Below are 72,089 nucleotides of genomic sequence, written 5' to 3'. Positions count from 1 at the left end.
ATGTCTATGGTGGCACCACTGGTAATGTGTACGCTGTAACAGTTGTTGACAGAGCCTCAGTCAGGTTAGTTTGTTTAGGTGTTTAATGTCAATTTAGTTTGCAGTAAGTAAAAACAATTCACAACGTTCACGTTATTTTGGGTTTAATATACTTTATTTAAACTTTCGCTCACTCTTTAACGAATAGTTTGAGTTTATTCTTACCATTCCGTTTGTTATGGTGGAGTCTCGTGTACTGGTGCACCGTCAAAAGGGGTTCGGGCGGAAACGTTGGCCGTATATATAATGTTCCGGCCTAGGCTCTAGCCACAACCATTCCTTGTTCAGCCCGGGGTGGGGCTCTAAAGACTATTTCTCTTATTTTTATACATCGGAAGATCATTTATAAAGTGAATTCATTTGACAAAGTGTTATTTTTCTGTGTTTGTTTATGTGTGTATATGATGTTGATATATATATGTTTATTTTGTGTAATGGCCATTATTTGTGTACGTGTTTTCCCCTTTTTGCGTTAATTGGTGCTGGTCACCTGTGTATAAATTCATGCCTTGTGTTTTAAGAGTCAGTTCTGTGAGAGGGCAGGTCTTAAAAATTAAATGATTGATTTTATTTCTCAAACTCCTTTTTATATTTTTAAGACATTTGAAATTGTCTATTATCTAACCTTCTGTTGAAGCTGGTGGAGGAAACTTAAAAAATAGAATAAAACATTGTGAACTGAAAAATATTAATGATCCTGTTATTAAAAAATAATTTGACAGCATATTAACACCTAATTGCATTTTAATGACAAATTAAACTTGTGCCACTGAAAAAAATTTATGACATTATAATGGCCTCAGTCAACATCAAAACCAACCACATAACAGTTTAAGGTTAACCCTATAAGCTAAGTTAGTTTCTTAAATTTGATAATCTGTTATGTCATGTTTATGACAGGTTATGTTGTCTTGGTAATGTCAAGTTGTCATGACAAAGACACTGACAGGTTATGATGTATTGGTTTATGTCAAGTTGTCATAAAGAAAAACTCCGAAATGTCATCATTGCATTAAAAATGACATAATTAAGCGAATGACACTTAATGACAGTTATCATAAAGATGCATAAAAACTCCTTCATATTCATAACACGTGTCATGTCATGATTATGAAGGTGTCATGTCAGTCTTATGCACACCCCTTCAAGTAAAGTGTTACCAAAATGCATATCATAGTATCAACATTTCATCATGTGGATTAAAACAAAAATCAGTAAATGGCCATATTAATGATCATTAAGGCTACTTTATGAAGCATTTGATAATAAAAAAATGAATGATAAAATTAAACTGACATCATATTTTTTGCACAACTTCTTTCCGACCTCGCGCAGTCCCACAACTGCATGTGATCATAAAGAGGTCCATTAAGAGGAATTCACTCTTGAGCTCTGTAAGTGTCTCTGAACTCAACATGAAATTATGACTTTGCATAAACATAAATGTCACTTTCTAAAGCAAAGTGGCGTGTTATCTGTACGCATTTTTAACTATCCGCGTGTGATTCCGCGTGTATGTCTACGCTGAAACGAACCATCATCTCCGCATGTATGTCTACGCCATGTGATTCCGCCAACCTGATCTCACAGAATTAATATTTAAAGCCTAATTTTATATTTTGGAGTAAATAATGCTGGGTACACACTAAAAGATAATCGGGCTGATTTTGCGCCGATTTCCCCCCTTCCGACAATCCGAGCTCGGTCCCGATTATCTTGATGGCTCTAGAGATTATTTTATCAGATTTTCCTGTGGTGTGAAGTGTTTTAAGAGTGTCTGAACCTGCTCGGAAGAACGTCGGAGCCGTCCCGATTGCGAATCGTAAATATTCAACATGCTGTGAGAACCATTCCAAAGACTATCATCGCAATTTCTTCCTCATTCGCCCTGCTTATTCTGAGGCCGGAGACACACTGCAAGCATGGCGTTTCTGTTGCATGTCAACTGCGTGCCGTTTTGCCTTTGCAGACACAGAAGTGTGTCTGACGCGGCGTTGCTGCTATTGACGTACAGGGAATTGGCCTATACTTCATGTTTACTTCATGTTAAACATAAATATATAACCCCTACTGATACAGTAAATACAACGTCGGCACTCGGCAGTATTGACCATACATATCTATGTTTTTGATGGCAAAATAGGCTGCAGAATATTTTGTTCTGTATTGACAGTATTTAAAAAATCGATTATTGTTATTATTTATTTAAATTACAGTTATATTTGCATTTATGTGACAACCTAAAGACTTTCAAACATCAAAATGTAATTTATAAATAGGCTATGTATTTGTCAAAATGACATCTAAACATATTTTCCTACATTGCAAAAAATGATCTAGGCTATTTAGTATTTTTCTTCTTGTTCCAGTCCAAATATATCTAAAAATTCTTAAATCAAGATGCATTTACTAGATAAGTAAAATTACATAAGATATTTTTGCTTGTTTCCTGGGGGGAAAAAATCGAAATGAAGTGAGTTTTTGCTTAAAACAAGCAAAATGATCTGCCAGTGGGGTGAGAAAAATAATCTTAATTCTGTTTTGGACGGAAACAAGCTTTCAATCAGAAACTAGATTATTTTTCTCACCCCATTGGCAGATAAGTGTGCCTTTTTTGAGCAAAAACAAGAAAAAAATATCTTATGTCGTTTTACTTATCTAGTAAATGCACCTTGATTTAAGAATTTTTTGATATTTAGACTAGAAACAAGACAAAATTACTAAGTAAAAAGAGCATTTTTTGCAGTGTAACCTATTCTATTTTGCCTGGAGCGCTTCCAACACTCTTGCATGTTATGTGAAAAATAGGCATCTGTTCTATTTCTAGGATTCACGGCGCATTTTCAGCGCGGCTCGCAGGCATTGTGTCGCCGGCCTGAAGTCTCGCGAGATTTTGCAAGATTTCCCTCACACTATAGGAGCAAAACAAATCTAGGATTATTTGTCCTTATGTTTGTGATCACATTTTGAAAATCTTATAAGATATAAAAGATCTTTTGGTGTGTACCCAGCATAACTCCACTCAACAATATAAAACATGTAACAAGCAAATAAATGTACAGTCACATGTATTTATTGCAAAAACTGACCAAAAAAACTGTATAAAAGTATTAACTCATGTTGCATTCCAAGTCTTCTGAAGTCATACGATATCTTCATGCGAAGAACAGTTGATCTTAATGGTTAGTCGTTGAAATAATGATCGCGCCCCTTTGTGAACAGAGCACACGCACTCATTCATATTTCTCATTCAAATGCTACACACGACTCTTTAGAATGACGCGATCGGGCACGAGAGACACACAAGAGCCAATGGCATTTTACAATCAAAGCTGACGTAATGATGCAATTGGTCAAGCTGTCAAAACTGATGTGCCGTTTTTTCCGACGTAAATATTTGAAATGTATTAATCTTTAGCGGATGGACTCGATGTTCCGAAGTCGCTTTGTGGGATTTTCTTCAAACAAATCCGTCGTTTGGCTTCGGAACACTTGATATTTGTACTTTCTAAATAAATTGTGCCTGCAGTCGTATCTGCCTGTTATATCATGGTTTTTATCATACACAAATGGGTAGGTTTAGGGAAGAGTTTGAGTCACGCATTCAAAATGTGTGTGTGTGTGTGTGTCCACAAGGTAAATGCTTATAAACATTCTAAATTATGTTTTTTTGAAAATGTAAAAATGCAGACTGTTTCTTGTGATGGGCAGTGTAGAGGGATAGAATGAAACGGCGTTGATAAACATGCTAAAAAGCGATTATGCATCTTGATAGCATACCAAAATGGCATACGAATTGTCATATCATTTCATGAGATCAGTCTGCTGAACTCTAATACATATTCCTCAGGTGTAGGTAGCCTACATCACTAACACAAAGCAGTCAGAGTACTTTCACTCTTTTCTCTACATACATGTAGGATTCACTCGAAAAATGTGATGAATGACAGTTATAAATCAGTCGAAATCAGGCACGACTCCTGGCTACGTCATTATCCATAGATCACTGAGTCTTTGGTAAGTTGTAAGGAACACTATATCGAGCCCAACCTTTAGTTTAAACTGATAATGGTTTTCTCTACTTGCATTTTCCTCTATTAACTCCAGTCACGCCGCAGCTCTTCTGCCACTCGGGGCCGTGTTCCGGCAGGAAAGTGACGTCGATGCATACCCTCTTTTGGATAAACCTATAACCAATCAGAGGAACGGAGCAACGCATAACGTTAGGTGTCAAAATGTCAACAGAACTCAGCTGCACTGTGTTGCCAAGTCTGTGGTTTCTTCGCGGGTTGTTTTCCGTGTCTGTGCGTTGAAGCGACCTCAATTATGTTATAGATAGACACAGGAATGCGAATTTTAGCAGGCAACATTGTCAAAATAACACTTGTTTTACAACCCAAATGCCATTTTTTTCCAGAGATTTATTTTTTCTGATTTTGTTTTCTCTTTAAAATGCAATAAAGACAACAAAAACATGTATACTCTGCTTAAATGCCCAAAAATTGTAACAAATTATTTGTATAGCCTACCACTGGTCTGGAACAAACCGTGAAAAGCTCAGTGATGGACTGCCAGGACCTAAAATCATATCTATCTAAAAACGCTGACCGGTCTAACCTGACACCACTAAACTTTGGTGCTGAATAACAAACCAGAAGTAACCAGCATAAAAGGGTAACATGCTTGCTAAGATGGTCTTTTCAGCAAAGACGAGTTCTTCTGGGTGCAAGACACACTGAAATTCAATATACGAATAAAGAGAGTTAGACAGGAAGTAAAGCATAAAAGAGATGTGTTGAGTACTGTGTTTCTGACTGAGGGTCCCTCTGGTCTGATGCTGGGCTGCTATGATTGGAAAAGTAATTATTGGCCTGTGCGGAGCATCAAGGTGAGTGACAAGCTGAGCTAGAGGCTTTAAGGGAGACTGTGTCAACCACTGCACTGCCACAGAGCCTGGTCTCCACGGGCATGTCAAGCCTTAGACTGTGGCTAACCCCTTTGACACTCATTCAAGGAGAAGAGATTATTCATTTTGTTACTCCCTTTAAAACACTTAAAAATTGCTCTCTCCTCTGTGACGAAGGGTATGGGGAGATCAGGGTGCAGGGGTGAGTAACTGTGGCCCAAGAGGTGAAATGTTGCTCTCTAGATAAGAATGAGTGAAGGCCAAACTTCCCAGTGAAGGCTCATCACTCTCACAAGAGAGGCTGTGCTCAATTGGGCTGACTAGAAAGGCTTTTGACATTCTAAAGTGTCAGAATGAAAACCCTTGATAAAAATAGATGGAGCCAGTGCTAACCTCTACAAATGGTTTAGGGTACGTTTACATGACAACGATGTACTATAAACAGGACATTTTCTCCATTATGTGTTTTGCGTGATGACAACGATGTCAAAGTGCTCCCTGTTCACATGGATCCACGAAAAATGATTGAAACACTGTTTTACGCATGCCAGGCCAGTAGTTTGGCGATTTTAATTAGCAAAGAAACACAACACTCTATAGACTAAACACAATAATACAGGTATGACGTCACTTTGTAGGCAAACCGACAGTTAGCATCACACTGGTGCCCTCATCAAAAACCAAATAGGATTTTACCATAGGCTTCTGGATTACTGCAAAAAACAAGCTCTGTGATCAACAAAAGTTTATAATACTTACATGTTTTGTCCATCAAGATGATTTTCACAAAGGAACACAACGTATATGAATTTTGAAGCCTAAATGCTGTCGCCGGAAGTAAAAAAAAAACTAAAGGTAGGCTCTAAACGGACTACACCATAGTCGCTCAATATCAGCGTCACCATCACTAAGCTTCCGACAACTCTTACAGTCTTTATCTAAAAACATTTCCCAAGAACGTTTGAGTTAGACTAGTTTATATCAGCACAATTATGAGCATAATGAGGCTGTAAAAGCAGACTGAGCTTACCTGTTCGGTGTGATGATGTTTAATTTCCTTCGACAACCTCTGTAGTCCCATATAGCCTCTTGTTAGAAACCACCTTTTTCAAAACGCGTAACAGCTTAAAAAAATAATAATGAAAAACCTGAGTGGGGTAATATTGATGTATTTTATACCGTAGAATAAAACACAATCTTGAGCTTGTGTTCACCACAGTACAGACTTTATTTCAGTCCTTTAACCAAAATCCCATTAAAAAAAAAAACATTGACTTCGGAATAGGGGAATCGGAAGTAACTCACTTCTGCGTTTTGGCCTACAAAGTGACTACCTGCACCAATCTACTGTATATGCATGCATGCATTTGTTTTTGTAGTTTACACAATAACAGTATAATTTTGAAAAACTTGCATCACCCGGTTTCAAAAGTTTGCATTGTCAGGCCTCGAATTAGCGGTTGTCATGTAAATAAATGGCCAAAATGCATAAAAGTTTTCCATTTTTAGATGGAAATGGTCAAGCTCAATACACTTCCAAATCATCAGTCCTCGTCCTCCTCAATCTATCTGCAGCCTTTGACACTGTGAATCATCAGATTCTTCTTTCCACCCTCTCATCACTGGGCACCACAGGGACTCCACTCCCCTGGTTTGAGTCCTATCTCCCAGGTAGGTCTTTCAAGGTTGCCTTGAACTGGGAGGTATCCAAAGCACATCAACTAACCATGAGGGTTCCTCAGGGCTAAGTGCTTGGACCTCTCCTCTTCTCTATTTACACTACATAACTGGGACCCATCATACCGGCTGTCTGGCTACCATTGCTATGCTGATGACACACAGCTCTTCCTTTCATTTCAACCAGAGGACCCACAGTAGATGCACAAATCTCAAGCTGTCTGGCGGACCTCTCGGCATGGATGAAAGAACATCACCTGCAGCTAAACTTGGCAAAGACTGAGCTTCTCGTCTTCCCTGCTAATCCGACCCTACAACACGATTTCACCATCCAGCTAGGTTCATCTTTGATTGCCCCTTCAGGGTCGGTAAGAAATCTTGGAGTAATCTTTGATGACCAGCTGTCCTTCAAAGACCACATTTCAAAGACAGCTCGGTCATGCAGCTGCACAACATCAGGAAGATCAGACCGTTCCTTACAGAGCATGCAACACAGCTTCTTGTCCAAGCCCTGGTCATTTCTAGACTTGACTACTGCATTGCGCTTCTGCCTGGACCATCGTGTGCAATCAAAATGCTTCAAATGATTCAGAATGCTGCGGCACTCTTGTCTTCAATGAGCCCAAAAGGGCTTATGTCCCACCTCTCTTCATCTCTCTCTACTAGCTACCACTCGCTGCCCGCATAAAGTTCAAGGCTTTAACTCTTGCTCATGGATCCACCACAAGCTAAGCACCCACATACTTTGACTCGCTCCTACAAGTCTACACCCCCACCAGAAGCCTTCGCTCCGCTAAGGAGTGGAGGCTTGCGGTACCATCACAGAGAGGCATGAAATTCCTCTCCAGAACTTTTTCATTCACCGTTCCCGGCTGGTGCAGCTATCTTCCGACTTCCATCCGGATGGCCGATTTACTGACTTCATTTAAAAACTCATCTCTTCTGTGAGCACTTAATCTTATCATAAAAAGGTGAATTCTTATTCTATATATTTCTCTATTCCCTCCCTATTCTAGCTTATGTTACTCTGAATAATGTCCAAAACTTTGTATTTAAGACACTTTTTGCGTTTCTTCGCCTTTTCATGATGGATCGCTTCATCGCTTCCCCTACTCCTAAATTGTGAGTCGCTTTGGATAAAAGCGTCTGCTAAATGCATAAATGTAAATGTGTCATTTAAACGGCCTCTTAGACTCAATAAGATCCTTGTCTCTAATGCATTTTTTTTTCAAAGAGAATTATATTTGTCTATCTATCCATCCATCCATCCATCCATCCATTTTTTAAACAAATATCATGACTTATTAATTCAAATATATAATGGGAAGTCGTACATGACATTCTATATAACCTGAACTAAGCTTGCCTCAAAAGGTTTAATTATCTGGGGCCATATTCACAAAACATTTTATCTTAATTACCACTAAGAGTTCTCATAAATGGCGGTAAAAGTTCTTAGTTACGAGTTTTCTTTTAAAACCTATTCACAAAACTGCTGAGAGCAACTTTTACGAATAGAGAGAAGTCTTAAGCTAAGAGTAAGGGCGGGGTTGACCTCATTGCTATGGATGATGTAATCACACTTACTAACTATGACCACATTGATTGGCTGATAGGGGAGGGGTCTCTGTCATCAATTTAAATATAGAAATGTTTTGTTTCATGTTGCCATATTCAAATAAATGTATCAAATAAGAATGTTGGAATATTCAACTAACAACATTGAAATAACATTTTTTCCATATTCAATTAAAGTGGTGATGAATTGAGAAATCAACATTCCCTTGAGCTTTTTGATATATCAAATTAAGATATAAGATTATCCTGTAAGTTTCAGAGCTGAAAACTTCCTTTTTATTAAAAGAAAAGCTGTTATAGACACCAGGGCCAGAAAACGATGGTGTGCTTCATCCTTAAGTCATCGCACCACGAAACACACCTCTAGAGCACGTCTAATTCAGTAGCCCCGCCCACCGACTCATGAAGCTGTTTCGGATCACTAGCCAGCAGCAATAACAATGTGGAAGAAGATAGCAAGATATTGTAGAAGTACACATTCACTGCATAAGCTTCCTCCGGATCATAATATTAGGAGTGTGTGATACTTCATTTATTTTTTAATGAAGTTCCAGCTCACATGTGGAAGACCGTATACATGTGTTAGCTTCATTTCACTGCGGAATCGTTTGTAAACAAGTCTCAAGTGCTGGATTTGCAGACACAATGTTGTACGTTCTATATTGGATCCGGCAGGAATGGTGCAACAAACTTATGAGAGTAAAAAATGTTATATGTAGTAATAGTAGTCCGGGGGCTGTGTGTATTCCAGTGTGTGTGTTTGTGTGTGTGTGTGTGTGTGTGTGTGTGTGTGTGTGTGTGTGTGTGTGTACGAGCATGGTTCGTGTTTATATCGACGGACCTGCAGGCCATGTTATACAGAAATAGTATTCCATTTAATCGCGGGTGGATGAGAAATAAATCATTGTATTTGCTTGATAAAGACGTTTACGAGCCCTGTGGTCGAGAGAATCTTTGCAGCTGCAGCTTTCAAAATAATCTCTCCCTCATGTGAACTGAACTGACAGAGGCATAGATATGACAGCGGAGCTGAAGCTCATTAAATATGCAAATCTTCTCCAATCCTAGCCGTAACAAGGCATTTAATTCCAAGTCTCCGGTGCTGCATGCCCATCAAAACCCAGCGTTCAGAAGACAGCCTCAAAACCAGTATAGAAAATAGCCTATTACTTATTAGTTATGATGTTTTTGAATGTAAAAACCACACGAACGTCATTAGTTGATCTCAGACAACAGTATAAAAAAAGAAAGTTCATGTGTCAGTTCATGACACCTTTAAAGATTTTAAAGATTAGGCCAAGTGTCACAAATTAAACTAGTATATGATCAGCTAATTGTCAGCCACTTAGCATGTCATCATCTCGTGAGTTTGCAGAATTCAATCGAAAATTACCGACTCACCAAGTTACCTCGACAGTTTTTTGCATCCTTCCGCCACCCCATTCCTCACTCTCGGTCTGCAATACGGGACAGAACTCTGGGTTTGGGCTAAATTCCAAGTTTGGAGCCCTCAATCCCCTCGGACAGTTCGCCTAATATGCTTATATTTTTTTTTACCCTATTCAACACGTTTTATGTGCAAACTCATAAAAACAACTGCCACGGGTAATCTAACATTATTTTATTATTTTTTTATTAAAGATTTATCACTATTGCCTCAATGTTGCATGCTGTTTTTGGTCGGATTGCAGCAGCCATTAGGATTGTTTGTGATTTGGTCTTAGTGACTTAGGAGTCCTCTTGACGACTCCTAGCATTTGGACTAAAATGCTTTGTGAAATACTCTTAGACCAAAAATGTAGAGTCTTAAAATTGGACTGACATGCTCATTATTTTTAAAAGAAATTCTCCTAAATCGGCAAGTTAGGAACTACTTTTAGCCTTAAGATGTTTTGTGCATACAGCCCCTGATATTTTAAGAAATGTATTTATCTGGCCACAAATATGGCCACAGCATATGGCTTATATTAATAGTAATAATAATCGGTTAAAATACAATCTTTCTTAAGAAATAATATTAAATGATTATGAAAAACCACTAATGACACTTTTTTATCGTTATGATATCAAGATAACACAGGAGTAAAACACACACACTAACATTAGCAAGAACTGACAAAGATTGAGGGAGAACTGAGGGGTTATATGCATAGAACAAACAAAAGGAACTAATTCAATCATTAACAAGACACAGGTGAATATAATGATGAATAAGACAACTCAGAAAAACTGGGGCTGCGTCTGAAAACCTTGTTGCCTCGCTGCCTTATCAGATAATGACTTGTAAGGCAGCATTTTGTGCATGAAGGCACCTCACAAAACTAATTTCGGACAGACTTCTAAGGCAGTGTAACAGTTTAATGATCTGCAGCAAAATAGAGAGAGCTTTGGTGAGAACTAAACACATATTTAATTACTACAGTAGTCATTTCTCACTAGAAATGACATTAGAAGTGGAAAATATTGGTAAAAAAAACATACATTTACACACAAACTGACCAGCAAACGCAACTTTCGGATGCCATCTTTTTCCCCCAGCTCAACTGTCACTGAATGGAAAGCACAGGATTATCGGATACCAAAAGCAATGAAAGATACATGTATACTGCCTTCAAAAAATCAATCAGATGAAGGTATCTAAGAAGACAGGTGCCTTCCTGCCTTCAAATGTGTCCTCCAAAGGTAGCATTTTCCAGGTTTCGGACACAGCCTGTGTCACAGAACAAAACCAAAAACAGAATTAAGGGGGGAACACAGAACATAGATTACATCACCCATATCAACATTATTATTATTATATTTTAATTAATTCAGAAACTAAAAAAAAACAGGTTAATCAGAGAAAAAATATATTCAAAGCACTGTATTGAATTTTTTATGTAATTAATATGGACGAAAATGAATTGTGTCAATGACTCCCAGTATGAATGTCAATTCTTAAAACATAGCATTCATAAACATGGGCCTGTTTCTACTTTGTGTAACAATATCCTTAATTTTAGATCAAATGCCTAAGAATTAAAAAGGAATCAGGGAAGTGAGACGTGATATATTTAGTCACAGCATGGTTTCAACAAACTTATGCTAATTTACCCATGAACCATGTAAAGTACGGAAAGTGCAAATCGAATGACTTCCATATGTAAGGTAGAGGCACAAAGTCATAAAAGCTTCTAGAGTTTCTTTTCTATGAATTAAAATATTTTAACGTGTGCTGAGGTTTTTCACAAAACCCTAGTATTACCGCAGTTTCATGTTTAAGCTATTTCACAGAGAAAGTTCTACCTTCCGATGGGATGTTGGGAGTTCTCTGTAAAAGTTCAAGTGTGTCTGTAGCTCTTGACCCCTGTCTGGAGAGCCTGATGTCAATGGCAGAGGGTTAGAGGGGTTTGGGTTCAAGAATGGTTGTTTACTGAAGCCTTCACAATCATCTCAAAGACCTCAACCTCACCAGTCCAATATGAAAGTTTGAAATTAATCCTACACATGGTCAACCATGCAGGCATTACAGGATAGAGCCACCATTAAATTTGTATGGATCACCTTCAGCAAGAATTTAGACCTTGCAAGAGAGTTTAGTAGACATAACCTTACAACAAGAATGACACAGTATGCAGTATTCTTCCTTAATTTTTTAAATGTCAGTTATCTGGTTTTAGACTCTATATGCTTTTTCTCATGCATGTTTCTTTTAAAACAGCATAGATTAGTGGATGTGATTCAGTGTTAATTAATTCCTTTGTTGGTTTGTTCATTCATTCATTCATATATATATATATATATATATATATATATATATATATATATATAAGAAATATATATATTTTTTTTTAGTAAAGCTGAAAATCCAATGTGCATAGTAAGTTTCCTTGTTTGTTTCAATGTCAATAATGTTGTCTTGTGTGTTTTTATTGTTAAAACTGCATACACTGTGTTTCAGTGTCAATAAATGTATTGATCAATTGATCGTCACTTTTTCCACATTTTAGGTTACAGCCTTATTACATTTTCTTCAATTCTACAAGCAATACCCCATAATGACATTTTGAAAGAAGTTTGTTTAAACTCTTAACCAATATATATATATATAAAAGTAAAGTATTCACAGCCTTTGCTCAATACTTTGTTGAAGCCCCTTTGCCACTATTTACAGCCTGAAGTCTTTTTTAGTGTGATGCTACAAGTTTGGCACACCTATTTTTGGGCAGTTTCTCCCATTCTTCTATGCAGGACCTCTCAAGCTCCATCAGGAAGCGTCAGTGCACAGCCATTTTCAGATCGTTCAATCGGTTCAAGTCTGGGCTCTGGCTGTTTATGGTCAATGTCCTGTTAGAAGATAACCTTCAACCCAGTCTGAGGTCCAGAGCACTCTGGAGCAGGGTTTCATCAAGGATGAATCTGTACATTGCTGTATTCATAAATCCCTCTATCCTGACTAGTCTTCCAGTTCCTGCCGCTGAAAAACAACCCCACAGCATGATGCTCTCACCACCATGCTTTGCTGTAGGGATGGTATTGGCCAGGTGATGAGCGGTGCCTAGTTTCCTCCAGACATGACACTTGCCATTCAGGCCAAATAGTTCAATCTTTGTTTCATCAGACCAGAGAATCTTGTTTCTCATGGTCTGAGAGTCCTTCATGTGCCCTCTGACCACTCTACCATACAGGCCAGATTGGTGGAGCGCTGCAGAGATGGTTGTTCTTCAGGAAGTTTCTCTCCACAGAGAAACACTGGAGTTCTGTCAGAGTGACCATTAGGAGCTAGCTCTAGGAAAGGTCCTGGTGGCTCCAAACTTCTCCAAATTACAGATGATTGAGGTCACTTTGCTCACTGAGACCTTCAATGCTGCAGTAATGATTCTGTACCCTTTCAAGATCTGTGCCTTGATACAGTCCTGTCTCAGAGGTCTACAGACGATTCATTGGACTTCATGGCTTAGTTTGTGCTTTGACATGCACTGTTAACTGTGGGACCTTATATAGACTGATGTGTGCCTTTCCAAATCATGTTCAATTAACTGAATTTACCCCAGGTGGAATCCAATCAAGTTGCAGAAACATCTCAAGGAGGATCAGTGGAAACGGGATGAACCTGAGCTCAATTTTGAGTGTCATGGCAAAGGCTTTGATACTTACAGTATGTACATGTGATTTTTTTTTTTTACTTCATTTTTTATCCGTAATACATTTGCTAAGATTTAAAACAAACTTCTTTCACGTTGTCATTATGGTGTATTGTTTCTAAAATTTAGGATTTTTTTATTATTTAATACATTTTTGAATAAGGCTGTAACTGTAACAAAGCAACATGTGGAAAAAGTGCTGTGACTACTTTCCGGATGCACTGTAAATATTTTGACATTTTACAACCTGAACTAACCTTGCCTTGTCATGAAAAGGTTAAATGATTTGACATTTTATGAGACAATGGGACATTGTTTCCTGTTTTATGTTTCTGCACCAAATTACTATTTTGATGGAATATGTTTGTTGCAAATATAGGCTATTAAAATGTTTTCCTCCTAAAAACAGAATTGTGCAGTATTCCTTGTTTTTCTCAATCTGAAGTATATGCTAAGATTCAGAGAAAATGAACCACTCTTTTCTTACAAGTACAATGGCTAGCCTATATTTAGCCATAGATAGGAAGCCAAGAAAACAATTAAATCTTATCAGCCAATACTTTCACTATTCATTGACGAGCTTACCTATACCCATCCTCCCTTCTTTCTGTTTTTTTAACACATCCCTGAGCAAGAAAAGAAAGACACTTTTATCTTTCCATTTTTAATATCATGCTCTAATTATTTACTCTTCAGGTGCATTAAAGTTGAGCTGAATAGTGACTAGATCTGCCTTGTTAGCTTTAATTACTTGTCTTTGTTCATCCCTCTCTGAGTTTAATGAATGAGCCGAGCAAAATTAAAAATGCATAATGAAATTAAACCCAAACAGCAGACAGTACGCCATGTTACCTTGAGATGGATGCGAGCGGGGGCAGAAAACATGGACAATCATTTATCCCTGTATAGCGTTAAGCCATTTAGTGACGTTATTATCATCATAGCCGTCACAGTTTGAACTAATACACCACAGTTGAAGAAACAGCTATCCCTCCCATTTGTTTCAGACGGTTATTTCCATGCATCGAAAAAGATTGTTTGTCAAGATTATGCATGACATTAGAAATGTCAGATGCCTCGTATAAAGGAGACGGATGTCAGTATGCGGCGAGGAGGTGGAGAAGAGCAGAGGTAGGAGGGAGATGAATGTCAGCGATGGAAAAACAAACGGCGCCTGCAAGCCTGTGCACTGTCCCCACACAGAATTAAACCCAAATTCATCAACTAACAGCCTGCCTTATACCAGAGTCCACAATGGAGCCAAGAAGCCATTTAGATGCAAGTTAACAAGTGAAACTGTTCTGTTCGGGGCTGATGGTTTGTCTAAATGTTAATTTATGTTCAAAAAGCGCTCAACATTCCAAAGGCATTATGTGTAGACGCAGACAGACTGCAGCAGAGACATCAAACTGCTTTCAGACCAAGCGTTATTCTCTGCTGGAAGGTTATTTTCCCCCAGTGGCCAAAGCAAGATTGGATTTCAGTAATGAAACTGGCTAATAATGCTCATTATACCCTTAATCTGGGAACGAATTTGTTTTTTAATAACACAGCGATTCATACGTGTAATTAAAAAAGTAACTTGGCATTTGTCACCCCAAATTAAACAAATACAGCGTGACTCACATGGAACCGAAATGGTGTCTGAAAAAACAATGACAAAATAAATGATGTGGCAAAAACTATTATGTAACATTGGGCGGGAGGGGTACTGTTATACATGAATGTGCTAGAACCCAACAACTGGAGCTGTTGAAGCATAAGCAAGTGTAGGGTTTTTCTTTTGAGTTCGCTGTTAGGGAGGAAAAGTGTCTGTTTGTGTGATGTTAGGTTTCAGATTAAGGCTTTGGGTGGACACCAGGGAAGAGGATTCTGATTCTGTTGAATTCTACAGTTCACATTCTGAAGGCAGAGCTATTGATCTAGTGTCAGCTGAAGTTTAGAGTTTATAAAAGACATGATTCTGTTTTAATTTCCTGTCTGTCTGCTGTGGAAAGATCGAGTCAGTGGGTTAATCCAGCAGATCAGCAGATCTGTAACCAAACCCGGAGAGAAAGAGACAAAGAGAAGACATTTTCCTTTTTCATGACAGGTCATTCAAAGCACAAAATGCACTAAGTAATCCGTTACAAGCCAAAAGATCCATTTTCTTGATTTCGTGTTTCATTGCAGAGATGAAACCCCTTTAGATAATGTACTTAATACCCTGTTTCATGACACTTCTGAAAGGGAGAAATGGAAATGTGGCGTGAATACGTTAATGTTTCACAGTCTGTGCTGCAATCTGGAGAGAATGGAAAGTCAAGAAAGACCAACTGACACATTTCAGCAGGCAGGCCACACACACACGCAGGCAGGCACGCATGCATGCACATGTTGTGTTTTCATGTTTTATGGGGACTTTCCAGACATATTGATTTTTATACTGTGCAAACTATACATTCTATCCCCCTACACTTACCTAAACCTACGATAAGTTTCAAAAAACATCACTTATTATGATTTATAAGCGTTTTTCTCACTGGGACCAAATGACCAATCCCACAAGGACAAGGATTTTGAATATTTCTATCTTTGTGGGGACATTTGATCCCCTTAATGTAGGCTTTACCTACCCCCCCTACCCACACACACACACACACACACACACACACACACACACACACACACACACACACACACACACACACACACACACACACACACACACACACACAATCTCAGCTGCTGGCCATGTTGCTGTGAAGGACACAGATTCTTCCCTCTGCCATCCAGCCATATGAATCCTGGCTGTGTAGGGTGAGACAGATAGTGAGAGCAGAGAATAATTCACATGGTGAACAGATGAAGGGTTATCTGTCCATATTCTGCTGCATAAATCTCAGAATATGGGCCTGCTGGGGTAAAAAGGAAAGAAAAAAAGAGAAAAGCAGCCAGGCTTTGGCTCTTAGTTTGCCCGCATAAGTTGGAAGAGACTGAATTCTCTGAATTTAAGAATTTTGCAGTAGAGACTTATACTGACAGTAAATGTAATTAACTACTTTAATTCCCAATTTGAATCACACACACAGAAATAAGAGTGTCTAAAAAAATATTTTTAAGAATCACATCACCAGTCACCAGTCACATCACACATCACTTTAATTTGGCGAGCGATAGGCCTAGTAATAATGCTATGCTATCATTGTTGTTATAAATCCTAATTAAACACGATTTTATACTTAGTTGCATTTAACTCTTTAGATTTAGTTTTCCCCCTGCTTTCTGCAACCTCTTTAGAACAGAACTGCTGTAGATAATGACAAAACATAAAGAGCAATGAGTTTCTACACCTCAATCTCTTCAGAGTATCTTTTTTAATCAACTACACATAATAATAACCAATTTGTTAAACTCCTACCAAAGACAGACAAGGAATTTCCTTCTTCTTTGCCAAATCAAATATTTGGCCCTCCATACATCATAGAGCATCTGACATTAAGTAGCTCAGTGCGCCACAGCAGGGTAGAGAGGAAGGCCCACGGACTCGCCACAGATTGATTTATAGAGACACAAGGCAGTAAATCACCACCCAGAGGGCGAGAGCGCCTCACGGGGCTCTAATAACAGGCCAGCAGCCAAAACGCTGTGTGAGTAATCTATCAAGACCTGTTACAGTCAGATGCAAGCGGGTACAGGGGGTCTACAACCTCTGTTGTGTCACCAGTGTTGTTGTTACATTGTTGTAGAGACCAGCTCATATCACAGACCATGTAATTCCTTTCATATTTTATAATTCACTTTCTTCAAGACCAGGTGGGATTCTAAACTTTCACACAGATCAAGGAACAAGGCCTAGATATTCTTTGAACAGAAGGACCTAAACTAAATTTACCAACTCCAAAACATGTGTAAAGTAACTTTGTAAAAAGGTAATCACTTGCTTGCTTAAGAAGCCATAGATCCAATTAATTTGACCTAACAGCTCTCATAAACTTGTTCCTTAATTAAGATCTGAAAGAGCAGGCAGCATGGAATGAATGAGAGAATTTAATTAGGGCATAGACAGGAGTTCCGGAGGCTCCGGACAAGCACTGCACTGATAACACAATTCCAGGAAATAAACATAAGTGAATCACAACTGAACAAAGTGAACATAGTATGATCAGATAATATTCACAAAGGCAAATTAAATGCTGAAAAGATCACGTAACCAATTTTGTAAAAGAAGTAGGCCTAAACTTACATTACTTTTAAAAAGAGTACTTGTTACAGACTAAATATACTTTAAAACAATAGGCTATATTTTAAGTGTGAACTAAATTGTACTATTTTTGGACACTTTGTTTCATGTATATTACAATTATAAACACTCCATGTTTATATGTGTGTGTGTGTGTGTGTGTGTGTGTGTGTGTGTGTGTGTGTGTGTGTGTGTGTGTGTGTGTGTGTGTGTGTGTGTGTGTGTGTGTCTGTGTCTGTGTCTGTGTCTGTGTCTGTGTCTGTGTGTGTGTGTAGTCAGACAGTTAGTCGAGATCAAAATTAGAGAAGAATTTAGAAACTGATTTTTTTCAGAAATATTGTTGATATTCATTGCTTGAAGTTTGAAGGAAGATTAGCTGTGGGTATACCATTGTTCTGCTAGCATGTTTTACAAAATACCAAGGTACTTCAACAAAAACCTTTATTTTGTCATAAACACTGTGATCAAAATTAGAGAACAATAACCAATGCAGCACAAAAAAAAAACATTACAACTAAAATGTGATGTTTACAGCAGTCAAAAATTAGTAGGAAGAATAGAGGCCCTTGCTTTGAATGAGCTCAGCACATCTGCGGCCAGAGGACATCACTATATACTTATACTGCTCCGGTGTGATCTTGGTCCACTCTTCTTCCAGTCTCTTCCACAGTTCGGTAACTGAAGTGGGTTTCTTAGCCATAACTTTGTCGCCAATGATTTTACATAGATTTTCAATGGGGTTTAGATCAGACTTTGGGCTGGCCATTAAATTATTTCAATGTTGTCACTTTCAAGGAACTGCTTTACCCGTTTTGCAGTGTAATAGGGGGCAGTGTCTTACATAAAATTTGCGGGCTGATTGGGTGATGCTCGCAGTGAAGGAACCATATGTTGCCGAAGGAGGTTCTGATAAACAGGTTCTGTATAATAGGCTGTGTAATAGGACCATCTCCTGCTGCAGAAACATCCCCAAAACCATGCCACTTCCTCCTCCATCTTTCACTGACTTCTTTGGGCACTTTGGATTCATCTTTTTTTCCCAGTTTGATGCCGAACATAATGTTTCCCAACAGACACAAATAAATGAAACTTGCATTCATCACTAAAATGAACTTTGGACCAGTTCTCCTCTGTTCACACAATATGCTCCTCAGCAAAGGTTAGCCTTTTGATTCTTTCTGCTGATGAGAGACTTGATCACTACAGAGTGAGCATTCAGTCTGAATTCTCTTAAATGACGAGACACTGTATGGCGAGACAGATCCTTACTGTGTTCAGCTCTGACCTGGTGAGTAATTCCAGCTGCAGTGTTGAGCTGATTCCACAGTGAAAGTCTCTGCATTGTCCTGTCCTCTCGTGCATTGGTCTTGCGTACCTTTTTGGGTACTTGATTGAATTAGTGTCTTTGTAAAGCTTCAATATTCTAGAAATTACAGATTTGGAATGACCAACTTCTTTTGCAATAGTTGAAAGGGTCATCCCTTTGGCCTTCATCTGGACAACCGTCGTAGGGTTTCAGTAACCTTAGAGGGGCTTGCCATCTTGCAAAGTCAGTGAAAATGTAAAAGTTTGCTTCCAATTTAAATACAAATTTAAAAAAAGTTAAATGGGGTTTGCCAGATTATTACGGAAATTAGGACTAAATGCCAGATTAACACCCAAAGCTTGAAGGTATCTGAAAGTGTTTTCTAATTTTGACCAACGTTATTTTTCAATTGTCTTATTTAAGTTGTATATACTGTACTTCAGAATATATTTAACTTGTGAAATATATATTTTTATTTTTTATTTTTTTAATGAATTAAATTACACTCTAAAAATGCTGGGTTAAAAATAACCCAAGTCGGGTTGAAAATGGACCAACTCAGAGATTGGATTGAACCCAGCATTTTTTAGAGAGTATATTAAGTGCAATTAATTATTTTTGACCCACTTACAGTAAGTAGAACTTAAAGGAACATGCCAACTTTTGGGGACTTTAGCTTATTCACTGTATCCACCAGAGTTAGATAAATGTGTCTGAGTGATAAACTCTGTCTGACACACCCACCAATAGAAAATTGGTGTGGGGATTATGGTGTGGGTTGTTTTTCAGGAGTTCCAGTGAAAGGAAGCCAGCCTTTCTCGTCCAACATCAGTGCCTGACCTCACAAATGCGCTTCTAGAAGAATGGTCAAACATTCCCATAAGCACACTTCTAAACCTTGTGGAAAGCCTTCCTAGAAGAGTTGAAGCTGTTATAGCTGTAAAGGGTGAGCCAACTACATTTAGAATGGGATGTTAATATCGTTTATGTGCATGTAAAGGCCAACATCCCAAAATGTGAAACAATTTAGAGTAGTGTGTGTGTGTGTGTGTGTGTGTGTGTGTGTGTGTGTGTGTGTGTGTGTGTGTGTGTGTGTGTGTGTGTGTGTGTGTGTGTGTGTGTGTGTGTGTGTGTGTGTGTGTGTGTGTGTGTGTGTGTGTGCGTGTGCGTGTGCGTGTGTGTGTGTGATTTAGTCACACTGACTAAAAGAGACACAAAACACAAGCTTCTGTTAATTAAAATAGGTTATTTTCAGAGCTAATATTGAATAGAATCATTTTTGTACCAATCACATGTAACGAGGACCCACAAAAGCGTATAAGCATAGAGCAGAATCAGAGCATTCATCAGTCAGACCACTGCAGACTCATAAATCTCAACAGTTTTTGCACAAAACCATGGGCCATTGATCACTTCCATACTTGAAAGCAAGACTCCAGGAAAACAGTGAGAAGTGCTAGGAAAGATTAATAGAGATGTGTTGGTCATACACACAAATGGCATATAAATTAATTGATGGACAAGCAGGAAAATGCAGACTAATCCATCACATTCCTAAAGATGGATGAGAGTATTGGCGATGGAGAGATGTAATCTTAAACAACACAGTGGAAATTACCATTTTACTTCTTTTACAAGCTTTCAAGCATCACACATGCTCTGTGGCTTCAAACAACACTCCTATAATTCAAAGTGAACCTTTGGATTCCTCATTACAGCCTTTTGAGATTATAGACTACTTTCGAGTCAAATGAATTCAGAATGAATGGTCAACATTATTTCAAACTACTGAGCATGAATGTGGTGTTTAATCACTCACTGAAACCATGTTACTCCTCCCAAGTAAACCTCAACAAAGAAATCTTTGATTATCAATGCACCTCTTAATGGTGGCTAATGTAAGCACGTTTCCGTTAAAGACAATCGGATGTGGTTGAGATTGTTATTTTCCTTGGCTGGACCTCAGCAAACCTGAATATGGTATGTTTAGATTTTCAGATGAACTGGATGGGATCGATTATGAAATATATGTCAAAAGAAAAGAATTTAAGCGAATGCAACAGTTGGTTGATTAAATATGTCTAATACAAACACACCTGAGAAACATGACAGGATGTAGGAGATGGCAGTCTCAAAGCTAGTAAAGAGCAATACTGCCCTCTGCTGTGGAAATCTTGTGTCTCATTTGTGTCAGCTTAGGATGCAATGGTCATTCCTGTTTGATGGATTTTGGACTGAGCAGTGCAATTAAATAATAAACTGAATCTACCTATATAGCTACTTTTATAGCTATTCTATATATAGCGTTTTTGCATATTGTACTGAGCATTGGAAAATAAAACACTTTGACTTTGGGTAGGCTACTTGCATTCACAGTTACTTGGTACCTGCATTAACAGCAATTTGACATCTAACTAGCAGGGTAAGTAAACAAATCTTTCAAGGAAATGTTTTCATTTAAGAATAAAAATATTAATAAAGACATGTTTTCATTATGTTTTACTTCCACAATACAACGTTATCAACGTACAATATATGTAAACTAATAGTTAGCATGGTTACTGTCAATTAAGTTTAGTGTATGGTTTAGTGTTACATTATTTTCATTGACATTTCTGTGCCACTGGAGATTTCATTTCCAAACTGCTGTTATGTGAAAATCATTTTGCAAAAATGTCAGCCATGCCCTGTTATTGTTATGGATGAGTGGTGAACAAGTGTAAGAATATATGGTACATCGTTCACATTTGGACTTTGGGTATCCAGGGTTTCACCCATTTAGTCCGCTTCTTCCTTTAGTAAAAGTAAAAGACCAAGGGCTGACAACGCCAATGCCATTTGCAACGTATAAGACATTTCTGAAATGTGCACGAATCCGTCTGTGTGGTGAACGAGATTCAGAGCTGATTTGAGCCCTGCATTCCAATTTGCATACTATCCATACTAAATAGTATTCAAAAAATAAAATTATTATGTCCCAAAAAAAGAGTATTCCAAAGATACCGGGATGGTTTACTATTTCCGGTCCAAATTCAAAGTGCGGATTGATGCGCACTCTTAAAGGACAACTCCGGGGAATTTTTAAGTGTATCTTGATCGTTATACCTTTGTGAGTAGAGTCTATAGAAAGAAAAAAAAAACGGATTGGTGCTTGCAACACGGAGTTATTACAGTTAATGCCCAGAGCCCCCCCCCCCCCCCCCCCCCAGCTAAAACGGCAGCTTTGAGGGCATAGACGTAAAGGGTGTATTTGTGCCTCTTAACAGACACAAAATGTCTGCAATTAAAATGTCTGTCCAACATGAACAGGGCCCTTACATGATAATGAGATGCGTTTAGCTACTTAGCCATTGTTTAAATTCATCTAAACAATGTTTTAGGCAGCTAGCTGTAGTCTTGCACTGAAGTCCCGTGGGAACTCTGTTGTAGCCGGAAAAAGGGCAAATAGTCCAGTTGGGAAGAACTTTGTGTGTACTCACAAAGATCAAGATAAACTTAAAAATTCACCAGAGTAGTCTTTTAACGGCTAAAATTGCCCACAACCCATTGCGAGTTGGACAAGGATTCGATTAGAACTACAAATGCGGATACAAAACAAACATGACGGATGTGTGGGTTCGACGGTTAAGTAGAGAGGCTCATCTCAAGGGGTTTGAGTAACCAACTATCAGTATTTAACCTGACAAAAAGATATTTTAAACTTTTAATCTAGTTATATTTAAACTGCAGACACGAGGAGAGTCTCTGCATTAAAGACCTACAAATGGCAGATTAACATGCGGCTACATTTCTCAACGATACGGTAGGAAATTAAACTGAATGTGGATCATTTGAACTGTGACGATTCTGATGATGATTGACAGGGCAGTTAAACGGTGATGAGATGCATGTAACTACGCGACAGAATCCGTTAAATGTTGAAGTAATATGTCCCAAAGCTTGCATACTTTTCTGATACACACTCAAAAGTATGTACTTTGTCTTCACAAAAAGAGTACATACTTTTAGGATCTTTAGTTAAGTAGGCGATTTGGGACGCAGCAAATATCTTTATAGCTGTTCTGGTTTCCCGCTTCAAATAACGAAACCAGACTACTGCCACCAGCTGGTACGGAAAGGTATTTCCTCTTACGCAGGCGCAGAACGGACGTGCTACTTGGCCGTTGGATGTTCAATGTTGGCTTGGTGTGTCAGGACAACTTTGGACCCAAGACGCTGCCGACGTGAGCCAATGTGAGCCAGTTCGACAGTTTGCTTTCGTCTCCAGTAGTTGTTTGGCGTCGGCTTGGTGTGTTCCTAGCTATAAATACATGGCTCTAGTCAGAGATACATTGCTGACTTTACTGTTAAAAATACACTTCCAAAAAAGTGAGCGTTGCCAAAAACGGTTGTCATGGTGGAGATGGACATTTCTGCAGAAAACGCCAAACTTGAAGATGCTTTTCTGTGGCCTATGAGGTCACTGTGATGTAATTCTGGTTATGGGGCGACGACTTGTCTACCTAGTAAGGCGATATGTGCTCCTATCTGTCTATGTGTGGAAAGTTGCTTACATTGCATTTTATCTGAGCCAATCAGAATGACGTGGATAGACCTTGAAAGCGGTATAACTGTTGGGACAATTGTATGCACGATAGGGCGAGGCAACGAGACGGTGAGAGAGGAAGGGTGGCCTACGAACTACTTGTGAGACTTGAAGCTGGCTTCTGCTGTTAAAACTGCAAACTATTCTTAATTTTTCTTTTAATTAATTACAATCCTGACTCTTGGTCTTCATTTCTTCACTACTGGTCGTGGGTCATAAACTGTTAACCCCTAACAAGGTTAAGCAAGACCTGGTTCTTAAATATAGTCTATATAGATTTTGTAGTTTATTTTAAAAATAATTAGAATATCAAGCTAATCAACGATAAGAGGGGTGTATACAGCAGATTTACCTTCTTTCGTTGATCATTTTCATTTTAGCATCCCTCCACCACCCCATCTCCTCACTTGATTCTAACAAACTCTTATTAGATGTCAACACAATCTATAATATACTCCAGTCCAGTTCTAGAGTATCTCTATCACGGGGGGGTACTCTGGGTTCGGGCCAAATTCCGAGCCCGGAGCCCTCCCCACAGCACGCCAAATACGCATAATCTTTACTCTATTTAATTTGATGTAAGTGTGAACTAGTGAAATGGCCCTTTAGTGCCACCCTATTTCAGAACCAATCAGGTAGCTGGTCCAGAGTATCAAACTGAATGATGTGATATGCACATACGCCTTTTTAAAATATTTTTTATTTTTTTACATGCAGTCATCTTCTGGAAGCTCAAGAGCAAGTCCTCTCTCTGTCCAAAGCCGCTCAAATATAAATGAAAACGGAATTCCAATCAAACATGCTCAGTCTCGAAGAGGAGCCAGAGAATGGATCTGTTTGAAAAGAGACTAAATTCATGGCTAAATCGGTGGTAACCAATAATCTTCTTTAACATGGGAATACTAATTAGTATCTTCAAAAAGAAAGAAACAAACAAGTGAAGGATTTCACTCACAAAGAATATTTGGAGCAATTCCTACCTCATACTATTTCCATGCATGCATGGCTTAGGCTCTATCCAAGCCAAACTCTATCTTTTTGTGCCATAGAAATCAGTGAAAAAAATCACAGGAAAAATACAGCTAGGAAAATAACTGCTCTTCCAATAATACGTTTGATGTGATTTGATTTTAGTACAGAAGTTAACTCTAAGTATTCTAGACCACTGTTCGCCAGCTTCTTCTTTTTTTTTTGCAAGTAGTAAGCGGCGCATCTAATTTCTAGGCTAGCATGTAATACATTTGACTATGTGTGTGTATATATATATATCAAATATTAAATTCTGAAATCAATAAAATTACTCTCATGTTTTAATTTAGCTGAAATGTTGACATGATTTAACTAACACAAAGGGAACAAATTATAATGTGGCCACAACTGACCTAAAACAAGGGAATGAATTAATAAATTGGAGCAATCTGGGCCACAATATATTTTTTCTCTTTCTTTGTACATATCAGAATATTATACATATTATACATTATACATTTTATCCTTTACATATAAATAGAAGTTATTTCTGCACCGAAATCACCACCATATGGAATTACAAATATAATGACTTTTCAAACAAGTTTCCTTAACAATAAACAGATAGCCCCGCCCCCGGACTCATGCCATTGCTTGAGTCAACATTGATGGGTCTGGTGCTCAAACAAAGTGTTAAAAAACTCATCTCACAAGTTAGGCTACTTATAGTTATATATGCATATTAAGCTGGAATAGAATATTTCCCTGAAATATAGTTGCCCAAAAAGTAATTGTTTAATATGAAGTTGGCCCACCATTTGGAGCTATAACATCTTAAACTCTTCTGGGAAGGCTTTCGAGTGCGTTTGTGGGAATTTCCTTCTAGAAGCTCATCTGTGAGGTCAGGCACTGATTTTGGACGAGTAGGCTTGGCTTGCAGTCTCCGCTCTAATTCATCCAAAAGGTGTTCTATCGGGTTGAGGTTCAGGACTCTGTGTAGGCCAGTCAAGTTCCTCCACACCAAAATTATTCATCCAGGTCTTTATGGACCTTGCTTTGTGCTCTGGTGTAGTGATGTTGAAACAGCAAGGGGGAGCATGAAATTGTCGAAAAATGTCTTGGTATGCTGAAGCATTAAGAGTTACTTTCACTGGAGGGGCCAAGCCCAACCCCTGAAAAACAACCCCACACCATAATTCCCCCTCCACCAAACTTTATACTTGGCACAATGCAGCCAGTCAATTATCGTTCTCCTGGCAACCGCCAAACCCAGACTCATTAAAAAGGATTGCCAGACAGACAAGCGTAATTCCTCACTCCTCAAGACAACACGTCTTCAGCTCAGAGTCCAGCGGCGACGAGTTTTACACCTCTGCATCCAATGCTTTGCATTGTACTTAGACATGGAAATGAAACCCATTCCATGAAGTTCTTAAAGCACTGGTCTTGAAGTAATTTAAAAGGCCACACGAAGTTTGGAGCTCTGTAGCTATTGACTGCATAAAGTTGGTGACTTCAGCGCACTGTGCACCTCAGCATGTGCTGACCCCGCTCTGTGATTAGAGCGGGGAACGTGGGCTACCACTTCTTGGCTGAGTTGCTGTTGTTCCCAAATGCTTCCATTTTGTTATTATACCACTAGCAGTTGGCTGTGAAATATTAAGGAAGGAAATTTCACAAATTTACTTATTGCACAGTTGGCAACCTATCACGATACAACACTTGAATTTCACTGAGCTCCTGAGAGCAACCCATTCTTTCACAAATGTTTGTAGAAACTATGCCTAGGTGCTTGATTTTATACACATGTGGCCATGGAAGTGATTGGAACACCTGAATTCACGGATTTGGAGGGTGTCCCAATACTTTTGGCAATATAGTGTATCGCTTAGTCTCAAGCAATGTGGGTACCCATTAAGACCACCACAAAAAAAAGACACTAGCTGAATGCTGCTTTCGTGGCCTGGAAGCATCTTACAAATAGACTTTGAATCACAAACAATGTAAAAAAAAAAGATTTTTTTATTAAAAAGTATTTTTGTCCACAGTAGTTAAGACTTTGGCACCTAAAACACAAACAAAACAAAAAAACAGTATACACCCATAATCTGCATTCCATCAAAACGCATACATAAAAGGGATAAATAAAAAAATAAAAAAAGTTCACTTCTTCATTAACACAGTGCTTTCCTTTGTCTCCTGACGGACACAAAGGCCACAGATTAACCAACCAATCAGATTAGGGAGGGGTGAATATTACATCATACAAAAAGGATGCCTACAAGGCACAAAGGTTCTCATTGTAAGACAGTGCTTGTTTTAGAAAAGAACACCAATAAAAGTTGATCTGACAAAAATACACAAAAAAGTCACAAAATCATAAAAAAACTAAAACAAATCAGACAATAGGCAATAATACTGAAAAACAAAGGCAAGATGTGACTCTCTGCTGATGTTTCACTGATTTGAGTTTCCAGCGTAAATGGAAATGATGTCAACAGCCACATTTCAAACCAGTGGAATCTGTGTAGACGGATGGTGTCCTTCCATCCACTACGCAGAGGGAGACTGGCTGCAGATTCAACCAATCAGAAGAATAAGAAGTGTTGTCTCTGGGCGTGATGTCGCAGGTGGAAGCAGCAGGACAGAATTTGCAGTGTGAGTGAAGATAAGGACAGAGAGGCACCAAGGGTGTTAGATACAGTCTCTGGGGGTCGTGTCCTCTCCAGCTTTGGGCAGAACTAATAGGCACATTTATTCTAGAGGGTTCTGGGCATCTGCTAACAGGTCTGGTCTCAGGCACTCGATGGGACATTGGATGTTCTGTAAGGGAAAAGTAAAAAGTGCATTTGTTCAATGGCAAAATCCAAAACATTTGCAAAATCTCCAGATACTGAATGTCAATATGAAATCAAAAGTAACCCTATCTACTTTTTTAAAATTAGTTAGACTCATAAAGATTATCATAAAGATACATAAAGGTTCTTTATTGTCAGCTGTCTATGAAGTATCTAAAATATCCAAGGAATCTTTTCATTCCACAAAGGTGTCTTTATAAATGGAATAAAGAACATTTTTTCCTCAAAGAAAAAAAAAAGCTTAAGGTTCATATAAGGAAAAAACAGCTCAACTTTTTTTTCAAACAACTTTCCTTTTTGGGTATCACCACAAATCTCTCTTTATTTTTATGGCACTTATTAATAAGGAATAATGTTGTTGTTTTTATATTGACTTTATAACATCTACTATAAATATATAATAATAATAATAAACCATATATACAATTCATAAAATACAATATATACATCACTGTTCGAAAATGTTTAGGGTCAGTATATATTGTTGTAAGAAATTAAATCTTTTATCTAGCAAAGATGGGATCAAAAGGTACAGTAAAGACCTTTAAAATGTTACAAAAGATTTATATTATATAAATGCTGTTCTTTTGAACTTTCTATTCATAAAAGAACCTTGTAAAAGAAAAACTATCTCGACTTTCACACAAATATTAAGCAGCACGGCAGTTTTCTACATTGATGACATTTAAAAAAACATTCCAGACCTTAAACTTTGAATGCATACTGCAGAATATTATCCAATATCGGCTACAATTACACTTAAATATGACTTTCATCAAGAATTCATCTAAATCTTCCCATCCTTTTTCCTCAACAATGTGTCTATCACACCTATAAAAGACTCACTAGTTTGCGTAGGGCGTTCTCTCTATAGCGGTCGAAAGCATCGGTGTGCACTGGAGGCTGAATGAGGTCCGCATCAACTTCAGCACCAGGACGACGACAGTTCTCACAGCGCCAGCCCTGGAGAGACAGTGTGGTTTTAAATATGGGGGTACCGGTATATATTATATATATTATAGTGGAAACTATATATAGAACCTAGTGTTACCTGTTGTCCTCCGTGGCAGGTACAGGTGCAAATGGCTCCGAGATACTCCTTCTGCCACTGGTTGCCAACTTGGTACAACTTCCCCTCATCATAACAGGTGGATTCATCTACAGCAGACAATCATTGTCAACCAACCAACTGATTTACAACTACAATTAAATATTCAGTGTTGCTTAAACACAACTGTTAAAAAGCTATACTTACGGGGTTCACATTTAAACTCTCCTTTTCCATTGCCCAGACAGGTACAGCTCATCATGTGACCGTTCTCGGCATGGCGGTCCCACTTCTCGCCAATTCGGTAGTTGTGGCCATTGTCATTGCACCACTCTGTAAATTAAGAGATGTGTGTTGGTTGGCATATAACCTCTCAAAAGTGTGTGGAGAAAGACATTTGAGTTTCCAGTGAATTCATCCTTCACACCTACACATTCATACAGTGGTTATTGCACATCATAAGCTGGTCTCAGAGTTTAATATCATCTGGTTAAAGGCTGACAATACAAATCTGAGACATGAGCCACCTCATCTTTGACTGTCATGTTTGATAACCTCTACAAACATGTCAGGAAACGCTAGCATGGGCAATATAGCGAGTTTGATCTCAAAGTTTACACTTTTTATCTCAAGTGTACTCATTAAAGTTTGTAATATATTCTAATTTGACATTCTTTTCTTATTGCGACATATAACCGAGGGGTGTCAGAAACCCCCATTACCATATCTGAATTTTAGCTCCGGAGACTCCCTCAGCGCTTGCATACACAGTGATACGAACAGTAAAGGTGGCGTCAGTTTTACTAGATCAATTTGAGCCTGAATCCTCTTTTTTAAATTGGTAAAAAGTTGCCCATGCTAGAGTGAAATGTGGTGTTTAGCATGTAGCAGCACTGCTCATTCACTCACTGGATGAATCACATCTGAAATGACCACTGCCGAGGCCAAGGCACTTGCACCAGAGTTTGAAGCCTGTCTCAGACATGCGCTCCCACTCCGCGCCCACTTCGTGGTAGGTGGCGGTGAATGTGTCGTAGCACACATCCCTGCTTGTGGGAATCACTCCAGCCCCTGGAACTAAAACATATGGGGGGTCAGGATCAAGCATGTAAACTTCTGAAATGTGGTTATGAGAAATTAGTTTATGGATGATTTACCACTGTTTCCGACAGTCACAACATCTTCCAGGACTTTCTGTTTTTGGTCTCCGTTGACAGACTCCACAAGAACATTATAGGAAGCACCAGCAGTGAGACCAAACAGTGTGGCGCTAGTAGACGTACCAGGCAGACGCATCTGAAGGGGAAAGAGTATTTGAATGAATAATCATAAAATCATAGAATAACCATGAAAGAAAAATCAGCAGCTAGAAGAAGTTGCACTATTTAGGACCTACTGTGTAAAAAAACTGTGTTTTTTTTTTTCACTATACCAATGTATTCTTTAGCGCTGGCTATTGGAATGTAAATTGAAATGTCCATCTGCATGTTGCTCAAACCAACTGCTTAATGTCTGCCAAGTAATTTACTGGTCTGCCACAATAATGCATAGTATAATAAGTATAATTTGGTTTCCATAAAAATATTAAGTGGCTGAACTGTTTTCAGCATTGATAATAAACATACATGTTTCTTTAGCAGCAAATCAGCATACAAGAAAGATTTCTGAAGGATCATGTGATACTGGAATAATATATATTGTTTAATATATTGATATAGAAAACTTTAAAAAGGTTACTTTAAATTGCAAAAATATTTCACATTATTATTGTTTTTACTGTAAATACATGCATTAAAAACCTCTTATCCCCCAAATGTTTGAAGAGCACACTGAAAAAAAATATTGCTGGTTTAACTTCAAAAAGTAAGCAACCTGGTTGCCTTAAAATTTTGAGTTTATTGAAATTAAAAATTTGAGTTGAAACAATGAAGGAAATTGTTTTAATAAATAGAAACTCCAAATATTATTGTATCTGAACCACATAAAAAAATGTGATAAATCATGAAAATAGCACTATTTGCCATGTTTCACTGCGTCATTACATTAAAAAAACACAATTACCCAGTAGGATTACAAAATATTTGAATAATATTTGAATAAAGGTTGTCGATTCTCAAAAAATTTCATTGTATTAACTCAAATTTTTAATTTCAATAAACAACACATTTGAAGGCAACCAGGTTACTTAATTATATAAATAATTATTATAAAATAAATAATTAATACATTTAATAATTTCCTTTGAAATGTCCTTCTGCACATGGCTCAAATCAACTTTTTACTGACCATTGTTTTAATGGGGTAATGTTGTATGATCTTGATTCTGGGCTTTATTAGCCAGTGTTGATAAATGTGATTAATTGTGATTTAATAATTATAATTGATTGATAACACTCATTTTTATTTATAGGTGACCCAATATTAGAAATTGTCAGCTTGTTTACTCACCTGGAAGCTCTTCTCATTGATCTCTGTGATGGGACTGCATGAAACCACATACTCTGAGGTATGCGGCACAGGCTGCCATATGATTGTGGTCTGGGTCTGAGATTCCTGGGGCAGGTTTGTCTCATTGTAAAGGCCACCAAAGGGGAATCCTGGTTCAGGGCCCTCGTTCACCTTTACCACTGGCACTCTCTGGCCATCTGCTCCTGGCAGAGGGATGTAGACCAGGGGCTTGCGGTGATTTGGGGTATGAGGATGTTGGCCGTTGTTTCCCAGGTTGAAGCTCTGATATTCAGTGTAGATGTGCTTGCCCTGCTGCCCCAGTGTGTTGTGTCTGTTTGGCCCCAGCATTTGCACGTGGTTGTTGAAGTGGTCGTTGTCCTCTGGGACATCTAGGATGTCGTGTCGTGGCCGGCTGGGATCTGGGAGTTGAGGGGTCAGCTGGTGACTTTCCGGTTCTAGCAAGAAAATTGTTAGGGGCAAGCAAATGAGTAATGCAATAGCATACTTTTTGCCAGAAGAGGGCAATATAAAGCACATTTGGTTTATGTTGTTTCGCTTAGATCAGCCTTGCATTTATTTCTTTTAAATTAGAGGTACACTATGTAACTTTTATTTGTTCAAAATGTACATAATGAATCAATCTTCCAAACTTTGTTTTGGTCTTATCCTGACTCACTATGGTATTTGGTATGCCTATAATAAGTGTTTATATTCTGACTATTTTAGACCGGGCAGGATGAGAACCAGGTAGCCCAGAACCTACATGACTCATCATTTCCAGAGAAAGAGAGAGAAGTAATTCCGTCTACAATGTTCTTCCGCAGGACACATGCAGTTCTCTTTATTCACTGCTAGCGCACCAAAAGTTGCATAGTGTACATTTAAAGCAATTGAAAAATTAGTAGCTTTTAAAGGAACACTCTAAAACACAGGCGAAGCACTGCTACTTGGGTGCAGAGATATCAAGTAACATATTGCGATCGCTCAACAGCCAGAGGACGTGAGGATGAGAGCCGTGATATATCTCTGCGCCCAAATAGCAGTACTTCCCGGTAATATAGTCCCAGGTCAATATCTGCCTAGGAAATCACCTAGTCTTAATCTGCATCACTATTTGTACTCGTTGTGAAAACGCAGGCCACAAGAAGTTTTTTTTGGGGGGGATCACTTTTACTCGGGACATGCTAGCTGGCAACATAGGATTCCATTCATTATGCTAAGCTAAGCTAACGGCAACCCTGCTAAACTAAAACAATGCATGCACTGAGACAAAAATGCATTTGCCCACATCTAAATGTAGGAAAGGAGTTGAATAAGCCCCATTTCTAAACACAGTGGTGTGTTCCTTTAAAGACTTTCTTTCAAAATAAAAGCTCCATCTTCGCTATGTGATATGTATTAATAGCTTGGGATACATTAATTATAAAATGTATTATAATAACAGTTTGACTACAAATAGCACCACCAGAATAATTCAATATTCATTTCAACATGTAAAAGTGGAAGTGCATTACAGTTCCAAAGTTTGGGGTCAGTAAGAGCTATACACCAAAATAGAATAGCTTTGGTGAGCAAATGACAAAAAAAAAAAAAAAATCTTACCAGCCCCAAACTGTAGTAAAAAAGAAAGGATAATAAAAGGTGTACTTACGAGTATTTGCCTTTCCAACCAGTGGAGTGCTTCTCTGAGCATTATTTAATGCAACAATCTTGATAATGTACTCTGTGCTTGGTTTCAAACCTACACGTATAAACCACAAAAATGTTTGTTAATATATATATATAAAAAAAGAGAGAATTCAATGGTGAGCTGTCTAAAAAAAAGTTTAAACAAGGAGAAACAGAGGGTAGAACATTTTGAAAGCCATAAACTGAGAAAAAGCAGTACCAGAGATGAAAGCAAAGGTCCTGCCAGCCTGGGGTCGAGGGGTCAGCTCTTTAGGAATGTCTCCAGCCTCCTCATAGGTCACGTAGTATCCAGTGATTGTGCTTCGTGGAGGCTCCCAGGTGAAGGAGATCGAATTAGAAGTCAAAGAGGTGAAATGGAGGTTTGTAGGTGGGCTGATAACTGGTTTTGCTGAAAAATTAAGAAATGTATATTATATTATCATATTATAATAGATAATATAATATTATATTATATTATACATACACGTACCTGTAGTAGCTGTAAGGGTGAAAGGCTCACTACGTGCATTTTCATTCAGAGTATAGATATTGATCTTGTAAGGGGTTCCTGGCTGCAGACCTATAGGACACAGAATCATATGATCATAAAAAATATTATTTGCCAAGCAAATGATGCAGCCTGTAATAAAAGTTACTATAACTACTGTGTGGAGTTGTACCAGTAATCGTGTAGGTGCGTGAATCAGGTTCAATGGTTCTCTGGATAGGATTATGTCCGCCCATGGTGGGTGTGGCTTCTACCAGGAAGCCTGAGATAGTCTCGGTCTTAGAGCGCCAGGTAAGAGTGATGGAGGAGTCCTTCAAATTGGATATACGGACACGTCGAGGTGGACTGATGTCTGGGAAAAGGAGTTCCAGATTGAGTTTTGGACAGCACAGTAATTGGGTAGAGAATGTGGGTCTGATTTAGAGACGTGGCTTACTGTCAGGTGTTGTGACTTCTCCCTTGACACGGCGGCTGGTGAGAGAGTTCTTCACACCATAAACCTCCACTTCATAATCAGTGCCAGGCTATAAACACACATACAAGGTGGAAAAAATGAAGCAAAGCCTTGAAAATGTGCTCCACAAAATACCATGTAATTTTCTGAAACAATCTGGCAAAGGCTTTAATCTTTGATCTACCCACGAACCAAAATGACAAGGTAGATATACAGTGTGAGGTTTGCCTGATGGAGATTAGTATTGCTCTCTGAGTTAGTACCAGTAACCCACAACCACAGCTAAAATCAAGAGTAAATGCCCCAAAACTTGAGGAACAGCTGTTTCAGTAGTGATCTTTCCATGAAACCACCTCAGTACTAAAAAAGAGCCCTATGTGCACGTCCCTGACGCAAACACTCCAAGAAATGAAGTGGTTTGTTCTACAATAGTCACTGAGGTTTAGGTTTTAAAAGCAGTATGAGATGGTTATTTACCATGAGCCCAGTGGCGTGAAACTCAGTGGAGTCAGGGGCGATGTTGTCCTCTTTAGTGGGGCCGTTCTTGTTCTTGGGGGTGATGGCAACACGGTAACCCGTCAGCCTGACGTCAGAGGAAGTCCAGGAGACAGTGAAGAATGTTGGACCCACCTGGGAGAAGCGCAGATTAGTGGGCCCAGGAATAGCTACAGGGAGAGAAGAGAATATCAAAAGAAACATTAATTATATTACCAGATTTTTCTGAAGAACATGTGACAGATGTTTGCCCAAAATACTGTGGTGCTTGGATTGGCTGTCAGGTTATTGCTACATGATGAAAAATAAAAGTGTTCTGTGTGGTGTTAAGAACGTTTCTACAGGGTTGCTAGGATGTTCTGTTTTTTGCTAAGTGGCTAAAAGTTAAGGGGTTGTTACGATTTTTTTAGTGCTGTTAAATTAATTAATATATATATATATATATATATATATATATATATATATATATATATATATATATATATATATATATATATATATATATATATATATATATATATATATATATATATATATATATATATATAGATTACATACATGCAAATATTTCTTAAATATATACAGGAATAAAGATATATTTATATACAGCTCTGAAAAAAATTAAGAGACCACTTAACATTGAATATATGTACATGTGTGTGTTTTTGAAAGAAGTCACTTATGCGCAACAAGGCTGCATTTATTTGATCAAAACACTGTTGTAAGAATAATATTCTGAAATATTTTTAGAATTTAAAATAACTGTTTTTCATTTTAATACATTGTACAATTTATTTATTATTGTAATGGCAAAGCTGAATTTTCAGCATCATTACTCCAGTCTTCAGTGTCACGTGATCCTTCAGAAATCTTTGATATTATGATATTTGTAAAATATGATATTTGCTGCTCAAGAAACATTTCTTATTATTATTATCAGTTGAAAACAGTTGTACTGCTAAATATATTTATTTACAGACACTTTTGTTCCAATTGTGCATCCTTGCTGAATAAAAATATACATATACATAATAAAAAACAACATACAAATAAATAAAAATCTTACTGACCCCAAACATTTGAAATAATAATAATAATAAAAAAAAACATACCTAATAGGTAGCCTCTATCATATTCTTGTTTTAAGATAAGTTTATACATTTTATTATTGCATCAATCATTGCATAAATTATTTTAGGTATCATTCATGTTCATAAAACAAAAAATTAAAGTGAGAAGTGATTAAATAGTAATAATAAACAGCACTAATTATAAATAATTAAACAAATGATATAAATAAGTACATTTGATATACGGTTTAAATAAAATTTCTATATTGAAATGATTATTATGCATGTAAATAGTTAAATATATGAATTTCTATGAACATGTTATTGAATAGTGCAGTTGTTGAATGCAATACCTGTAGTCTGAGTGCCCACCAGAGGGGGGCTGGGGGTCCGGTCATGCAGTGCGATGACTTTCACAGTGTATTCTGTGCCCGGTCTGAGGTTGCGGATCACTGCAGACTCCACATCTCCATACGGGGCAGGGAACAGCTCTCTCTCTCCCTCCTCTGGACTGTAGTACAACACTCTGTAAGAGGAGACCACGCCATCAGGACTCTCCCAGGTGATGCGCATGGAGGTTGAGTCCACGTCACTGAAGGACAGGTCTTTGGGTTTGTCCACTGCTAGAGAGGGAAAGATTTGAAACAATGAATTAATGTGTTTCAATTAAACCCGGCGTCATTACATCTAAACCGTTTGCGTTGCAAGCACTTTAAAACCCTTTTAGACCATTATAATATTTACAATTTGATGACTTAAAAGTAAATCGATACCATGTTTTTGACACTCATGTCTTTGATATACTTTGTGAAATTGAAGTGTGCTAATTGTAGTGCACCTCAACTTTAACCTCAAAGTTCAAACTGAAATTCCAAATTATGTAATATAAATTAAATAAAAGGCCACATAAATGTATTTCATGACATTCATGACTATGTCTTTAAACTTTCCTTCACATTTTATAATATCACATAAAAAATTACTTTAAAATACATTTAAAATATTTTTTTTTTATAATCCTTTGAAGTGCTTTTAAGGAGTGTATAATTTGAACTGTAGTGTTATTCTCCATTATATTTCAAATTAATATTGAATGAGTCAAAAAAGCACTTTAAAAGTTTAGCTAATTGCATTTAATATAATTTTTTTATTATAGATTTAAATTTAATTACGATTAATTAAGTGTGTAAAAAGAAACATTTGATATTTTTGAAAGTACTACTCTTTCTCTCAATTTGTACACCTACTTGTGACTATATTTTCAATCAGAGGGGGGCTCTCTCCATCCTGGCCCAGAGCGTAGACGCTGACGGTGTACTCAGCTGTCGGCATCAGGCCAGAAAACGTCATTTCAGTCTGGTCTGCAATTACATATAAAAACGCATACTTAATTCTCCATTTGATAACATTACCTCCTTTGAGTTCAAATAAGCATAAGAAAGGGCACAACAAAATATCTGTATCGAGAGGGATATTCATTACCTGGAGCCACCACTTCAGAGAAAACAGGTCCTTGTCCATTTAGTGGAGTTCCCGTGACACGATATCCTGAGATGGGACCAACTGCTGGGCTCCAGCGTACAGTAATAGTGTTGTCCTTCACGTCAGTCACCTCCATCTCCGATGGAGACTCAATATCTGTTTTAAGAAAAAAAGTTTTCCATTTTAAGAAAAACTCCTAAAGTCTGACAAACCAGTGAACAAAGAGCTGACAGATGTTCTCAGATGAGTTGGTCTACCTGTTCTATGTATAACATGGATGGGGGTGCTGGACGCAGGGCTGTCCCCTCTGCCGGTCACAGCGTAAACGGTGATGGTGTAATCGGTGCCTGGACGTAGGCCTTCAATAGTGGCTGTAGACTGGGAGCCAGGGACATTAAATTCCTCAGGAGCGTCATACCCTCCTGGATGGGAAAAATTAGAATGTTTTATTATAAGAATGATAATGGTAATGTTGACTTTGTTCAAACAACATTTATCATAACATGATTTTGTAGGAATTATAATCAGGCGCTGAAGTGAGTACCATTAAAAGTTATCTGAGCTAATGTGATTGCTTGGAGGAGGCACGATTTTGAAGGAGGACCGGATTTGTCACAACTCCGGCTTTTTTGTCTCTGTTTATTTGATAAACATAATGGTGAATGTTTGTCCTCATGAAAAGTGGGTGTCAAATGTAAACTTACGTAGCGCTTTGTGTCCCAAAGTAACCAGGATATTAATGCTTTTTCACTCTTAGTGGCATTTACTCTCATTCATTTATTATTCATTTAGAGTGAATTAATACAGGATATTCCAGTTGATTTTAACAGGCCTTAAAGGTCCCGTTCTTCGCGATTCCATCTTTCAAACTTTAGTTAGTGTGTAATGTTGCTGTTAGAGCATAAATTATACCTGTAAAATTATAAAGCTCAAAGTTCAATACCAAGCGAGATATTTTATTTAACAGAAGTTCCCTTTCAAAGCCTACAGCGAACGGCCGGTTTGGACTACACCCGTGCACTTCCTTCATGAATGACGTCACTAGAACCGTTTGCTGACTAACCCTCCGCCCACAAGAACACACAAAATAGGGGGCGTGGTCTCGTTGCTCTCCTACGTGGAGAAGAGCGCGCATTCAGCGCTTGCATCTCCCCGTTATGGTAAGAGGCGGGACCTTTTCGGACAAAGTGTGCTAAGCTGCTGTCCAATCACAACACGGGAAGAGCTGGCCCAATCAGAACTCATTACGTATTACGTTACATACGTAAGAGGGACTTCATAGAACAAGGAAATCATCAGGCCGTTTTTAGGACAGAGGAAACAGCGGTGTACAGATAAGCAAATTGTGTGAAAAATACTGTTTTTTTACACGAGAAACATGAACTCATGTTATATTGCACACTGTAACCATAATCAAAGCTTCGAAAACACGCAAAGAACGGGACCTTTAAGCGGTGTAAGCTCAACAACATTATTGCATCAAGAACCAATCTCCTACCTGACTCTCCGTGTGTGATCCTGTAGTACCTCACAGTGACAGAGGGGGCGTCCCAACGAACTGTGATGCTGGTTGGTGTTGAGGAGATAACTTCAAGGTCAGTGGGGGCATCAGAGACTAAGAGAAATAGTGATGAGAAACAATTAGTACTAATAATTAGTACTGCAATAAGTAGTCAAAAGACAGGAAGAGAAGTAGCAGCATACTGGTAGACTGGGTTCCAGTTAAAGGCAGACTATCGCGGGATCCGCTGACGGCATAGACGTTGATGCTGTACTCTGTCTCCGGGGTCAGGCCTGTGAGGGTGAAATGGCTTCTTGATGGGGGCAGTCTCTCCTCCTTAGCACGCCCCCCACTGGTCATTTGGTAGCGGATACGGTATCCTGAGATAACAGCTTGAGGAGCCTGCCAGCGCACAGTGAAGGAGTTGGTGCCGACATCAGAGAACTGCAGGCTGACAGGAGCGTCGAGGACTGTGAAGTAAAAAGCATGACTTGGTTGTCAAGTCTTTTCCTTGTTAGGAAACCCTTCCTAAGCTATATATTTTCTGTAGCATGTTATTTTACAGTCCTGTTCCCCATGAACATACTATGTACTCATAGTAATTACAATAACTGGGTAATAAATAGGTTCTAATCCTGAAGATACCCCTAAACCTAACATTAATCCATGTAATTACCTTATATTACCCTGTGCTTTCTTAGGAAAGTACACAGCAAGTACACATAAGTGCACATACTGTAAAATAAAGTATATCCATATTTTCACATATTAAAACCTAATGTACGCTGTTTGACAAAGAACACTTTTTACATGTAGTTACACATTACATGTACTTACTTACTATATTAACAACTAACCCTATAGAAATTATGTGATTCATTAATATTACACTGCAAAAAATGCTCCTTATTTAGTATTATTTTTCTTGTTTCCAGTCCAAATATCCAAATATTCTTAAATCAAGATGCATTTACTATACAAGTAAAACGATATAAGATATTTTTTCTTGTTTTCTGGGGAATAAAAACAAAATGAAGTGAGTTTTTGCTTAAAACAGGCACAATTATCTGCCAACGGGGTGAGAAAAATAATCTTATTTCTGTTTGGGACATAAACAAGAGACAAGATTTCAATCAGAAACAAGATTATTTTTTGGCAGATAATTGTTCCTGTTTTAAGCAAAAACTCACTTCATTTTGATTTTATTTTCAACAAAACAAGAAAAAATATCTAATGTCGTTTTACTTTACTATATAGTAAATGCATCTTGATTTAAGAAATGTTAAATATTTAGACTAGAAACAAGACAAAACTACTAAGTAAGAAGAACATTTTTTGCAGTGTATTCATCACATATTTGTGTAATTGTAACAACTTTACTTTAAAATAAAGTGTAACTAAAAATATCTAGAGATTTCATCTGGGAAAACATGATTAATAAATATGAATGAACAAACTCACCTGTTCTCTGAGTGCCCATCACAGGTGAGCTCTTTCTCCCCTCATAGACACAAATCACACTCACCAGGTATTCAGTGTTGGGTACAAGATCTGAAAACCACACAGAGGGACTCATTACTAACAGCGGTTCATTAGAGACACTAAAGACTGGGCTGCAAAAACAAATAGAAATCAATTCTGTTGTACACGTACGGTTAAGAATGGCAAAAGTTTTGCTTCCTTCCACAGTGCGCTCAATGGTGTCATCATCGTCATCGACCGGATGATAGTGGATGATGTAGCTGTCGATATCAGAGGGTTTGGGCACCTGAGGGGCATTCCATGTCAGCAGCATACTGTCTGCAGACACTTCTCCGAATGACAGGCCAGATGGGGCAGGGACAGCTAAAAGAGACAGGAAGCAGGTGCAAGACTTTTCATTTAAAAGCGGCTGTGTTTTGGAAGCAACATACATTGAAAATATTTCACTATAATCTTGTAGATGTTTTATCAGTGTCCCATTTTTGAAGGGCTCTTATTTTAGTTATTTTAGTATTATTTATATACTATTCATTAATATTTTAAAATAACTTCTATTTTTATATTTTATCTTTAAATAAATATATATTTTCATTTTACTTTTAGTTTAAGATTAAGTAGTTTTCTTATGTTCCTTTGTCCTATTTAATTAAGTTTATTTCAGTTTTAGTAATTATTTTACTTCAGTTAAATTTAAGTTTTATTTTCATTGAATCTCTAGTTTTACAGCTTGTTTAAAGGCCATTGGTGGAGGACAGAATGAGAAAGCGAGCAGCTTCTTTAGAGGTTAAAACCAAGGATCTGTTTATGTAAAAAGCAGAAGTCACACATACTGATGCCATGTGGGTACACATTCATTTTCTATAGCAAAAAGAGAGTGAGGAAGGGAAAAAAGACATAGAAAGTGTGGTAGAGGGGGAGGGGGTGGGTAAGAGTAAGAGTAAGAAGGAAAGAAGGATAAAGTGCTGAAACAAGACGCAGCTGCTAGTCTTTCCTCAATCCGCTTTCAAACAGGGATATGGCTGCCATATGTACATCAAGAAATATTGTAGCAACAAAGACCAGGAATTTTCAACAAGTATTAAGACACAGATTTACTGCACATTCATTTGGCCCAACAGGTCATTAAATGCACAGTTTTTTTCTTCACTTAAAGGGGCAGTAAATTTATTTGCAGCAAAAAAATTATATATATTTTTTTTTTATTTGGAAATATTTTTATTTCCAAATAACATCCAATTCTAAAATATACACTACTATTCAGACATTCAGTAAGATTTAGTTGAAAGGAGTTATGCTTATTCACCAATGATGCATTAAACTGATAATAAGTAACAGTAAAGTAATTTATAATGCTACAAAATATTTATATTCAAATAAATGCAGTTCTTTTGAACTTTCGATTCAACAAAGAATCCTGAAATAAAATCAAGATTTTTAGTTTTAATAAACTGCTTTCAACATAGATAATATATCTTTACAATCAGCATATTAGATTGATTTCTGAAGGATCATGTGACACTGAAAACTGGAGTAATGATGCTGAAAATTCAGGTTTGCATCACAGGTGCATAACATAATCAAATAGAAAAGTAATAAATAAATACACATTTCACAATATTACCATTATTACTGCATTTTCTTAGCAAAAAATGGTTGTGAGCATAAGAGCATATGGTGAGCATTAGAGACTTAAAAAAAAAATTAAACTTACTTATACTATACTATTCAAAAGTTTGGGATATGTAATAAAGAAATGCATTTTTTTGGTGTAAACAAACTTTTTCTACCAAACAGTCTAAAGGTCCAAAAAAGACTTATTTTTCATGTCTTGGAGACAAATTTTTGTTCAGCAATTTTGTCCCTACAAGTTAAGTTACACACAAACAAACACACACACATACACACTTACCCGTTTGCTGGGTGATGGTGATAGGTTCACTCTCTCCGTTTTCGGTGACTGTGGTGATGGTGATGTCATAATCAATACCGGGCTCCAGACCGTGCACTGTATAAAAGTCTGTCGTGGGCTCCACAAATTCAACAAAGATTGGGACACTGTCCCCAGCAGCCACCACTGTGATACGGTAGCCGGTAATGGCCGTGGAGTTAAGAGGAGTCCAGCTGAGGCCGATAGTGGAGTCAGTGATGTTGATGTAGTTAAGGTCAGTTATTTTGGGCACATCTGGAGAAGAGAGAAGGTGCCAGAGGCCCAACACAGACAGAGACACAACAAACAGTGCAGAGGTAAGTCATCTGCCCAGAAACAGATCCATCATGGTTCATATTGTGAACACTGAACCATGGAGATGACTGTTGAGAGTATAATATCAGAGTTCTAATGTCATTTTAAATTCAAATACGGACAAAAAAAAATGTGAATTTAGCACTTATGTTCTGTTTGTCAAAATCATCTGATTAGGATTAATGCTGACAACAGAAACATATGCAGATTTTATTGTTGATTCACATTTTGGGGGGGGGGGGGGGGGGTTACTGAGAAAGCAATGTGTATTTATTAATCTCCATGTTCTCTGTATTTAATGTCTCTTGAGGCATTAAAAGCAAGTACATTACACATGCGCTGATTACAATACACATGCTTTAACAAAGTTATTGAGGCAAGGTTATTGAGTTAAAGGGTGATTTGTCTCTCAAAAAGCACTTATACCTACCCGCAGTCACAGTTGTGGAGACAGGAACGCTCTCCATTTCATCCTTCACAGTAAACACGCTGACATTATACTCCACTCCTGGGCTCAGGTTCTCTAATGTGCACGAGTTCTGTCCAGCCTTCACAAACTCCTCCAAAGAGTTCCCTTGCTGTCCATTGGTGGGGGTGCAGGTCACTCTGTATCCCGTGATGTCTGCAGGAACAGAACAAGTGTTTCCAAGGGAAGACCAAGCAGTACATTTGCATACACATGAGAGCTTATTTGAGAGTGTGTTGCACATGCTTTTGTTACACAGTGTTCCTGCATTGTTTTTTATTTCCATAACTTTTTAAGTTGTTTGTAATTACTGGAACACAGCTGCTGCGTCCGAAATCGAATGCTTCCCTTCTATGTAGCCTGAGTAGTATGTCTGAATACATAGTATTCAAAATCTCCAATGTTTAATGAACTATTTGATTGACTGCAGTGGTCCTAGAAGTAAAGTTGTTTTAAATAAGGAGTTTTAGGTAACATATGGTATAAATATCTTTAGCATTTGTGAAAAATGATATAATACAATAATTTACCCACTTGAAAAATGGTTGATTTCTTTCAATTTTCTCATAGACCTCTAGGGCCTCTAATGTTAATGTTGCATGGCTAGAGCCATTTTAATGTTTTTTTTTTTTTATATTTATTTTACGGTGCCACCAAAAGGCCAGTCACTGCTTCCTTTTTCATGTGACCACAGACTGAACCACTAAATATATATACACCTAGTTTTTTCAAGAGTTACAGCCATTTAAGTAAACCCACGGCCACTCCAAACGTTTTTGAGCCAATGATTCCGATGATATTGAATCTGCTACAAACAGTTCAGGATTTATGAGCGATTTCGCACTTTAGATCGCTGTAGCTCACAGTTGGTGCGAGCCTTGGTGATGTTATAGACGGAGTGTGTACTACCATCTTTACGACGTACTGTTTGGTCTGTCCAATCACTTTTAGGGCAGAATGTCGGTGATTGAAAATCCTTGCAATAGCAATAGGGTTCCAGCAGTGGGCAAGTACAATGTCGAGCCATTACTTCCGTCGAGATTCTGAAGTGTGCATTCAATTGACACTTCACTATCCAGTGACGCCATGGGAGATGATTTAAAAATGGTAGTGAAGTGACAGCTGACGCCAATAGGCAGAGATGTATAAAGTACTAGAGACCCAGACTTGAGTAAAAGTACAAGTGCTCTATCAAAAAAGTGACTTGAGTAGAAGTTGAAGTGCTCTTTGGGCACCACACTTAAGTAGAAGTACAAAAGTATTCAACATTTTTGTACTTAAGTATTGCAAGTAGTTTATTTAAAAATGCACTCCTCAAATACTGAAAGTAAAAGTACTGTGTTATATTGTTTTTAAAGAAAGTAGTCAAAAGTTTGAACATCATATTTCATTTGCAAAAACGGTATTTTGCCTAATAGTCTATTTTTCTACCATATACATTGAATAAAATTAACAGCTAGCTAACAACAACTTGCTTTGCACTTTTTTTCTGTTTTCTGATTAAATCTTATGAACCACTCTTACTAAAAACAAATATAAGCATATATTCTTATTTCAAGAGGTGTTCTGAGTAAATTATTTGTTTGTAACACTTTACAATATGGTTTGATTAGTTAACATTACATTAGTTGATGTATTAGACTAATAGCTAACATGAACTAACCATGATCAATACATTTGTTAACGTATTTATTAATCTTTGTTAATCTTAGTCAATAAAAATTCAGCTATTCACTGTTTGTATGTTACTTCACAGTGCACATTAACTATATAAACAAATAGAGAGCAATTTGAGAGCAAGACAGCTCTCATGTTGTTAGACGGTAAATGTGTGTGCGGCCCGGAACACTTGCATATGTGCCCTGACAAGCGTAGCGGTTATTCTATTGTACATCACTCACCAAACAAATAAGGCTTTGGCGGCTAGAAAAAAAAGCAGAACGGGAGCACGCGCAGTCTTCTTGAATCGCTTGATTCGCTCAATGATGTTGCCATCTACTGTTCTGGCAGTGGAAATGTGGGGTTTTGGAATGGAATGATTCGTAGCATTTTTATATTTGTAACGAGTAACTATGCAGCACATAAAAAAATATTGGATCAAAAGTATTAAACTCATCGAAAATAATAATAATAATACTCTACAAAAGTACAGATACCACCTTTTAGTACTTAAGTACAGAAGTGAAGTAGTTCTACTTCGTTACTATACATCTCTGCCAATAGGACATGTCAGTAAGATTATTTGTGTTTAAATTTGAATAAACACATTAAGAAAACGCATTTGTTTTATTCTGAGGAAGATCTTGATACTAACCTGGGATTTTAGCGTCGTTCCACTGAACTGTCAGCTCTCCGGTGTTGGGGTTGGACTCCAGGTTCAGATCCGTGGGTGGAGAAAGAGCTAGGGAGAAAGATAGGCGTAAGACAGCTGCACAGCTCCACCAAACAGTGTGAGAAACTTCTCTCTCACACTCCCACATCTTTAATGAGCTCAACATAATAAGAACAGAAAAATGCACTTACGAGTGACCACCCGTCGAGTGATGGGGTTGCCATGCTCATGACCATTGATAACTGGCTGGACGCTGTAGGTGTACTCAACTCCAGGGGTTAGGCCTGAGATGAGGACACTACCAGACTCTGAGATCTCATCCCTAGGGGCTTCTCCGCCTTGGCTAGGCCTCACTGTCAACTGCAGAGCAAAATTACAGCATAAACATTGGGAATTGAGTGGAATGTGAGAAAGCAGCCGTTAAAGCAAAAAGTAATGGCCTATAGCTGTGCTTCAGTGTCTCTGGTATGTTTCAATAGTACCTTGTATCCAATTTTAGGCACAGGGGTCCAGGAGACAATAATGGAAGTGTCTGTGACATCAGTGCTGAAGTAAGGAGCATTTCCCATCGGCTGAACTAAAATCCAAAAAATACAGGACTACTGCTTTAGCACTTGTGGTTAATCATACAATGTGTGAATGTATTTGGAAGTTTTTTGACAGGCAGACAGAAACTCACTTGTGGTGAAGGTGGCGAGGGACCCCTCACTAAGCACATTGCCTCTTTCTGCATGCAGAGTGGCAGTGTACTCCGTATCAGGCTGCAAGTTGAGGATGGTGTACTGTGACAAGCGAGCGGGAATACGCAGCTGTTTGGGGTTTGAACCCTCAACAGTCAGGAAAAGTCTGTAACCTGTGATTTGAGCCCTAGGAGCCGACCAGATGATTACAGCACTGTCTTCAGTAATGCTAGTGAAATGAACATTGGTGGGTTGGTCAGGCTCTGTCAAGAGAAAGACTTACTGTTAGTTTGCATCATAGTGACAAAAATAATTAAACTTTATTTTGATGGTCCCCTTTAAGCAAGTAACTTTGCACCAACATGTCAACTAACTCTCATTAGAGTATTAGTTGAGTAGACTGTTAAGGTGATTATACAAGGGGCACATTTTGAGCAATGTTGCTTGGGCACTTCACCATTGAGAATGGGCAGCAAATTTCGATCTGGATACTTTAGATCAGTTGTGGGCCCCGTGTCTCACCTTGTTGCCAATTGACAGCAACATTGCTCAAAAATTCCCGTGGATCACCACATTTAGGTTGAGTTAGTAGAATAAGTTGACCTGTAGTTGCAAAGTTACTTATAGTCAGTATAATGTCTGTTGGGGATCATCAAAATGAAGTGTAAGCTGATAAGATCTCTCTAATGAGAGTTAGTAGACATGAAGGTGACACATTACTTAGTTTTAATGTCTAAAGGGGACCATCAAAAAAATCTCCCCAAAAATAACAGCAACACTAAGCCAAGATTTTTGGTATGTACAATTATCAAATGGCTATTATATTATATTATATTATATTATATTATATTATATTATATTATATTATATTATATTATATTATATTATATTATATTATATTATATTATAATGATCTTTTCTCACTTGTAGCTTGCTCTCCAACCAGTGGCTCACTCTCTTCCCCTGATTTGAGAGTAAAGACGAAGAACCGGTAGAGGGTTCCAGGTTGGAGGGGTGTGATCTCAGCATAGGCGTTCTGTGTCACCGGGAGCGGGAGTTGTCTCTCGGTCAATCCATCTGGACCCACCTCACCCACAGACACACGGTACCCAGACACTTCAGTGGATGGACCAGTCCAAGTGATTGTGATCTTAGAGTCAGACACCTCAAAGAACTGCAGATCGGTTGGAGAGGGAACTTCCTCTGTGGGTAGAAAACACTCAGACATTGGTCTACAAAGCATAAAGTTTCATGCTATCCTAATACTTTCAAGGAATAAGGTTGCGCCTTAAAAAAACATAACCATGACCCTTTCTTCCTTTTCAGTCACAAACCTGATTTCAAACCTTCCTTTGAAGGGCTTAGCTGTATCGTACCCTCTCATTCAGACATGGCAATCAATCTGTTTACCAATCTGTAAGACTTGCTCATCTGAGCAAAGGAATTCAGACACCCTACCGACAGACCAGATGGCCTGACAGGGTAAAGAATAACAGGCTTTCAGGACTGTTTGTTTTAGAACCAGCCATAATATTTTAGCAGACATAAAAACCTCATTACATGTAAAGCCTAACTGTCAAACCAGTTTTGTAGCATTTGCACCTTCGAAGCCAATGCGAGTAAAAATGTTCTCATTGAGACCCAGACAGTTTTGAAAAGTTGCAATGTTTGCTGATTTACCAGATCAGTATGAAACAGTCAGATCTCTGAAATGTTCTCCCAGCCAGTCCCCATAAAATCAAGATCCACGCTCTTTCGACACATTACCCTATAAGGATTCGGAGGCATTTGGACGGCGACTCGCTGACTCAACTCAAATGTGATCTTATCTTTGGGCTGCCAGACAAAACACCTAAATCTACTCATAAGAAAACAATAAAAGACATTTATGGCTTGATGACATCATGCTATGTTTCCATTGCACCGCAAAGATCAGACCATTTGTTAAACAGAAGTTATCATCTTCAGATGTATCCTGACACACATCTGAGGTCAAGTAACACATCTCTTCTTCTAAAAATGTGGGTGAATCTCATAAAACCGGGTTTAAAAAAAACTAGGTCATAAATCATCCCAACAATCCAAAATTAATAAAAATAAAATATATAACTGGTGTATGCACGTTCACGAGAGACTGGCGTTCCAGCGTATGAAGTAGGATTCCCCGGTGAGAATATGCTTTTGTTTTGCTCTATCCTCTGCACTTGTCACTGAAATTTACGCTGTAATGTACGACATTAAGCGGAAGTTAGAGATTACAGTTTGTAAAGACTTAAATATGAATATTTTTCTTACACAAATGCATTGCGTCACTTCATAAGGCCTTTATTTACCCCCCTCCCCTCACTTTTATAATGAATGGATGCACTTTTATGGACTTCAAAAAAGAAAAAGGCGTTCACTTCCATTATAAAGCATGGAAGCAACAGGACATGTTTTTATACAACTCTGATTGTGTTCATCTGAAAGAAGAATGTCATATACGCCTAGGATGACTTGAGGTTGAGTAAATCATGGGCTATTTTTCATTTTTGGGTGAACTATCCCTATAATGGTCACAAAAATACCTTCATCCTTTTTATATAAAATTGAATTTCCATCCCCCCCCCCCATACTTTCCAAGATTCACTCATTAAGTGATTTCATACCTGTCAGTGGTTCTCCAGCTGTAGTGACCTGAACAAAAACGGGTTCACTCTCCAGACTCTCTTCCACTGAGAAGATGCTGATGTTATAGAGCAGACCAGGGCGAAGGTCACCCAGGGTCACTGAGGTAGCAGTGTTAGGCAGGTTAAGCTCAGTGCTGCCAGCACTGCCCTCTTCAGATGGTGTGTAAACCACACGGTAACCTAAATATACGAGATATACACTTTTTTTATCATCTGTATTTTGAATACAATTTATATATAGGTGACATAGTGGTTTGTTTTACTAAAGACAGCCTGTGTTTACCCGTGATAGGAGCCACAGGTTTAGACCAGCTGATGATAATGGCAGTCTCCCCCACATCCTCCACTTCATGATCAGAAGGAGCATCAGGAGCTATGGAAGCATAAGCCAAAACATAAGCCAAAAGGATCAAATCATCAAACAGACAAATAGTGCAAGTAGGAGTATTTGTAAGTGGAAGATGTTATAGCCCATGTGCCCATTTTAAAATTCAACAAGAAGTTCACTTTTCACAGCAGTGAAATTTCTCACATAAACACACTTGAGATGCAAGTAGCTAGACTTTATTCAATCTTTACTTTATTTAACATCAGAAGTAAACAAATTAACATGGATAAAACATTATAACGTTTGCCATATTCTTACATTTTTACTTAATAGGCCCATTTACTCCTGGTATTAAGATGCGTTTTGGTTGATCAGATCAAAAAGACACTCCCTGGTGTAACACCGAACACTGTGAGTGAATGTTAGAATTGAAACATGGAAACATGTCTTAATACCAGGTGTAAACAGGGCCTTATGCATGTTTTTGGGGTCATGCATTCTAGGACTAACCATCTTTTATCGGACAGGATTGGATAAAGAAATGACACTATGCATGTACTATTTCCTGCTGAATATTCTTCAGCATGTTCAAACTGTCATCTTATATGGGTTTTCCATTAGGTTACATTTAATAATACTAGAAAGAAGATGAAAGGAAGAACCTAGAAATACACAGAGAGAAAAGTTTCACCTGTAGTCTGGGAAGTGGTAAGGATCAGGTTAGGTTCTCCTTCTCCTGTCACTTCATACACATTTACAGTGTACTTTCTTCCTGGGAGAAGTTCGCTGATGTTCACGGATGTAGCCGTATGAGGAAGGTCTGAAAACGGATAATCAAGTTAACATTACAAATACTGACACATTTAACTTTGTGGACAGATGAGTTTTACTAGTCTCATTGACTAAACCAATGACACACCATGAGATGCACATACTGACCCAAGACTATGGGCTGTCCTGTCTGGCCTCCCTCCTCACTCAGCTCATACTCCACCCTGAATCCAGACACCGTGTCGGACGCAGAAACCCAAGAGATGACGAAACTGCTGGAAGTGATCTCAGTCACAGACTCAGAGGTGTCCATTATTGGAGGGGGCTGGGTGGTCTCTCCCTCAGAGGTAGCCACTAGGGAAGAAATGGAAAGGGGAATGTTAACAAACATGCTTCTAAAAAGGCTTTTTTGAGGGGCCACAGCGAGTCTCATTCACAAACTGGTTAATAATTATTTATGCTTGAAAACTGCGTGTATAAACTGTGCATAAACAATTATATGCACAAGCAAGTTTCATGAATATGAGACACATTGAGACACATCTGAGGTCAAGTAACACATCTCTTCTTCTAAAAATGTGGGTGAATCTCATAAAACCTGGTTTTAAAAAAAATAGGTCATAAATCATCCCAACAATCCAAAATTAATAAAAATAAAATATATAACTGGTGTATGCACGTTCACGAGAGACTGGCATTCCAGTGTATGAAGTAGGATTCCCCGGTGAGAATATGCTTTTGTTTTGCTCTATCCTCTGCGCTTGTCACCGAAATTTACACTGTAATGTACGACATTTAGCGGAAGTTAGAGATTACAGTTTGTAAAGACTTAAATATGAATATTTTTCTTACACAAATGCATCGTGTCACTTCAGAAGGCCTTTATTTACCCCTCTCCCCTCACTTTTATAATGAATGGATGCACTTTTATGGACTTCAAAAAAGAAAAAGGCATTCACTGCCATTATAAAGCATGGAAGCAACAGGACATGTTTTTATACAACTCTGATTGTGTTCATCTGAAAGAAGAATGTCATATACGCCTAGGATGACTTGAGGTTGAGTAAATCATGGGCTATTTTTCATTTTTGGGTGAACTATCCCTATAATGGTCACAAAAATACCTTCATCCTTTTTATATAAAATTGAATTTCCATTCCCCCCCCCCCATACTTTCCAAGATTCACTCATTTAGTGATTTCATACCTGTCAGTGGTTCTCCAGCTGTAGTGACCTGAACAAAAACGGGTTCACTCTCCAGACTCTCTTCCACTGAGTAGATGCTGATGTTATAGAGCAGACCAGGGCGAAGGTCACCCAGGGTCACTGAGGTAGCAGTGTTAGGCAGGTTTAGCTCAGTGCTGCCAGCACTGCCCTCTTCAGATGGTGTGTAAACCACACGGTAACCTAAATATACGAGATATACACTTTTTTTATCATCTGTATTTTGAATACAATTTATATATAGGTGACATAATGGTTTGTTTTACTAAAGACAGCCTGTGTTTACCCGTGATAGGAGCCACAGGTTTAGACCAGCTGATGATAATGGCAGTCTCCCCCACATCCTCCACTTCATGATCAGAAGGAGCATCAGGAGCTATGGAAGCATAAGCCAAAACATAAGCCAAAAGGATCACATCATCAAACAGTCAAATAGTGCAAGTAGGAGTATTTGTAAGTGGAAGATGTTATAGCCCATGAGCCCATGTTAAAATTTAACAAGAAGTTCACTTTTCACAGCAGTGAAATTTCTCACATAAACACACTTGAGATGCAAGTAGCTAGACTTTATTCAATCTTTACTTTATTTAACATCAGAAATAAACAAATTAACATGGATAAAACATTATAACGTTTGCCATATTCTTACATTTTTACTTAATAGGCCCATTTACACCTGGTATTAAGATGCGTTTTGGTTGATCGGATCAAAAAGACACTCCCTGGTGTAACACCAAACACTGTGAGTGAGTGTTAGAATTGAAACATGGAAACATGTCTTAATACCAGGTGTAAACAGGGCCTTATGCACGTTTTTTGGGGTCATGCATTCAAGGACTAACCATCTTTTTTCGGACAGGATTGGATAACGAAATGACACTATGCATGTACTATTTCCTGCTGAATATTCTTCAGCATGTTCAAACTGTCATCTTATATGGGTTTTCCATTAGGTTACATTTCATAATATTAGAAAGAAGATGAAAGGAATAGGGAACAGGAAAAAAAAAATAGAAATACACAGAGAGAAAAGTTTCACCTGTAGTCTGGGAAGTGGTAAGGATCAGGTTAGGTTCTCCTTCTCCTGTCACTTCATACACATTTACAGTGTACTTTCTTCCTGGGAGAAGTTCGCTGATGTTCACGGATGTAGCCGTATGAGGAAGGTCTGAAAACGGATAATCAAGTTAGCATTACAAATACTGACACATTTAACTTTGTGCACAGATGAGTTTTACTAGTCTCATTGACTAAACCAATGACACACCATGAGATGCACATACTGACCCAAGACTATGGGCTCTCCTGTCTGGCCTCCCTCCTCACTCAGCTCATACTCCACCCTGAATCCAGACACTGTGTCGGACGCAGAAACCCAAGAGATGACGAAACTGCTGGAAGTGATCTCAGTCACAGACTCAGAGGTGTCCACCATCGGAGGGGGCTGGGTGGTCTCTCCCTCAGAGGTAGCCACTAGGGAAGAAATGGAAAGGGGAATGTTAGCAAACATGCTTCTAAAAAGGCTTTTTTGGGGGGCTACAGCGAGTCCCATTCACAAACTGGTTAATAATAATTTATGCTTGAAAACTGCGTGGATAAATTGTGCATAAACAAATATATGCACAAGCAAGTTTCATGAATATGAGACACATTGGCATTGGTATGGTTGAATGACCTACATGAGCCTTGCACGGTGGAGAAATCAAAACGAGTGGTTTCTCTACGTCCAAAACGCAGGATGCTGATGAGTTGGCCCTCGTAAATGACTCCTGGCTTCAGTCCTGCGATAGTGTAAGAGTTCAGATGGCCTGGAATAGTGACCTCCATCCATTGGATATGGGTGTTTTTCTGTAAAAAAAAATAATACAAAAAAATAGTGGGTTGCAGCTCAACTATCACTCACTATTCTGTATTAGATAAATAACCTCTCTAAGGTAATCAGTGCTCAATTTGATTCAAAAAGTAAAGTTTACGCCACTAAAGAGACTCACCGGCCTCCATTTGAGTATGTACTGTGTGATGTGTGCAGAAGCCGGGGCGTTCCATTGGATGGGGTGGGAGTTGGGCTGGTTGCCAGATTCTGATATAATCACCTGGACTGGACGATGACCACCTGATAGAGAGGTATATAAAATATTCAGAATTTAAATAATATTTACAGCCAAGAGCACCCATACTTGTAAATTGCAAAATTATACAATGCTAGTAGCTCATCATGCTAATACTGTACGACAACAAATACAGAGTATTGAGCAGTGTTTTCACCACATTCATATTGAGAACGAGCCGAGATGTTTTGTGGCCTAAAAAATGCATAAAGGTGTTCTAGGAAAGAGGAAAAAAACTGTTTTAGCTTTAGTGTGTTCTGTTCCTTTTGGGAGACACTGAAATGGGAAACGTAGCACTAGCTTGTGAGATTCTTACCACAGTTTCAGCACTGAGACATGAGGATAAGAGGACCACCACAACGGTCTCAGGCTTTCAAACCTTTTAATCTAACAGACAAACTGTTTTTACAGTCACAACAATTCTGAAACCCTCAGCAACTGTTCTGAAGTGGAAAATCTCTTATTTCTCAACACTGAATTTAAAACTCATGTAGCCTTATATAGCAATATCCTCAAATTGCTTCTGATTTAAATCTGGTCCCCATTTCTCCCAATTACAGCCATGAGGGTAGTCTGTGTACAGCACTTAAAGTTCACTTAGTCTGCATTACGTTCCGCCAGCCTGCACCAGCCTCACCCCCACTGTTCCCAGCCTTCTCACAGCTGGACGCCATTACTGAAGGATATTGCTCTGGGGTTGCTCCACTCAATAAGCAAAGGGAGGACTTCTGACCCCAACAAGCTCTCACAAAGAGGGAAAACTTGATTAATGTAGACCTTGTCAGATCTTGGTTGTGGTTGTGTATAAATACATATAATTAGCAAAAAATAATTTTGTGATAAAAAAGGAATGTATTAAGATAAACAACATAAAGTACTGGTCATTAGTGATGGGTAATATGACCAAATTAATTGTTTATTAATTTTATATCACGGTCATTGTAGAAAAACGTATTCACTAGCATTCAGAAGTCTGGGGTCAGTATGATTTTTGGAAGAAATTAAAACTTTCACTCAGCAAGGACGCATTACATTTTTAAAAAAAGTAACAGTAAAGACAATTGCAATATTAAAAAAGATTTCCATTTCAAATGCACGCTGTTCTTCTTAACTTTCTATTCTTCAAAGATTTCTGAAGGATCATGTGACACTGAAGTAATGACTGCTGCAAATTCAGCTTTGCATCACAAGAATAAATTACATTTAAAAATATACAAAAAAATATATTTTCAATTGTAATAATATTTCACAATATAATTTTTTTGCTGTATTTTGTATCTAATAAATGCAGCCTTGGAGAGCATAAAAGACAAATATTAGCCCCAAACTTTTGAAAGGTAGTGTATAGATCACATAACAAACCAACAATCGATAAGACAGTACAGAAATGGCTTTACACTAACAAAAAACAATAGTGAATTATAAATATAACTGAATGTCATTATTTGAAGTCAATATTAAATAGGCAATTTATGCACAAACAGGCATGGTATGGAACAACGTCAAAATAAAATCATTCCCAAATCAACAAAGCTATCTAGATTTGGAAAAGCATGCTATAGTTTCTTAATTTTGAATGTTTTTTTTTTTTTACATGACCAGTTAAACGTTTCCACTGTCATTCCATCCAGCCCTAGCTGGTTTACTTTACAGATGCCGTGCAAGCAGAAAAAGTAACAGTTTTGGTTGAAATTCAAACTAATTCCCAACACAGGACGAAAAAACTCAAAGACAAACAAACAGTGCCAAAAGGGATGCAGGGGGTGATTGAGACAGCTGTGTTGATTGGGTGTGTGCCTTTCTCCTTTCTCCAGGGAACTTCAAAAGAACAGACGGTAAACACAAGGCATGGGCCCACCCAAATCAAGGTGTGGATGAGGGCATCTTAAAACCAACATCCTTGATTTCAAGTGTTGCAAGAGGACGAGCATTTGTCCGTTGTAAAAGAAAAGATCACAAGGAAGAGCAAACCCTAATCACCACTTCAACAAAACACCTGGGAGAAATGGCAAACAGCACACTTGCTCTCAGTAAACATCTGGAAGCCTTTGACTTCCAATCCTCTCCCCACCCATGCCCACAAGACTACTTATAGTACACAGTGTGACCCACATACTCTGTGTGTGTGTGTGTGTGTCTCCTTGTTTATATTACATTGTGGGGACCAAATGTCCCCATAAGGATAGTAAAACCTGAGATCAACAACATTATGGGGACCAGCCAGCAGTCCCCACTTTTCAAAAGGCTTATAAATCATACAGGATGAGGTTTTTTTGTGGAAAATGTAAAAATGCAGAATGGTTCCTGTGATGGGTAGGTTTAGGGGTAGGGGCAGTGTAGGGGGATAGAATGTCCAGTTTGTATGGTATAAAAACCATTACATCTATGGAGAGTCCCCACAAAGATAGTGAATGTGTGTGGGTGTGCGTGAGAGAGAGGGGACGTGCCCCATAAAAATAAAATACAAAAGATGCTGTTTACTTACCAGAGAAAGACTGCTGAGGCTCGCAACTCAACTCCCCGATGCCATTTCCATAGCAGTAACATCTGTAGTGAATTCCCTGAATAAGTTTGTCCCAGGACTCTCCAATCTGATAGAACACTCTAGTCTCTGGCTCCTGGCACTGATCTGGAAATGGAAATCGGAGTAACAGTCATTATCCTGCTATTAAAACTGATAATCCTTAGGCTCCAATTTTGAGGAAGAGGCACTCTAATTGTTTCAAGAAAAGTTCATTTAAGCAAATGAAGACAAATTCCCCATTTCAGTTCTAATTGATGAAACCGTAGATGTAGCTGGCTTACCAATAGCGTCACACTTCCAGCGTCCACGGCCTTGGCCGAAACAGGTGCAGTTCATCATGTAGCCTTCCTCATGCTGTTTAGTGAAAGTCTGATTTACTTCGTAGGTCAAATGATCCACAATGCACTGGTCTGAAAGAAGAAAAGACATGTATTTTTTCCTATAAATTAATCACTTATTCTACAAACCCCTATAAACTCACATAACTTACAAATGGGAGATGACAACCCTTACCTTTGATTTGTGAGTAAGCAATGCAGCTCCATTCTCCACGACCATTGCCCACACACGTACAGCGCATCATGTGACCCAGAACATCATGGCGTCTGTCCCACTGATCTCCCACACGATGCATCATACCCTCGCCAGTGGTACACACCTCCTCATGAGCTGAAGGAAACCGATCAAGATCAACACTAACATCAGTAAACAGCAGAAATATGTTTAATTGATTTACTTGATGACATTATTCGCAAAACTCTAGATTTAAATTCTCCTCGACTGTCCTTCTAAAAACATTTAAGGTGGATCAGCCAATGAGACAAGAACATATCTCTATTTTGGAAGCACTTAAGGACTTTTCACAAACACAACCATCTAAATCCTTCAAAGAACAACAAGAAAGGCCTGTTCACGCCAAAAAGCAACAACTATAAAGACAACTATATTAGCGGCCACATAAACGCACAATAACTTTCTGTTTCTTCTCAACGCATGCTGCAGTTTTGTCCTCTGCCGTTTTAAATGCATGCACTCTTTAAAGCAGGATATATCTGTATTGTTAGATTTAATTCTTATGCTTGGTGTGAACGGGCCAAGGGGAACTTAAGGGTGTACATAAGCTTGTCACGATTATTGATTAATCGTTTGACCATGGTAATTTGGTCTAATTGCAATTATTATTACAATCAAAGGCCTTTCTTCATATGGAATAAAGTATTGAATGGAGGGAAAGAAAGCTCTCAGATTGCATTAAATATCATAATTTGGGTTTCGAAGGCAAGCGAAAGTCTTACGGGTTTGGAGCGACATGGGGGTGAGTAATTAATGACAGAACTTTCATTTTTGGGAGATCTCACCCTTTAAATCATTAAATCACAATTATTTATATGAAAATTAACCATCACCACATAATTCATAATCATGACAGGCCTAAGAGTGATATTTGTAGCTTTTAAGCTAACGCCAAAGTTAATAATTTTGCTTGAGGAAGAGACCAAATCCGGTTAGTTGAATGAGTAATTAGCGGGTCACTTAGGCTCAAACAGCTATAACTCAATTTTAATGATCATAGATCCATAAAGCTCAAAGCAGTTCCTTACAAACAGCCTCATTGTTTTAACTGGGATATCATTGATTGGTGTATTTGATTAATAAATGAGGATGAGAGTGCGGAAATATCTCCAAGGTTAAGAGTGGAGGAGGCTACACAGCTGCCCTGGAGAGGAGCCAGATATATATTCTTCACTGCCAGCCAGACTCTGGTCCAAAGCCAACCTCCCTCCGTCTGCAGCCCCACACAGCTGAGGGGCCACGGCTATCACAGACGGGCAGAAATGTGTGCTTAAACAATGGCTGCAGCTTCCAAAGTATAAGTATTGAAAGTTCTTTTCCACATTTTGCAAATTCAGTAAAGTAAGTAATATATTACACTGAAGAAAAAACAACAGCTGATGCATGACAATGGTTCCTGTGTTGGGACAGAAATCCCTGCCCCCTACAAAACAAACACTACAGTGAAACACAAAGAGCAGCCCTGGTTTCAATCTATGTCAGATCACTGAAACCCACCACTATCAATAAACTCCCCACGGTTCGCTTGGCTCTAACTGGCACCTTGGTGACAGAGACACCCATCAAAGCTCAGTCAGAAGGAGGTGTTTATGTAAATATGGCTGAATAGGTGCCAAGTGATCTTTTATTCCACGTAGTTAACATCCTTGTCTTAACTGTTACCAGATCTCTTCAAACACAGACCACAAGGTAAATTAAAAAGTTGTGAGACTTATTTTATATATTCAATCTGATTGCAACGTTTCTCAATATCGTATTAGAAGTTTAGGATAAAATAATTTGCTCAAGGCACGTTATTAAGATCTAAGGTTGTGTCTCCTAAAAGCTTCGTAAGCCAAAGTTCCACCAATGGTCTCTACGATCAACTTTTGAGAAACGCCACCCAGGATAGCTACAGGACTAAAGTGCTTTCATAACATTATAGTTCTCCATCTTCTTATGAGCCAAGCTTTAGTCAAGTCCTAGCCTGTTACTCTCACTCTCTCTCTCTCTCTCTCTCTCTCTGGCTCTAACATTTATTGCTAGTTTAAAACTGGCACTTACCTGCCATGGGACAGAAGCCAAACCGCTGCTCTCGGTCATAGTTATAAGTTGTGCCGCACCATTTCATGCCATCTCTCCTGCCGTCAGCGGTGCAGTCAGTGTAGTTACGGCCGTTGTAGAGGAATGGGAACTGACAGAGTGCGCCATTGGAGTTTCCTCCTCTGGTTGTGACCATGACTAAAAATTAAGATATTTACCAGTGAAAAACAGCAACAGTTTCAAGGAAAAGTTTTGACTTTCAAAAAAATTTATGTCAAGGACAATCCCCCCAAAAGACCCTGGGGTTAAAGGGTTAAGTTCACCCAAAAATGAAATTGATGTCATTAATGACCCTAATGTCGTTCCACACAGTTTAAGATGTTTTATATAAGTCAGAGAGCTTTTCTTTTCCTTCAATAAAAGTGAATGCACACTATACTGTCCAGGTCCAGAAAGGGAATAAAAACATAATCCTAGTAGTCGATATGTGACATTAGTCAGTTTATTAGAATCTCTTGAAGCATCAAAAATACATTTTGGTCAACAACAACAACAAAATAAAAATCACAAAAACTATGACTTTATTCAGCATTGTCTTCTCTTCCGGTTTGGTTTTCAATCCTCAAATAAAGATTTGAATGGTTGTGAATCAGCGTATTGATTCATGATTCAGATTACCAATGTCACGTGATTTCAGCAGTTTGGCAGGCGATCCGATTCATGAATCAATACGCTGATTCACAACAATTTGACTCTTTATTTGATGATTGAAAACCAAACTGACAATGCTGAATAAAGTCGTAGTTTTTGTGATTTTTGGACCAAAATGTATTTTCAATGCTTCAAGAGATTCTAATGAACTAACTAATGTGACATATGGACTACTTTGATTATGTTTTTATTCCCTTTCTGGACATGGACAGTATAGTGTGCATACACTTACACACGCTCTCGGACTAAATATAAAATATCTTAAACTGTGTTCCGAAGATGAACTGAGGTCTTACGGGTGTGGAACGACATTAGGATGAGCCAATAAAGACATCATTTTCATTTTTGGATGAATCAACCCTTTGAAGGACCCTGCTCACGGGTACATGGCTCACTCAAGGTTTGAACCAACAGCCCAGAGCTTTAACCCCTAAACCACCATATGACATGAGTAGTTAAATTATGTAGATAGAAGCAAAAATAAAACGAAAATCAAACTAGATATCCTTTTTTTTAAGAATCGCACTACCATTTTTTTAATACATGCTTTTATTCAGCAAAGATGCATTACATTATTCAAAAGTGACAGTAAACCATTTCAAATAAATGGTTTTCAACATTGATAATAATAGCAATATTTCTTGAGCACCAAACTAGCATATCAGAATGATTTCTGAAGGATCATGTACTGGACTGGTCTAATGATGCTGAAAATTCAGCTTTGCATCACAGAAATAAATTACAAAATTAAAAATTAAAACATTTAAATTGAGATAATTTGAGAGATATTTTGCAATATTAGTGCAAATAATAAATGCTAATAAATCCAGTCTGGGTGGGCATAAGACATACTAACTTACCAAGCTCAATCTTTTGAACGGTAGTGTATATAAACTCACCATGTTTGCTGGTACAGAAGGAGTACTTGTAGTCCTTCTCAAAGTCTGATGAGGTGCTGCACCAAAGCTGCCCATCACTCCTTCCCTCGGATATGCAGGAGTAGAAAGTTTTCCCCCTGAACACAAAAGGGAAGACGCACGGCTGGCCACCTGAGCTCCCACCATACACCTGGGACTGGCTCTCTATACACACATGAAAAAAGAGAATGTAAAAAAAGAGAGCACAGCATTCAATCTAAACGAACAGCAGCAGATTCAATCCCATAAAACAGACCAACCCGATGAACAAAAACACTAACCTGACTCTTCACAGCTGACACCGTTCCCCAAGCACGTACACAACATCTGTTTGTTGCCTTGGGTCTTCATCCACCGCATTCCCAAGGCGTAGGAAACACCTGCGTCTGTCAGACAGGATCCCTCCACGGGGTGTTCAGGCACAGCATGCGGCTGGAACACCGCAGGCTGGACATTGGTCACCACACGAGACCCAGTACCTAGAGCACAAAATAACATGTGGATACACTTTTACTGTAGGGCCAGATTTACTAAAAGCTTGCACCGGTGCAAACCACCTTTTTTGTATTAAAAAACTACTGACAAAATTTACTAAAGACATCCAGAGCAAAATTAGTGGTGAAAAGGTGTGGGCAGAGTTATTTTTGTGGATGACCTTACTGTTTTTAAAAAAAATTGCTTTCTCACTGTAATTTGCCCTCTTTAGTAAATCTGACTTTTTCCATCTACATCAGTGATACTCAAATCACTAGGGGCCCACTGCAAAATGTAAATTTTGTTATATTACCAATCTTGCCTAAAATGCTAAGAAATAAAGATATACAGCTCTCAAAATAAATATGTTGGACATCATGATGTTTTGTCAAAAGATATTTAATGCAAGTGGCATCCAACCCTTTTGGTGTATTTGAAATACACTGCTTTCATAGTGAATTTTTGCTTTTAGTGTTTTGGAGCTTGATAAATGTGGCCACTTTGAACTGTAGAAAAGTGTTGTATGACCAAAAAAACCTGCAAATGGGTTTGGAATGACATTTTTTGTAGACTAATCCATATTTCTGAAATTTCACCTAAAATGGCCTGTTTGACTGGTATGCATAGTTAGCCTTAGTGAATCTATGTCAACACAGAAGAAAGCCCTATGTGCTTACTAACTCCTGACAGACACCACATGTTTGTGTCGAGCCATTCGTTAGTTTGGTTGCTTGATGAGAAAGTGATGAAATGTTGCTGCAATAAACGCTTTAAGAACTCAAACAACAGTAGCAGCGGATGACTATTATTCTGTTGCGCGGAACTGAGGAACAACTGATGACTGCACTATTTAATGTTTGGTTGACCAATCAGCAGAAAGGGGCATATTTTTCCCGCCCACATGCCCACAAGATCAAACATTCAAGCTTTTTATTATTAATAAGGTAAAAACTAAAAGAATCAAGTATTTTTTTTAAACTAATGATACACACAGATGTTTGTTTATATTTTAAAATTTTCCTTTTAGTTTTAATGAGTAATTTTGTTTAGCATTTCTATTAGTAATTTTTTTTTTAGTTTCAGTTTTAGTGCTTCAACTATTATTATTTTAAGGTTTTCATTTAATATTTATATTTTATTGTTTTATTTTTAATTGGCATTAAATAAAGATACATTTATAAATAATACATTTAATAAAGGTTCTTACCCAGGCTAGTAGTGTGCAGTGATGCATGTCTCTCGCACTTCCACTCTCCACGTCCATTTCCAGTACACAAACACTGTAGCACATGTCCTTGAGAATCTGTCTTGCTCCATGTGTCCCCGATCCGGTAAGAAGTGCGTGTGTCTTGGTCGTTACAGCGGTCTGTGAGACACACACAATCATACAATGCAGATGTCTCTCATCAGAACCATGTTGCGGTTCTTCATAACTAACAAAATAACTGGTAAAGCTCTTCTGAGTTAACAACATTTTAATAAAACACTGTAAAGTTAAAGTTTTTCCCTCTTCTACCCAGTAAAACGAGTTATTGTGCTGATGCCAGAGGTTTTAAATGCACTTTGAGTGGATAATTAAAGTGAAATCCAGTTGGACAGATGGAAGATTGGGAAAGGGAGTTGTGTGTGGTTTGGACTGTTCCATTATTCTAAAAGGGGGGGGTTCTTACTTCTGGATGTGCATGTAATACGTCCATTTCCTTCCCCGAGGCAGGTGCAGTCTACCATCATCCAGCCCTGGTAAGGTTTCTCCCAGGTTTCACCAACCATGTAGGATGCGCTAGCTGCATTGTCAAAACAGCGCTCCGCTTTTAAAAGAAAAAAAAAGGGTTTAATAATATGAGGATGTTAAAACTATAACATAACATTTAAGTTCCTTTCCATCATGAGCAAAACCACTGTAATTAATTACAGAGGCCATTAAATTACTTCATGATTCAAGATTAGTTCCTGTGTCAACATATTTTATATTGAAAAAGGGAATTTGGGTGGGACATATTGAATTGCAGATAGTTTGCCAGTGTTATGATGACCGTGATTTGCTTGGTGGTAGAAAGGCAAAATACATTCTCATTCTAGAGAGCATTTGATTGGACAAAATCTATATAGTGCAGGATGAGTCATCAATTATTTTGGTCTGTTTTCCCAGAAGTGAAAGTCAATTTTAAAATGCATATATCTGCTAAAAGTAATCTGCTAACAATGTTTGAAAGTATACAATCATAATACCGACACAAACGTACAGAGAAAAATCTTGATGGGGTCTTTAAATGCCAAAACTCACCAACAGGTTTGCAGGTCCACTCTCCTTTCCCATTTCCCAAACACACGCACTCCAGCATGTAGTCTCCGGTGTCATGGGGTCTCTTCCATGTGTCTCCAATCTTGTAGGAGTGCCCTCCTTCATGACAGCGGTCTACAACAGAGTCCAAGTAGGTAAAGAGCAGCACAACTCCCAAAACTGTAATTCCCAAAGAGCGGTTAAGTACAGTGAAGGAAAGTTCCAGTCTACCCACTTGCAATGGTGCAACTGATTTTCCCTCTGCCAGAGCCAATGCAAGTGCAGTCCCAGATCATCCCATCCTTGGGCCTCTCATAAGTCTCCCCGACCCGATAGGAACGAGAGTTTACTTTATCATAGCAGGTCTCTTCAGCTGGGAAAACACATGGACACATGTTCTTCATACTATACTTCAAACTTAACTTGTCATGCTATATATATATATATATATATATATATATATATATATATATATATATATATATATATGTGTGTGTGTGTGTGTGTGTGTGTGTGTGTGTGTTAGTTATTAATTCAAATGCATTCCAGTTCTGTGTCCCAGAGAATAAAACCAACCGAAAGGCACTCACCATCAGGCTTCGATTTACACTTTATTCCAGAAACTCCATGACAAGTGCAGATCAGTGTGTTTCCCAGAAAACTGCGCTCCCACTTCTCTCCAACTTCATAAAACCGACTATTTTCAATACAGCCATCTGCATACGACACAAGAGAACGCTTCTGAGCTTTATCAACAAAAAACAACGATCACGCACACAAAAAAAAAAAAAAAAAAAAAAAAACGAATCACTACTGTACATTTCCCATCTTTTAATTAACATTTTACGTGCGTAAAATTTACGATTTCAAAATAATCAAAACAAAAACAAACAAATGCAGGACCGCATACCTTGGGACACGGATGACACAGAGTGTTCCTGAGCTTGTCTCCTATGTTTCCCCGTTCCTTTCGGCATACACTGCACAGTGCAGACGAGCAAAGCCACTGCCAACGCCGTGCCCAAAGGGCCACCGGACATTTTCACAGGTGAGATGAAACACAAGTAAACAAATACTGAACCCTTCCTTTCCTAGGTTCGAGGAGACGCAGTAGTACTCTGGCTTTGGGATTCAGGGTCACTACAGCCTCTTTCAGTCTCCAAGTTCCCTCTTGTGCGTTTCCCTCCCTGTGCGTCCTGCCCCTTCTGCTCTCACGCGCACCTCTGCGGAGAGCTCAGATGTGCGGAGCGCTTTTATTTGACCTCAACATTCCGCCCTGGAGGAGGAACTACCCCTGCACACGCGTATGAGAGCGTCGGCCAGCCATGCAGACAGACACTCAATCTGAAGCTCGCTTTTTGGGCAAAAAGTTTAGGATGATGAAGCTAACGCTAGCAAACAAGCACTCTCGGTGTAGTGCACTCAGCTTTTGTTTGATAAATATTGTTAACCCAACACGCCAGTGTGCAATAATGACCCAAATCTGTCTGTTTGAGGAAGCCTGTGACTGTACTAATCTAATAGAGATCATGCTACAGTTGGAGCGCATGAATGTCCAACGTCCCATTCACAGATGGTTCAGGGCTGCACCCATCTGAAACCAATTAGACAAACTCCTAGCTTTGATAATACTTCCCTGGTGGCGAAATAAAGTCATTCTCAGTTTACTGTCACCCTTAAAAAGACATAACGATTGAACGAAGACTCATAAGACACAGATATAGCTGTTAATTAAAAGACTCTTTCTTTTAGACATTTTAGTTCTGAGTTTACATGGCAGTCACCAACATGCTGAACAGTGTTTAACCCTCAGTGACTCTATCGTTGACAATAATGATGCATTTTATATCTTTTCCTCCTTAAAAGTGTTTTAGGAAACCATTTTTTTTTGTAAATATAAATGTAATACATATATTTATTTAAAGTCATGATTTGAAACCTTTTTTTTTTCTCAGAAAAAGAAACACCATTGCAAAATTGCAACTATGGGTTCAGGGTTGCAAAATTCCTTTGACGTCTTGGCTTTTGTCATTTTTCCAGCAAGCTTGGAGGCTGAAATTTGAATATGTTCATCTAAGGAACCCCACTGTCACTCTATAAAGTTTCTAGACCTACATATTTCTACATCTCATTACTCCTTGTGAATAGAAGCCTATGGTGCATCTGATTTAACCTTTATAAAAGTCTTCAGAGTATAAGGCTGAAACTCCAGTGTTGTCAATGATATAAAAACACCACTAGACCCATCATTCTATTTTTGCTTCACTAGAAGATTTGCCTCAAATATTCATTGGCCGATATGTGGGGTGATGTAATCATTTCAATGGGTAAGCACATTTGGAATCAAGAAAGAATGTATTACAGATCACTAAATATGTCCCAAACATGGTAAGCAGTGACCTTGATGTGATGTGGGCCTAATATAGGCAGTTTTGCTAGAGTGAGGGTTATACAGTAACATGATGTTTTTCATTTTACCTTTCCTGTTACTCACAGCTTGATGGATCTATCTCCGTCTGTATGTCTTATCTTTAAGGCATCTTGCAGGTCATTTATGTAAATGCAGGGCTGATGTCAACACCCTCTCATTTTAAAAATGTACCCCTCTCTCTATGAATGGAGATCACTGTGCTGACAGAGCTCCTATTTAAACATCATCAGACTTTTAGAAACTGCTCGCTGAGCTTTCTGTGTTTGCAATAACCATACCACCATGTAGTTCAATTCTTTATATGATAAGATCAGACAAATGTCTGTTCAACATATGATTCAGTGATTTTTGGGCCAGATGTTTGGTTTGACTCATGCTTTATTCTACATGTCTGTCTCCCCGCTGTTCCTCAGTCTTTCTTTATCCTCTCCCATAATGAATGCAATCTATGCTTATGAGCTGATATCCAAGATATCTCTCTCTCTTAATGGGCTTAGCCTATAAAGACTTGTGTCCACAAAGTTTTAACGACATTTTGCTGCTCTTTAAGCATCTTAGTTAATCCAGTTTTCTCCTTTGAATTTGGATGACTCTTGCAACATGTTGCTCTTGTGGTTTCCCAATGCAGCCCACATTGTCATCGATGGTCTGTATGAATCAGTTTTGATTTTCCCAAAATGTGCCTTTCAGTACGCACATGTCGGGGTTGCTTTGGTTTCTCTAAGTGGCAAATATGTTCTTGTTTGGGGGATTTTCATGAAAAGGAGAGAAGTTCCAGAGACTGAACCTAAAGCTGCTGCATCATGGAGGTGAACACACAAAGAGTGAACCCATGAGATCTGTCTCCTCTAACAATATGTGAGCACATTTGGCTGCAGTTGCTATGACTCAATGAATGACTCAAAGCCAATGTTTTTGTGCATTGCTGCACAACATTATTCCAGAAACATCCATAGTTCATGAAAATGTTGACAGATGTGTTCAGGAAATACATTAAGTTCTCAAATAAAACTAGCAAGGAATTGTTCGAGGAGATATATGATGGTTCTGTGTCTAAGATACAGTTTACAAAACAAAGTAAAAGTTTTAATGATAAAAAATAACATTTAACTTGAAATCTGTTTGTTAGTTTAGATGAGTTAAATGAACATGCCGACTTATTGGGACTTTAGCTTTTAAAAGTTTGATAAATCTATACATAGCACTTTTATCTCCGAAGCTGTCTGACGCACTCACCCAGTGAAGTGACAGTGGTATGTGACATGATAATGAGAACATGGCTAATGCAGTAGCCATCCAGATTACATACAAAAATTCATATATAACATCTTTTTTAGCGGTCGTGAAGTATTCAACTACTCAAGAGAGTATCCGATTTTGGATGCAGCCAAAGAGTATATTTTGAATCGTTTTTTGGTTAAATACTTGAAATAAGGTCTGTGATGGACAAGCTCAAGATATGGTCACGTGTTAGTAAAACCCACTTAAGTGGGCTTTTTTATTTATTTATTTTTTACTTGTTACTAAGTGGCTAAATGGCACTACAGAGGTTGTCTGGACATTAAACATCATCAGCCCAACATGTAAGCTCATCTAGTCACTTCCACAGCCTTGTCGTCTTTATAATTATGCTCTTGCAAACTGTTACTCAGAAAATATTTTTAACCAAAGACTGAAAGAGTTAGTGATGAGAAAATTAATGGTGATGTGAAAGTCATGTGACCGTATAGCCTGTTTATCTTTTGACCTAAATCGCATTTACACTCCAAAATTTATAAAAGTTGTATTAATTTGTGAAGATTACCATGATGAACAAATCGTGTAAGAATCATAAGCTTTTGTTTGGTTATTTACCTTATATTTGCCTTATTTTCTGCAATAATACAAAAGTCAATGGAAAAATATATTGGGATTATAAAAATAAAAAAAATATATTGGGATACACATATTGGGATTTTTGTCGAGGAAATCAGGGTGATGCTAACTTCCGGACTGGCCTACAAAAATACGTCATCCCTGAACCACTCTAGGCCTATGTGCTGGTTTGCTGCTCAAGAAACTTTTCTTATTATTATCAATGTTGAAAACAGCGTAATATTTTTGTGGAAACCATGATACTTTTCAGGATTCTTTGATGAATAGAAATTTTGAAAAAGAACAGCATTTATTTGATATATAAATCCTTTGTAACAATATAAAATGTTTTCCTTTTAATGCATCCTTGCTGAAAATATAAGTAAATATTTTTTTTTTCTTTTTTTTTTGGTGACACTAAAAAACGTCCCAGTATAACGCATTTGATTAGATTATTCTGTTTTACCACCTGTATTGACAGACAGTTCAAGAATATTTGCCCAATTTTTCCTCATGTAAACAGAAACTGTACTTTCATGCTTACTGCTCACATAGAAACATCTGCCGGGGATACTTCCAAAATGGCCATCAAGCGAACTGATGTGGCTTACAGGGACAGGATTTTGATAATGTCTAAGCCCTTTTTAATCTCTACATCTCCGCTGCAGTGTATGACATCATTCTCCCAGAGGACAGGGGCGGGGTACAGCTGCAACCCCCATCAGTTTTATCCAGACATCACTAAACTCCGGCAACCCCCACAGAATCTACAAAATACCATAACTGCTGCCTTCTGCCTCCAAACTCAATCGATTTTATGCCATCTGAAGTAGTTTTAACTCTTTTTTTTGACTGTAGAGAGATTTGTGTGTGTATTATGTGCACTAATATAAAAGTTTCTGTTTGATTCAGAAATTTTCCTCTTAAATAAAAAAATGCTAATCATAAAACACTTGTGTGGAATAGTTATTATATGGATCTGCATGAAGTGCTCTCGATCACAAGGGGCAAAGGAAGCCACAAATGTATCAAATTACCAGAGGAAGTTAGTCGGTTAGAGGGGAGTTTGTTTATTTTAACAGACTGTCCATCATGCCGAAGCCGCTTCTTTATTGTCTGTATGTCTCTCTCTGCACGTTTGTGTTCATTTGTGCACGCACATTTCTGCTGGCTTTTTTATTATAGCGCTGCAGAGAGGTCAGAGGGTAAAGGGGAATAAATGCTCATGCTCTCGTCACGTCTCAGGGAACTAAAAGGCACTTTACTTTTATTCCCATGACAACCCAGATGTGCATTTAGTCAGTGATGTCTCAGAATTTCCTTTTCCATAGTCAGAAAATTCAGAGGGACAGAGGTTATCCCTAGTTACAGCAAAACACACATAGAACTTCAACGACAGGAACGCTTACTAAGTTGTTGAGTCATTTTCTTCAGAGGAAAACTTTTACAGAAAAGAAAGTGGCTGATGTTTTTTTCTGCGGAAGTTTGCACACATTTTTTTCCCCCCAACACTGTCCTTCACTCCTGAGATTTGTGAGTCAGAATGGAATCTACTAGTGATTTGTGAATGAGTTATAGTCTGCCCTTTCGTTCATTAACCCTCATGTACTGTTTGGAATACCTTCAATGTCCCAGAGACCCAAATAATTCATTTGTAAATATAACTATGCATTTGCTTAGACACCCTCTGCTATAGCGCTAATGCAATTGTCAATAATGCGATTTTTTTCCAATACAGGGCCATCCGTAGGGCAGTGCAACTGGTACGACCCCTGCTTTGTGAATGGACTGAGAGGTACCCCCTTCCCCCAGAAGGTGATCGTGAATGGGCCGACTGAAGGAAAACTCACACTGGGCCCTGTCCCATGTTTAAGGGTATGTTATGTATTTCTATTTAGGTTCAATTTCACCACAGCAACAACACATTGTGGCAAAATACAATAGAACTAGCCAAAGCGATTGCTAATGAGAGACGAACGTCACACGGCTCGACAGCAGCTGAACTTTTACTGTGCCACAGTCGCTGCTTCAGCTTCTTTCAGTCATGTGGGGTAACACAGCACTGTTTTATCATATTAGATACAATTGAGTGTGTTGAAAATTGTGTTATAACATTTCTCTGTGGTGGCTTTGAGACACTTGTTGGCAAGGCAAGGCAAGTTTATTTATATAGCACATTTCATACACAATGGCAATTCAAAGTGCTTTACATAGAAAGGAATTAAAATAGGGATAAAAAATGCATAAGAAAAAGAATACAATGTAAAGAGAATTAAAAATAATAAAATGATGATAACCAAAGAAAAGAACAAAGATAAACTAAAACAGTTATAAAAAGAATTTAAAAAATAATGCATAGATAGGGTGCGATCAGTCGGACGTACAGTGGATCAGAGCTCATTCAGTAAATGCACAGTTAAACAGATGTGTTTTGAGTCTGGATTTGAATGTGGCTACTGTTGGAGGCTTGGAGCACATCTGATCTGTTCAGGAAGCTGGTTCCAACTGCGGCTGGCATAATAGCTAAAGGCAGACTCTCCTTGCTTTGAGTAAACTCTTGGTATTTCTAACTGACTTGATCCTGATGGTCTGAGTGATCTGTTGGGTTTGTTTTTAATCAGCATATCTGCGATGTATTGAGGTCCTAGGTCATTGAGAGATTTATAAACAAGTAGTAGTACTTTAAAATCGATCCTAGATGGAACTGGAAGCCAGTGTAAAGACCTGAGGACTGGTGTGATATGGTCATATTTTCTGGTTCTGCTCAGAATCCTGGCAGCAGCGTTCTGTATGAGCTGCAGCTGTCTAATGGTCTTTTTGGGAAGGCCGGTGAGAAGGCCATTACAATAGTCCACCCTACTGGTGATGAAAGCATGAACAAGTTTCTCTAAGTCTTGCCTGGAAACAAAGCATCTAATTCTTGCAATATTTTTCAGATGATGGTAAGCTGATTTAGTTATTGCTTTGACATGACTACTGAAACTCAGGTCTGACTCCAAAATCACTCCAAGATTCCTGACTTGATTTTTTGTTATCAGACCTTTAGCCTCAGTGTAGTATAAGTAAGATCAATATTAGAATATCATATTAATAAATGCTGGATGTCATGTGTTGACACCAATTCATTATAAATAATATTCAAAAATTATTAATATGATTAATTATTAATGGGCAATGGGTAATGGGCAAAAATGAATAGTAATATTAATTGATTATATTTATTACTTTTGGGGGGGAAATTTAAAGGAACTGTATGTAAGAAATGTATTTCAATGAATCATACAATGGCCCTGATATGTCACTAGACATTAAGAAATCATGTTAATTTCAAATACTTATATCACTGACAACAGTAGTCCGGCCAGGATATTGTCATTTAAAAGTTGTTGTTGCAGCCCTCAACTGATGTTGATGTTGACATGTTGTGTTTTGGTCTGAAGCGCCACCCTCCCCCTATCGACCAATCACAAAGTCAGTAGTGTTTGGCCATCCGGGTTGCCAGATCTGCTCTAGTTACTACAGCTGCAGATCTACAAACGTTCCTGCTGATCCTGCAGCCGATCTGGCAACCTCGAGACAGGGGGAGGGGGAGAGGGGATACACCGCTCTAGTCATTTGAAAGTGATTGCAGTACGAGTTTTGGCCACAATCATACATGCATGTCCTTTAAGACCTAAACAGAAGTGACTTAGAACAGAACCAGCATGAAATGCTGATCATCAATTTTCCTAGGATTAGGAAAAGTCAAAAAGTCTCAATGTGATACTTTTGAGTATCAAAAAGCATCAGAAATGTTGAATTTTAACATAAACTGAAGCCTCAAATGCTGTATTATATATTATGCATTTCTTACAAAAGAAAAGTTGCTCAACACAACTGTTCTGTTTTAGGGGTGGAGTGAACAAACCACAAATTCAGTGTTTTGCAACAATGGAAATGTTTTGTGGAAAGAGGAATGGGCGGAGGGGAAAACTGCTCAAATGAGGACAGGGTGAATCCAACAGAGCCCCTGCTGAGATGATAAGATGACCCTTTATCCCTAATGAGAGGCGCCTTCACCACTGATCCCAATCTCATCCCAGACAGCCCTCTTTCACAAAACAATGGCTGGTTATTTTGTCCTGGCAGATGATCTGATATAGACAGGTCACTCTTACCCGGCACTATACCTATACCTGTTTCCAGCTGCATTTACAGTCCACCATTCCATCAGAGCTGCAAGCACAGCAATATGAAATACCAGAGGGAGGGAATCAGACTTTGGCTGTGTTCTCTCCTATCCTGTTAAATGAGTCTAAATCATCTGCAAATAAAAGCATGGGAGACCGTTCTTAGAGTGCATTATCTGGACAGTCACAGTAATGTTTGTCTATCTAAGGCATAAATCACACAATAACACTGATTAAGACTTCTGATCTCGGATGACTCCGATCTTCCTCTGGATCCGAATCCTCTGGATTAACTTTAATATCTATCACATATACAAGAACATCTTTACCTAATATAGTAATGTGCTAAATGTAAACTGACTCATGGTTTAGAGAAAAACATTTTAGGAGAAGCATTTGAGTAAGGAACACTGAACACAGAAGTTGATATTACATAAAGCAATAAATAATGACTCTTTCAAACTGTTATGTATAATTGAACTCAGGTTGCATGTGCTGTGTGTTTTGCTGGTGCAAATTGATCAATGGCAACTATGTATTAAAGCTGTGTTTAAAGCCCTAATAAATACTTGTTTGCTTGAGATTTATGAGTTTTTGGACCTTTAAGGAAAATCTAATCTTGTTAGTTCCTGGCATGTATTATGGAGAGTTCCTTAATATGTTTTTGTTTCTCAGACGTTTCCCAGAAGAGTACTGCTAGATATTCCTGTGGGCTAACTTTAAAGAATAGTGAGAAAGATGCATTTTTAGGAAAACTGGCAAATACTGTAAAAGAAAAACAATGAGATTTTGAAACAGATAATAATTCAGTACAGACTCAGGCACACTAAACCCAATAAACTACACAAACCATTGAAATGAAGGATGTGCATGAGTGGAACTATTACTCAGTGTCATAACTCAACCAGTGTTATGTCATAGAACAGCGTCTGTGGGCAATTTGAGTGGAAACCCTGAGACATGGATAAACACCTGCACGTCATTCCAGATGGTGCTGCGGATCTGCAGCGCTAGTAATGAGAGAATTTCCTTGCACTGGAAAGCCAATAGTGTGGAGTGACAGGCATCAAGAGGAAAATGTGCAGAGTTCTTTATTGCTATGGCACTTTGAATCATTGCATTCCATCTTCAAAGTGATTCTTTCACCACCCACTAGGGTTTGAAAGTTGGATGAAGCTCCCAGAAGGCATTCAAAATGACAAAAACATGGTTTATCTTGTCAATGAATCTCTCTGTCGTTGTACAATGAAGGAATGACATCATGTTGTCTACTATTGTGGTGGGAGATAAATCATAAATCCCAGACTGAATCAGTATATCGTGTACATAAATCCGGGCACTGGACCCTGGCTCAAAATGGGACATTGATTACTTCATTTCCGGAGACGGGACATTATAGAAAACGTCATCGCCGATATTAATCAACAACAGACAGGGCCTATATCTTTTGGATATTATTAAACACATTGTTCCTTTACATATGCTTACATATAATAACATCTTATATTGTGCGTCATTATTGAGTTGCGTTTTATGCTTCGAGCTTCAGTAATTTCTGGAAATGAGCATCGATGCTCCTTGTTTTTTTTTTGCGGTGCATTGTGGAATTTTTCAGGGAGTGAAAGTTTCAGTGCACTGGAAGAATTTTGCAATTGAGACAGCCCTTAAAATGGCCGAATCCCTGATCAGTGTCCTAACTATTGAACTTGGGAGCTGATTGAGAAATTATGCCTAATTATGTGAGCAATGGAGTGGAAGAAGTTTTCCTAATGAGAAGCAGGTGTTTGATAGACAGTCTCACATAAGCTTTAAAGGGATAGAAAATTATCCCATAATTAACTCCCCCTCAAGTCATTCTAGGTGTATATGGCATTCTTCTTTCAGACGAATACAA

General features: G+C 38.2%; 1 protein-coding gene across 2 annotated transcripts; it reads right to left on the bottom strand.

Annotated features, from left to right (window-relative positions):
* Window positions 1-26,409: 26,409 nt before the first annotated feature.
* Window positions 26,410-63,297, bottom strand: fn1a (fibronectin 1a). Of its 2 annotated transcripts, none has more exons than XM_067443467.1 (50): window positions 62,652-63,297; window positions 62,332-62,457; window positions 61,977-62,114; window positions 61,745-61,876; window positions 61,131-61,268; window positions 60,668-60,826; window positions 59,268-59,465; window positions 58,969-59,151; window positions 57,380-57,556; window positions 55,277-55,432; window positions 55,045-55,173; window positions 54,725-54,868; window positions 52,123-52,244; window positions 51,811-51,979; window positions 51,419-51,604; window positions 51,171-51,299; window positions 50,418-50,507; window positions 50,114-50,314; window positions 49,076-49,261; window positions 48,828-48,956; window positions 48,092-48,181; window positions 47,788-47,988; window positions 46,064-46,342; window positions 45,139-45,402; window positions 44,942-45,036; window positions 44,651-44,819; window positions 44,442-44,528; window positions 42,092-42,283; window positions 41,329-41,601; window positions 39,591-39,782; window positions 39,399-39,488; window positions 38,141-38,407; window positions 37,935-38,051; window positions 36,694-36,858; window positions 36,437-36,592; window positions 36,202-36,315; window positions 35,308-35,577; window positions 33,867-34,054; window positions 33,372-33,459; window positions 33,108-33,287; window positions 32,918-33,007; window positions 32,648-32,836; window positions 32,411-32,500; window positions 30,760-31,214; window positions 29,469-29,607; window positions 29,221-29,388; window positions 28,519-28,644; window positions 28,315-28,421; window positions 28,110-28,226; window positions 26,410-27,228 (listed from the first exon to the last, which is right to left on the bottom strand). In XM_067443467.1, the coding sequence occupies exons 1-50, from the start codon at window positions 62,779-62,781 to the stop codon at window positions 27,160-27,162; spliced, it is 8,049 nt and encodes a 2,682-aa protein (XP_067299568.1). In that variant the 5' UTR covers window positions 62,782-63,297; the 3' UTR covers window positions 26,410-27,159. The 2 variants fall into 2 exon arrangements, with proteins under 2 accessions (XP_067299568.1, XP_067299569.1); XM_067443468.1 differs by having other exon boundaries at window positions 35,308-35,574.
* Between the last annotated feature and the right edge of the window lie 8,792 nt (window positions 63,298-72,089).

This window comes from Pseudorasbora parva, chromosome 5 (assembly GCF_024679245.1).
Source record: "Pseudorasbora parva isolate DD20220531a chromosome 5, ASM2467924v1, whole genome shotgun sequence".
Taxonomy (NCBI): domain Eukaryota; kingdom Metazoa; phylum Chordata; class Actinopteri; order Cypriniformes; family Gobionidae; genus Pseudorasbora; species Pseudorasbora parva.
Note: the sequence above shows the minus strand (reverse complement) of the source record. Positions and strands in the feature narration are given on the sequence as shown.

Bases quoted from the DNA above. Each gene is read 5' to 3' on its own strand.
- fn1a (XM_067443467.1), bottom strand. From the start codon at position 62,781: ATGTCCGGTGGCCCTTTGGGCACGGCGTTGGCAGTGGCTTTGCTCGTC. The intron at 42,284-44,441 runs GTTAGTATCAAG...CTGTTCCTGCAG, and splicing joins GAACGACGCTAAAATCCCAG to ACATCACGGGATACAGAGTG. The intron at 41,602-42,091 runs GTAGGTATAAGT...TCTCTTCTCCAG, and splicing joins CTCCACAACTGTGACTGCGG to ATGTGCCCAAAATAACTGAC.